The 71,747-nt window shown below is 38.8% G+C and overlaps 3 protein-coding genes and 1 long non-coding RNA gene across 5 annotated transcripts; all 4 read left to right on the top strand.

The window, feature by feature from the left end:
* Positions 1-17,193: 17,193 nt before the first annotated feature.
* On the top strand, positions 17,194-19,564 carry LOC307133985 (perforin-1-like). Its single transcript, XM_079829404.1, has 3 exons — positions 17,194-17,231; positions 17,589-18,109; positions 18,230-19,564. Exons 1-3 carry the CDS (start codon positions 17,229-17,231, stop codon positions 19,434-19,436), a joined length of 1,731 nt encoding a protein of 576 aa, XP_079685530.1. The 5' UTR covers positions 17,194-17,228; the 3' UTR covers positions 19,437-19,564.
* Positions 19,565-34,666: 15,102 nt separating this feature from the next.
* On the top strand, positions 34,667-46,151 carry thap7 (THAP domain containing 7). 2 transcript variants are annotated; one of them, XM_079828784.1, is made up of 6 exons: positions 34,675-34,719; positions 34,825-34,924; positions 35,516-35,595; positions 37,000-37,155; positions 37,289-37,417; positions 44,385-46,151. In XM_079828784.1, the coding sequence occupies exons 3-6, from the start codon at positions 35,516-35,518 to the stop codon at positions 45,931-45,933; spliced, it is 1,914 nt and encodes a 637-aa protein (XP_079684910.1). In that variant the 5' UTR covers positions 34,675-34,719; positions 34,825-34,924; the 3' UTR covers positions 45,934-46,151. The 2 variants fall into 2 exon arrangements, with proteins under 2 accessions (XP_079684909.1, XP_079684910.1); XM_079828783.1 differs by lacking the exon at positions 34,825-34,924 and having other exon boundaries at positions 34,667-34,719; positions 44,385-46,144.
* Positions 39,933-43,064, top strand: LOC307133646. Its single transcript, XR_013817462.1, has 4 exons — positions 39,933-41,603; positions 41,721-41,780; positions 41,964-42,086; positions 42,180-43,064. It is a non-coding gene; the product is annotated as an uncharacterized lncRNA (long non-coding RNA).
* Positions 46,152-47,906: 1,755 nt separating the features above from the next.
* LOC307133311 (ras-related and estrogen-regulated growth inhibitor-like protein) lies at positions 47,907-49,432 on the top strand (the record flags this gene model as incomplete). The annotated part of the gene is made up of 4 exons (XM_079828304.1): positions 47,907-48,021; positions 48,105-48,158; positions 48,276-48,352; positions 48,722-49,432. 4 exons carry the CDS (start codon positions 47,907-47,909, stop codon positions 49,136-49,138), a joined length of 663 nt encoding a protein of 220 aa, XP_079684430.1. The 3' UTR covers positions 49,139-49,432.
* Between the last annotated feature and the right edge of the window lie 22,315 nt (positions 49,433-71,747).

Below are 71,747 nucleotides of genomic sequence, written 5' to 3' on the forward strand. Positions count from 1 at the left end.
ATCACTTGAATATCGGAGACTATTATTTTTTGTTGCACTTACCGATGGCTAGGTGGAGTCTGTGCCCAAAACACTGCAGACGAGTCCAGCTGTTGAGCTCCAATCCCTTCACCATATTGGCCCCACTATCTGTCGTCATACAGGTCATGTTTGCTTCTTTCAGTCCCCAACATTCAAGCGCGTCCTTAAGACCTTGCGCTATGAGCTCGCCTGTGTGGTCTTGTGGAAAATATGTTGTTTCTAGACACGCACTGCACAACTTCCACTCATGAATAAAGTGAATCGTCAGACTAAAATACGGCTCTGATGTACGGCTAGACCATAAATCAGCCGTTGTAGCAAAAAACTTTACGTTTTGAATTTTATTTTGAATCTTGCTGCGGCACTCTGAATAAAGCTGTGGAATGGCAGTGGAGGAGAAATATTTGCGAGTCTTTTAACAGTCTTTTAAAGCCCTCATTTTCCACAGTCTTTATAGGAATCATGTCTTTGGTCAGGTAAAATGTCACGGCATCAGTTACGTCTTTCCAGCGCTTGCTCGTCCTCTCATACGGAGCTACTTTCTGATTTGTTTCTTTCGTTAGAGTTGTTTGTTTAAGCCTTGTCGTTTCTGGCTGCTTGGTTGTACCTGGTGATGTCCTCGCGTGGGGTCTTTTTAAAATTAGACTCTCTGCATATTCTTTTGGGTGCTTTCTCTTGAGGTGATTAAAAAGGTTTGTTGTGTTGCTATCCGTCGTGCGAATCGTATCATTGCAACATTTGCAAATAACTGTTGTTTGCGCTGTGTCTGTTAGCAAAAATCCGAACCATTTCCATATTACAGAAGTTGCATTTTTTTTAGGAACCAACTCCTCCGTGTTTCCCTCCATTGTCACGGACTCCGTCACTTAATCTCACTGAATTTACGAGCAACATATACGAGATTGTTAACCTGGCGCCGTCTATCGAACTGCTAAGGATATAACGTGTTGCGTACTATATATGGCGATACAACGATTTTTCTGAAAAAGTGGATCGTGCAGTAATTTTGATCGTCCATGATCAAATATCGTGTTATCGCACAGCCCTAATGGCAAGCATGCAAAGCCTTTTTGAGAGGAGAAATTATATATTTTACAGCATATCAGAGGAAAAAGGCTGCTGAGAGGAAATCCTCTTTATCTAAGTCTCTGGCGGAGCTTCAATCCAGAGCTGTAATCTCGCCCAGCCTAGATTTGTTTAATAAAATTCTTACAACAAAAGCTGAATACGATCTACTAGCAACGAATGCTGCAATTGAAGCTCTTCACAAATTTTGTTACAGCTATTATGAATTTGGTGACAAACCAAGTAAATTGCTGGCACACCAACTACGTCAATCTTCTGCCCTGAATCACATTACTCAAATTGCTACGTCTTCTGGTCCCACAGTCAATCATCATATTATTAATGAGAAGTTTAAGGATTTCTATACCTCATTGTACACTTCTGAAAATTCAAATTGAAGAATCCCACCCTGAAAGCTTTTTTAACTCTCTTGACATGCCCGTTATTGACCCTGACTTGGCCTCTAAACTGAATGAACCCCTTAGTTTAGCCGAAACCAAGACTTCATTGAACCTGCTGCAGAATGGAAAGTGCCCAGGCCCAGATGGGTTCCCCGCAGAATTTTACAAGACTTTTTCAGAAAAACTGTCCCCTCTTTTATTGAACATGTTAAATGAGTCTCATAAATCCGGTATCCTTCCCCAATCCTTACGTCAGGCCATTATCTCTTTAACTCTGAAAAAAGACAAAGACCCTCTTCGGTGTACCAATTATCGTTATCGTCCAATCTCTTTGCTGTGTGCAGACGTGAAAATCCTTGCTAAGATATTAGCACGTCGTCTGGAACCACTCTTACCAACTATTATCTCACCAGACCAGACTGGTTTTATTAAAAATAGGCATTCTTTCTATAACATCAGACGTCTCTTGAATTTCCTTTACTCTACCCCCATAAAAAGATCCCAGAGTAAGTAATTTCTATGGATGCTGAAAAGGCGAGTCGAGTGGGATTTTCTGTTTTATACTTTAAAGAGATTTGGAATTGGTGATCAATTTCTATCTTTGATTAAGCTTCTGTACTCGTCTCCCCTAGCTTGTGTGCGCACAAATAATCATTATTCAAAGTATTTTCCTCTCGGTAGAGGGACAAGGCAAGGGTGCCCGCTATCCCCGCTGCTGTTTGCTTTGGCTATTGAACCATTAGCCATTGCTCTCAGATGTAGTTCGATGTCAGGCGTTTCCAGGGGGGAGTGGAGCACAAAGTGGCTATATGCAGACAACCTTTTGTTGTTTGTCCCTGACCCAGTCGATTCTATTCCTCCGGTGTTTGCGTTGTTGTCAGAGTTTGGTCAAATTTCGGGCTATAAGTTAAATCTGACTAAAAGCGAACTAATGCCTTTTAATAATGCTGCATCCGAATTTCCCTTATCTTCTATGCCATTCAAGGCTTCTTTGCATAGCTTCAAATATTTAGGTGTACAGGCGACAAAGAGTTTCACAGAAATATTTCATTATAACTTTTCACCGCTGCTCAGCCGTCTCACAAAGGACTTTCAATGTTGGTCTCTTCTCCCTTTGTCCTTAGAAGGTAGACTCAATTGTGTGAAGATCAGTGTGCTCCCTAAATTCTTATATCTTTTTCAGTGCATCCCTATTTTTATCCCAAAGTCTTTTTTTGTTACACTGGATAGTTCTATTTCTCATTTCATATGGAATGGCAAGACTCCAAAGATTCGAAAAAAGTATTTTGCAGAACCCAAGGTATTTGGGTTGTCTGTCCCTTCCTAATTTTCTGTTCTATTATTGGGCTGCGAACATGCGTTCCCTTTCGTTCAGTCACTACGACGTACGTTAGTGACTAACGAATGGGTGTTTAGCTTAGAAGCCAATTACCTTCGAGGAATTTAACAGCACCCATTGGCAGTGCCAATGCCATGGGCATGCGGAATTTGCATGCGTAACTCCGCCCCACCTCGTGGGTATATAAGGAAGTACGCGGGCAACATCGCATTATGTTTCTGCTTTGGAGCCAAGAGTATCTCTTCACTCCTTCAAGCCTGCTAACTGAGTCTTTGTCAGCCTTCGAGACGATCAGCTTTCCAGAGGCGTTGGTGTCTAAGGCGCGTTCCAGTGATTGCATACTGCCTGCCTGCTGATCTCCGCAGTGGTCCGCTAGACAGCTGGTGTGTGGTCCCTGGGCGCTTCGGCGTCTCTGCGAAGCTTCCTCTCATAAAAGAGCTTACACGTGGCACGTCCTTTTCAGGATGTCTCGCCCGTGTACTTCTGGGTGTGGCCGGTCGTTGATATCTTCTGATGGGCACAATCTCTGCTTGGTATGCTTGGGCATTCAGCATGCTCAAGCAGCGTTTGTGGATGAGTCATGTTCTCACTGCGGGAACATGACCATCGCAGTGCTGCGGTCGAGACTTAATGATCTTCGTAACGAAGTGAGAGTCCTCTCTACCACACCCCGATCTACCGTCCCCCTGAGGGTGATGGTGTGGAACAAAGCCCCACCGCTCATGCCTCGGCCCACACCCCCCTTTTGCGCTCCGCAACCCGCGAGTGTCCAGGCGGCGATCGCGGGGCCTGCTCCAGCCCGATCCTGGACCTGCGCATCTTGAACAGTTACCCTCACAGGCTTCCGTTCAAGATGTTGACAGCGAAACGCCTTTTTCGAATGCGTTCGTCCGGACGATTGGTTTGCAGCGATCGACCTGAAGGACGCCTACTTGCATGTCTCCATCCTACCTCGACACAGACCGTTCCTACGGTTTGCTTTCGAGGGGCGGGCATATCAGTACGTGGTCCTCCCATTCGGGCTATCTCTGTCCCCTCGCGTCTTTACGAAGATTGTCTCTGGCAGCACGGGGTTCGCATTCTGAACTACCTCGATGACTGGCTCATAATGAGTCACCCTGCGAGGGCAGGTTTGCGAACACAGAGATCTAGTGCTCCATCACTTAGCCCGTCTGGGCCTTCGGGTCAACTGGAAGAAGAGCAAACTTTGCCCCGTGCAGAGGATCTCTTTTCTCGGTATGGATATCGACTCGGTCGTCATGTGCGCACAGCTTATGAGCGAGCAGTCTCTGCTGACTTGCCTCCGTCAAATCGAGAGCAAGAGTGCGGTTCCACTGAAACTATTTCAGAGGCTCCTGGGGCATATGGCATCTGCGGCCGCGGTAACACCGCTTGGATTGTTACATATGAGACCGCTTCAGCACTGGGTACGCGATCGAGTCCCGAGATGGGCATGGCGGTCTGGCACGCTCCGGGTACAAGTGACTCGGGCCTGCTTACAGACTCTCACCCGTGGTCGAACCTCAGTTTTCTACGGACCGGAGTGTCCTTAGAACGAGTTTCCAGGCATGTTGTTGTATCAACAGATGCCTCCTCCACGGGCTGGGGTGCCATGTGCAATGGACAAGCAACCGCGGGCTCCTGGACAGGACTCCAGCGCCTTCTGCATGTCAATTGCCTCGAGTTGCTGGCAGTACGGTTCGCCCTGCACCGCTTCCGAGCATTGATGAGGGGTCAACACGTACTAGTCCGGACAGACAACACGGCCACAGTAGCGTACATCAACCACCAGGGTGGTCTATGCTCCTGCCGTATGTCTCAACTTGCCCGCCATCTCGTCCTATGGAGTCAGAAGCACCTGAGGTCCCTTCGTGCTGTCCACATCCCGGGAGACCTGAACCGTGCAGCCGACGAGCTCTCACGGCTTCAGCCACTTCCTGGAGAATGGAGACTCCATCCCCAGACGGTCCAGCTGATTTGGGAACAGTTTGGCGACCCACAGGTAGATCTGTTTGCCTCCCACGACTCTTCCCATTGCAGCCTGTATTCCCTGACCGAGGGCACACTCAGCACGGATGCACTGGCGCTCAGCTGGCTGCGGGGCCTACGCTTATGTGTTCCCCCCAGTGAGCCTTCTCACACGGGTACTGTGCAAGATCAGGGAGGACAAGGAGCAGGTCATGTTGGTCGCCCCGTATTGGCACGGCCAGACCTGGTTCTCAGAACTGCTACTCCTTGCGACAGCCCCTCCCTGGCCTATTCCTCTGAGACCGGACCTCCTTACTCAGAGACGGGGCACCCTATGGCACCCGCCCCCAGCATTCTGGAAGGTCCACGTGTGGCTTCTGGACGGGACGCGGCAGGTATGAGTGGCCTACCACCTACGGTGGTCGCCACCATCACTTCCGCTAGGGCAGAGTCCACTCGGCATGCCTATGCGTTGAAGTGGAATCTCTTCGTCACCTGGTGCTCTTCCGCCAAGAAGACCCCTGGAAATGCCCGATCGGGTCCGTGCTCTCGTTCCTCCAAGAGGGGTTGGAGCGAAGGCTGTCTCCCTCCACCCTTAAAGTGTATGTGGCTGCAATATCTGCCCACCACGATCTCTTGGGGGACAAAAAGGTAAGTCAGCACGACATGATCGTCAGGTTCCTGAGGGGGGCGAGGAGACTGAATCCTCCTCGCTCCCCTCTCGTTCCCTCTTAGGACCTCTCAGTAGTCTTAAGTTGTCTGCAGAGGCCTCCCTTTGAGCCTTTGCGGTCGGTTGATATTAAGTTCCTGTCAATGAAGACGGCTCTGCTGACCGCATTGGCCTCCGTTAAGAGGGTCGGAGACCTGCAGGCATTTTCGGTTGAAGAAGCGTGCCTAGAATTCGGGCCGGCTAACTCTCACGTGATCCTGAGACCCCGGCCTGGATATGTGCCCAAGGTTCCTACCACCCCGTTTAGAGACCAGGTGGTGAACCTGCAAGCGCTGCCTTTGGAGAAGGCAGACCCAGCCTTGGCATTGCTCTGTCCAGTACGCGCTCTCCGCGCTTACGTAGACATGACGCAGTGTTTCAGGACCTCAGACCAGCTCTTTGTCTGTTATGGTGGAGAGCGGAAGGGAAGAGCACTCTCAAAGCAGAGGTTGTCTCACTGGATAGTGGACACCATTGTTTTGGCTTACCAGCAGCAAGGTCGACCATGTCCCCTTGGTGTGAGGGCACACTCCACCTGGAGTGTGGCCTCCTCTTGGGCTCTAGCGCATGGCGCCTCGCTAACAGACATCTGCAGAGCTGCAGGCTGGGCGACACCTAACACATTCGCCAGATTCTACAATCTTCGAGTGGAGCCAGTGTCCGACTATGTACTCGTCTCTACTAGTGGCCGGTAATGGACCAGGCTCAGGTGTCTTCGCTTGCTCGCCATTCCACTCCACGGACTGGATACGTGCGATATTCTCCTCAGGTGAGCTCCCCGAGAGCCCTGAGTTCCTCCACTTTGGCATATCTCCACTGGAATATGCTTCCCAGTGTACCTTGGTATTCCTGTGATAAGTGGGAGTCCTTCGGCCATATACGGCAGGGATCTCACACTTACGCAGGGCACTGGAAGACAGCTGAGTGGCGTTGTTATATTGGAACCCCCATTCATTAGTCATTAACATACGTCGTAGTGACTGAACGAAAGGGAACGTCTCGGTTACGTATGTAACCCTCGTTCCCAGAGGAGGGAACGGAGACGTACGTTCCGTTGCCACGTCAGCTGTCCTGCTGGAACGCAGAGTTCAGTCTTGGCTCTGCAGCAGTAACATAATGCGATGTTGCCAGCGTACTTCCTTATATACCCACGAGGTGGGGCGGAGTTACGCATGCAAATTCCGCATGCCCATGGCATTGGCACTGCCATTGGGCGCTGTTAAATTCCTCTAAGGTAATCGGCTTCTAAGCGAAACCCCCATTCGTTAACGTACGTCTCCGTTTCCTCCTCAGGGAACGAGGGTTACATACGTAACCAAGACGGTCCATGCTACACTGGATCGATTCAGTTTTGATACCCCCCCCCCCCCTTTACGAAAATTAAAAATGGTTTTATTATAGTAAAAGTGTAGCAACCATGGTTTTTTTTTGGATAATTGATTACCATTTATATAACCACAGTTTTACCACAAATACCATGGTTAAACTATGGTTAGAGTAGCAAAGTCATGGTTAATTTGTGGTTACCATGGTTTAACTATAATAACCATTGTTTTTTGGTTTTATTTGTAGTTAAACCATGGTTCATTTTCGTAAGGGCCCGACTTGGTTACACATTGAGAATGCTTCTTGCAAATCTACCACGTTGAAGGCCCTTTTATGTTTTCCCATTACATTCTCTCCACTGAAATTCTCAGATAACATAATAGTGAAAAATAGTCTTTTTATGTCATTTCAGATTTCAAGTTATGCCCCTATCTTCCCCGATACATTCTAATCTGCTGTTTTTACCTTCGATCATGGATGATGCATTTGCTTATTGGAAGAATCAAGGTGTCCACTCTATAGCGGATCTTTACATTGAAGGCACATTTGCCTCATTTGATCAGCTAAATGTTTTGTATAACTTTTGTTTTGCCTCCATTTGCCATTGATACCATCCTAAATCTTGATGTTTCTTCTAAAGGCTCAATTTCTAAGTTAATCAGTACTTTTGCCACTTTAAAATCTTTCCCTGTTGACAGTTTGCGTACCAGTTGGTGGATAGGGTCCACTCCTCGTCTATTTGTGCATGCCATTGTCTTATTCAGTGTAAGGTGGTTCAGGTGGTTCATAGAGTTCATTGGTCATGAACAATCGCTTGCGCAGATTGATCTAACTATTGACCCAGAGTGTGACAGGTGTCACCAAGGCCCAGCCACACTAATACATATGTATTAGCTTTCTTCGTTTTGGGGGCCAGTATTCAATTCTCTCTCAGCCATTACATCTATAGACGTACCTCTATCTCCTATCATTGGCCTTTTTGGGGTGTTGCCTGCCGGGTATTCGCTTCCCACTCACTTTTCTAAGTTTGTTGCCTTTCTTACGCTGCTTGCTAGACATGTAATTTCACTGGAAAAGCCCTCAGACCCCTTCTCACACATACTGGATGAAGGATGCCCTGTACTTCATGAAACTAGAGAAGATTAGACACTCTTTACAGGGGCCTAACAGTACTTTTACAAAATCTGGAAGCCCTTCCTTGCATATGTTAAGACTCTCCAGCTGGACTCAGTCTGCTTACCCATACTCCTCTTGATAATATGGTGGATTAGTTTGTGACTAGGGCTGCACGATATGAGGAAAAGCTGCGATGTGCGATAACATTGTTTAATATTGCGATGACGATATGACTTGCGATAAAAATTCAAATGTGAAATGTATACTGTTCCCATGTCTTAGTGCTTTAATAGGTCGAGTTCAGTGTTGGGCAGTAACGGAATACATGTACTGGCATTAGGTATTCAGAATACATATTATGTGTAACTGTATTCTGTTACAGTTGCAATTTAAATAGTTGATATTTAGAATACAGTTACATTGTTGAAATCAATGGATAACATTAATAACGATACTTCTGTGTTTCATGAGTTTATTTACTCTCTAAATAAATTAAGGCAACTCGATGCATTTCTCAGAAGCCCCAAAATGAAAACGAAAAAATGCACGGTTTGCGTGATCAGTCACAATGGAGTCGGAAGAGGAGCAGCGGGAGCTAGAGGTAGAGATGGAGCCAGAACAACAGAGCCAGGGCAATAAAGCGTTTCTATCTTGGAAATTCAAAAAGCATTTCATATTAAAGAAAGAGAAGGGAGAACGAAATATAACACTGCAGTGTAACTGTGCAGTGGCGCGGTGGTTGGGGGTGGCGGCTACACACGCACGCACGCCTATATTTTTTTATATAGCCATTATATATATAAATTAATATATATATATATATATATATATATATATATATATATATATAAAAATATATATTCGTTAAATATATTATTCGTTTATATTTTTTATTTTCAAAATGTAGGCTATTTAATTGAGATTGAGGTGTATATATAGTACATCAAATAAATAGCCTACATTTTGAAAATAAAAAATATAAGGCTCAAACATGCGTGTTTATTTTAGTAGGCCTACTTCCGTCAGTGAAACAACATACTACAGCCTGTAAAACATTTAAATAAATATCTGTAAATAATCTAAATATAAATATAAGTTAAATGTTAGTTAAAGAAACATTTTTTTTTATATTTCCCCACAGACGTGCGTGCGTCTTATGCCTTATCCCTTGCGCTGAAAGGGATGACACGAGTAGGAAAGAAGCATTGTTTTCTAATATCTTCTTGTTTTCTCCTGATGTTCCAAAACTGATAGGCTACTTGTAGTAAAATGTGAAGAACGAAATTATCTTCCGCAGGGTCAAGAAAGTAGGCTTTTTTGATTATGCGCTGTAAGAGAAAGCGAAACTAAAAATCTCCGACGTGAATGAAATACGCTATACACAAAAACCTGACCAAGTCTAATAGCAAGCACAAACTGTGTTAAATAAAGTAAAGTTTGAAGTAAAATGTATCTGTCCTACTCCGTTTTCTACTTTACCACAGTAAATGATGCGAATAGCCTACTCCTAAATAAATCAAACAAGGAAGAAACGTTTAATCCCCTGTGAGAGACGTAAATGAGGATTTAGGAAAATAAATAAGAGATTCCATGTCCAGTAGAATAAAATTGAGTAAACCTATTGTTAAATTCGTGGAAAATCGTGTGACCAGAGCGCAAAACGCAAGCAAACTGAAATTTGGCTCACCACACAAAGCTTCCTCTCTCGTTCGGCATGAATCCTTATGTTTCCATGGCTGTGATGTAACATTTAATTGCGAACCTATTATTTATTTTGTAAATAAAGCTTTGTGCTTCACTCGTGTCGTAAAACAGCTTCACATACAAAAAGAAAAAAAAGTGTTTTGGCCGACCACCGCCGGTGCTCCTGCTTAGTTGACGTGCAACTTTACATTCTCCTATGCGCTGATTTACCAGCCCAAGAGCCGATGGCCCCGTTTGACGTTAGCTAAATATTTTATAATATATGTTTAGTAAGCAGGATTTGATGGCCGCATTCCTACACTTATAAAACGCAATTCAATGTGGAAGTAATCCAAGTATTCAGAATACGTTACTCAGATTGGCGCATGTAAACTGTTTTCCCTTATTCATCGTGTCAGGCTGTCAGTTGCGATGTGTTCATCGCGCGAGTTCATATCGCGATGACGATGAAAATTCGATGTATCGTTCAGCCGTATTTGTGACCCTAACGAATTGTGAATTGAAGAATTGTGATCCTGTATTGGAATGGATGTTTATGTCTCTTATCAGGTATTTTATGTACACTTGCATGTGTACATTTATGTGTACCTAATTATTACAATTGTTTTTTATGTTTTTTTGTGTGTGTTTTGTTTTGATTTGTTTGTTATCTGGACTGTAACATCACCATCAATGTCTTCCTTTTCCCCTTGTCTGTTCTGTTTGTAAAATGTTTAAAAATAAGAAATAAATCATAAATAAAAAAAAAATTTAAAAGAAGGATGTCAGCTTTCTCAGCTCTCAAAGCAATTGCTGCGTGCTCTCGTGATTCTTTAGCTCCGCCCACACGATACGCCTCCAGCCGCTTGTATTTTTCCAGAAAGACTCGGTACAGCTTATCTTTCTTTTATGAATATAATAAAACTAAAGACTTTTCGGTGATATGAAGGATGCAATACTACTCTATAGGCACTCAAGATTGACATGAGATTGACTGAAACTGAGTGCCCCCCCCCCCCCCTAAACACACTGTTAATAATGCGCATGCGTCGCACAAACAGAATTCTTAACGCGTTAGTGTACAGGGCCGTGCAGAGAGTTCATCAGGGGCAGGGGCTCAAATGTAAAAAAGGGGCAATATGTAAATATATATATATATATATATATATATATATATATATATATATATATATATATATATATATATATACAGTATATATATATATATATATGTATATATATATATATATATATATATATATATATATATATATATATATATATATATATATATATATATATATATATAATGTATGTATATATATCCTTATGCTCATCAAGCCTGCATTTATTTAATCAAAAATACAGAAAAAACAGTATGCTAATATTGTGAAATATTATTACATTATGTTCTTTTTAACTTTTTATTAATCAAAGAATCTTGAAAAGAGTAGGCTATCACAGTTTCCATCATTGACATTAAATGCTCATATTAGAATGATTTCTGAATGATCATGTGACACTGAAGAGTGGAGTAATGATGCTGGAAATACAGCTATGATCACAGGAATAAATTATATTTTAAATTATTTTAAAATAGAAAACCATTATTTTAATATATTTCGCAATATTGCTGTTTTTTATCAAATAAATGTAGGCTTGATGAACATAAGAGACTTATTTCATAATGCTGCATAATATTCAAAAATATTATAATAAAGTCCTTTCACGTAAACATTTCGCCAGTCACTTGGGTTTTGTTAACTTTGATAGTTTCATGAAATAGTAAACGGTGTATCAATATACATAAAAGTGAATTTAACACTACTTACCATTAATGCGAATTTTGCTGCTGTGGTTTTGTGCAGGGATTTGTTTGTTGTCAGTTAAAATCCATTTTGTCAGTGTCAGTGATGCAATTTATAAAATGAGCCAAACCGCAGGAAATCGTTCCACAAACGTTAGTTCGTCTGTCCATGTAATTTTCAACCGATTTATGAATAAGAACAGAAAATGACCGCTTCACATCGCCCAATGGAATTTGAACTTGCTTTGCCAGATCACGATTTGTTGGTGTATATACATGACAAACGGGCATTGGTGAATTGTGTAATACTTTAAAATATATAGCTAATATATAGCTTTGTAATTAAATCTACACATTAGCTCTGATTATGGATATAAAAAAAAGATATTGGTTCACTTTTCTTCCCGTAAGGTCACACACTCTCTGAAAGGACCATATTTGGCTCGAGAGCCGTTTCCGAACAGAGGAAAATCAGCTGTCAATCAAAACGCACGCGACCCATAGCAACGCGTTATGACAACGCCTCAACAGAAATTGTCCGACTTTTGAGCCGTTCGTTACTATTGTATACATTGTCATGTTATAATAATCACATTTATTTAGTTATATTGACCACGATATTATCATTGATATTTGTCTGAGAGGGGCACTTTTGATTCATTTTGAAAAAGGGCAGGGGCTCGAGCACCCAAAGCCCCCCCCTCTGCACGTGCCTGTTAGTGTATATAGCACATCCACTTTTACCGTTTTCAATGAAAGGATAAAACGTAATGCCCCACTTAAAGGAAATGTATGTAAGATTGTGGCCAAAACTGGTACTGCAATCACTTTCAAATTACTGTAGAGCAGTGTATCCCCTCTCCCCTCCCCCCTGACTCGAGGTTCCCAGATAGGCTGCAGGATCCAGCAGGAATGTAGGCTGCTACAAGGAGCTTCCAATGGCAAGTGACGAGTCCTACACAGCAAGTTCTTTGTTTTTTCGTTGTCACAACGTTTTTCTGATTCATAACGAGATCTTTTAGGTTTCGTAAAGTTTTATTTTTTATCCAAAAAGTTTGTAGCTGCAGCTGTGGTAACTAGTGTTGTTTTCGTCAACGAAAAGTATGACTAAATATCGTCGTCAACGAACCTTTATAACGTGACGAAAACGAGACGACACGCAACGTAAATGCTGTTCATGTGACGATGACGAATAAAAATGAGACTAAATGTGGTTCACAAAATAAAAACTATGCTAAAATGTCTCTTCATTTTCGTTGACGAAAATGAGACGAGACGAGACGAAAAGGCGCGTTTTTATTATTATTTTGCAGTATTTCTGTGCGTCTCATTCAGGGGCTGCATCAGGGCGCACTGCGCAGACGCAGGCGACATCACTCTCTTCAAACCCGATGGGCGGGCAGTCGGGGTTCGTAAGCACTATTCGGACGGTAATTGTTTGTCCAGCGGTCGTAAGGTGTCTTTATCATTTACAGGGGCTAGTCAATGACTTTATTGTCGTCTTAATCCAGAATATCAGTGTTTTTCTCCCACCACCCGTGTAAAAATCTCCGGCCGAATGACCTAACTTACTGTTTGACAAACACCAAGGTCGTGTGGTGCCGTCTGAATCCACATCTCTGAGTTTTCAATAATATATAACTTCAGAATTCACGGTTTATATCCTTTTTGGCCACTGCAGAGCACCGTGCGGTTGTGCTTCGCTGTTATTTGGAGGCATTTGAAAGATCTAGACTTGTATTACTGAAATGCTGGCAAGTATTTACAAGAGCAAGATATTTCATCACCGCTCAAAATAAGAAAGAAAAGCACGTAAACATTTGAAATGTGCTGTTATAACGTTATAAAATAACCGCAGCTTATGATTACCTCACAAGCGAATAAGAGGCTGTATTCACTTATTTCCGCTCATTTCCATGTGGAATAAAATTACATCCTTTATTTTGAGATAAAATACAAGACATAAAAATATTTTAACTATAATGTGGGTCTAATTTTAAACAGATTTAAATAATTAATAATTTGGATATTATTTTCCTATTATTAAATTAAATTAAATATGCATTTATTCTTATTAAAGGTCCCATGGCATGAAATTTTCATTTTATGAGGTTTTTCAACATTAATATGAGTTCCCCTAGCCTGAATATTGTCCCCAAGTGGATAGAAATGTTGATCGGTGTAAAACCGAGTTCTGGCTGTCTTTCTCTGCCTTTGAGAAAATGACAGGCCAGACGAGCCAATCCTGAAGTCTCCTGGTTTGACGTCCAAGCAGGAACGGTTACCTCCCTTTCCTCCGCCCAGAGAATCTGGCACGCCCATGCAAACGCTCGAGAGATCATTACTTGTGAACGAGTGAATGCTGGCAGTTTCTCAGTGTTTGGATGTACAAATGAAAACAGAAGTCTTTTTTCAGTTCCTTCTGATCTGTGATCAGTGATTTCTTATGTGTAGCTAATTATTTATTATTCGTGCACACACTGCGGCTTCTCTCTCTCGACAGAACGGTGTTTTCGATCTTGTGAGTCAGTGTTTTTGTACGTCCTCGTCGCGTCTATCTGTTCTAAAATGTGCATACAGTCGTTTCTGCTCAACATAGAGAGCCACAGCTTTAGAGATAAACCTCACACACACCGAAGCTCGGGCTGACCGGTCGGCCTCCAACATCCCCGACCCCCAGTACTGCATCTGGCCCACAGCGGAGGCGCCTTACGCGGCGCGAGATAAAGCAGACGGGGGGTAAGCGTGAGGGTATCCGGCTAGGCTAGCCAGCTATCCCCACAATAAACTGGATTACATTCGATTACTGCTGTTGTGTCTTTGTTTGCGCTGTGTACTCAATGCGCGTCACTGAGGCTTTTCATATGATAGGAACATATCTAAGAATAATGCTATTATCAACACTTACTCGTAACTCGTTCGTCTCGACAGCTGTAATGATACTTTGCATGTGTTACAAAGTTGGTAATAATGATGAAGACGGACTCGGTGTGACTGGGACTCGTGTTTATTCAGAACTCTCAGATACAAACACAATAAACTCGCGCTGACAGACAGCGCTCTCACAACTCAGTAGTTACTATAAATAACTTTGTTAGCAATCGCTCCGTCTCCGTGATGTCCGGTTCGCGAACGAATCATTCTTTTGAACCGGTTCTTTTTAGTGAACCGAATCAGTTCACCAAATCGGACTGAATCGTTCTAAACGGTTCGCGTCTCCAGTCAGCGCTGATCCATAATTTACTAAAGTTACTAACTTTCTGACATGAGTGACAGTCCCTCCGACTAGAAATAAACTAATAACCTGAAGTATATGCTGTAACTACAACAGCACTGAACTGAGACTGACAGAACTGATGTGAAGTGAACTCAGGTCCATCCATCTCTCTGGCAGCAGCTCGTGCCTGCTCGCCCCCTCCGCTCATTTAAAATGCAAAGATGTCAGCCAATCACAACAGTGGGCGTTTTTACTGAAGTCTCACAGCAGACACGCCTCTTGAAGCAGGGCTTTCAGCCAGAGGACAAACATCAGTATTGAAAAAATGCCTTTTATTTCTAAATTATGACATTTTATGATGTAAAAATCATACTAACAATATAAGTACACCTCAGGAAACATTATAAAATAATAGAAAAATGCCATGCCATGGGACCTTTAAGACATTTGGAAAAACTTTTATTACATTGAAGTGGAAAATAAAACGGGTGTTGTGGAAAAAGATGGGGAGAAATGTGGCCACAAAAATCACAGGAAAAAACACCACAAACCTTAAGAGACATCTCAATGTTTTTATTTATTTTATTTAAATGTATGTGTGTGTACTTCTAACATGTTTAGATGGTCAAATAAATATGTTGTAACTTCAAATCAGAGCGTCTTCCGTGTCTGGAATGGATGTATTCTTGAGTCTATAAGGTAACAATAATATAATAAGATAACATTGTTTGAAATGGGTTTGGCTAAAATAAGATTTTGGTTTTGTCTAATATGTACTTATACTATATTGACTGGGTTAAATAGAATTGCATTTCTAAAAAGTTACTAAAATACAATTTTCACTGACTTAAACTTAGACTTGTCATCAGTTATCGTCGACTAAAACTAGACGAAAATAGTCATAGATAATTCCGACTAAAATAAGACTAAAATGCTCAGACTTATAGTCGACTAAAACTTGACTAGACTAAAAAGAGTATGACTATGATTAAAATTTATAAAAACTAAAATGACAGCTTGACACAAAGACTAGACTAAAACTAAAATTAAAACAGGCCGCCAAAAACAACACTAGTGGTAACTAGAGCAGAGCTGGCAAACCGGATGCCGGTTCATGATTGGTAGATAGGTGGAGGGTGGCGCTTCAGGCCAAAACACAACATGTCAACATCAACATCAGTTGAGGGCTGCAACTTCACTTTTAAAATGACAATATCCTGGCCGGACAACTGTTGTCAGTGATATAAGTATTTGAAATTAACATGATTTCTTAATGTTTAGTGACATATCAGGGCGATTTTATGATTAATTGAAATACATTTCTTACATACAGTTCCTTTAATGCTTTTAAAACAAATATACAATCACCATTTTAAGAATCTGTGCAGAAAAAAAGCACAAATGTGGCTGCTTCAGAGCTCATCAACTTCAGTGCCAGACTCGTTGTATACAATAACCAGTCCTCTGCGTGACTGGGGGCGGGAATGCATAATTTCATGAAGGCTGTAAACAAACCAAAATGAAATAAGATAAAAGTATATATAACACATGTTAACACATTTTAATTATAAAATCACCTTCATCCAGGAAATCAAATCGGCATGAGAAACGTTCACATTCTTTTGTACATCTCGGCATCTCATGAACTTGACGAGCTTCCTTAATCCTGCCAAAAACGCGCAGTAATCAGACGAGTCAAGACAATTAGTTTACACGTCATCAAATTGTATTTTACATTAACAGAACTTAAAATAAAATTATTTTTGATTAACTGAAAATGTTAAACTATGTCAAGTCATGATAGAATATTGAATCAATAGGCATAATTTGTGTCAACCGAGCTCAATAAAATAATAATTACAAGTAAAAAGTCTAACAGTATCTCAGAACTTGATTTTTTATTTCAAAACAATATATATATTTGTTATGACTAAAAGTCCCCTGAATTCGTTTTTAGAGTGCACATAAAGGCCTCACACCACACCACACATTATTTATAAAACTTTGACACCCACGACCACACAAGCATCATATAAAATGAGCAGTTAGAGAGACAACATATTTCAAATTCATTTGATCAGCTCACCTGTGACTTTAATGGTAAAGAAAAATCATCACAAATCATATTCTAATTTTAAAGAAATCGTTATTATTGTTTTACATATGTTTTTGTAAATTGTGTATAATGTTAAAAGATAACAATATGATACATTTTATGAGGACATTATTGCTATGTAAAATTTGACACCAATAATAATTTGACAGAAATATTGAAAATTTCTTATCTCATTACAGATGATGGGGCCGGGCCGTTCCAGATTTACCTTGTTGTTTTCTGGACATTGCTTCCCGTGACCATTTCTGGAGAGGATGACCTAGCTGCATCAAAAAAGTATTGTGGGAAATAAGGAGGTGGAACAACCGGGGCACATATGGTCAACACATAAAGACCTCACACCACACCACACATTATTTATAAAACTTTGACACCCACGACCACACAAGCATCATATAAAACGAGCAGTTAGAGGGACAACATATTTCAGATTCATTTGATCAGCTCACCTGTGACTTTAATGGTAAAGAAAAATTATCAAATAAATCATATTCTTATTTTAAAGAAACCATTATTTTTGTTTTACATATGTTTTTGTAAATTGTGTATAATGTTAAAAGATAGCAATACACTGTAAAAAAAAATCAGGTCTCCAATTGAAAATTTTAATCTTTAAATCTTAATTTCAGTTGGGCAAATTGAATTTCTGTGAATTGATGCAATTTAATTAATAGAAATTCAATTTGGAAAACTAAAAATTTAGGGAGACCTGATTTTTTTTACAGTGTATGATCAATTTTATGAGGACATTATTGCTATGTAAAATTTGATACCAATAATAATTTGAGATAAATATTGAAGATTTCTTATCTCGTTACAGATGATGGGGCCATTCCAGATTTACCTTGTTGTTTTCTGGACTTTGCTTCTTGTGACCATTTCTGGAGAGGATGACATAGCTGCATTAAAAGAGTGTGAGGATACTCCCTTTGTTCCAGGACACAATCTTGCTGGAGAAGGATTTGATGTTGTGACCATGGAGCGAAAAGGTTCTTATGTGATCGACACAGAAAAATGGGATTTAGGAAACAGCACTTGTAAATTGGTAAAGAACAGGTACATGAATAGAATAAAACAGAAGCTACCAGCAGCAGTTGTAGACTGGAGGAACTTGCCAAAGTGTTCAATGAAAGTCTCCAGTCAGGTCTTTGAATCAAGTGAAGCTGTGGTCAACGATTCATCATCAGCACTCTCGGTCGGCTGGAAAGTTGGCTTAGATGTGAAAGCTGCTGGAGCTGCAGTCGGAAGCACTCATTCCAGGGAAGCCAAATTTGCAATGAAAAAATCAAAAGAAGACAAATACAGTTTCACCAAACATGAAGTTGCGTGCAGCTTTTACAGGTGAGAGAGCTGGCTTGTTTTTCCTTGTGACTATGAAAATAAATTAAAATTATAACTGTAAATTGCTCCCTCTTTGATCCCACTGAATTCAAACATATTAACTGTTCTGTTTCTTTACAGATATCGTGTAGCTGCAAAGCCTCCTCTTCATGCAGAGTTTCTTGAAGCAATCAAATCACTCCCTGCATCCTATGATCCAGACGCCTACCGCAACCTGATCGCCACATATGGTACTCACTTTACCACAGGTGTCAAGTTAGGGGGGAAAGTGAAAGCCATAACAGCCATCAAAAAATGTCAGGCATCATTGAGTGGGCTTACAGACACTGCAGTGAAAGACTGTTTGGATGTAGAAGCCTCTGGTTCATACAGTGTAGCAACTGTGAAGGTAGAGAGCCATTTTTGTAAAGAATTAAAAAAGAAGATGGGCACAGATGAAAAGTTCAGCGCCATGTTCAGTGAGCGTCAGACAGATATTATCGGAGGAAACATAAATGGAGAAGATCTGCTTTTTTCTGGTTCATCACACCCAAAATCTCTTAAGAACTGGCTTGGGTCTTTGAAGAGCCTCCCTGACATTGTGCACTACACTCTGAAACCCCTCCATTTCTTACTGACTAGTGAACACCCAGCAAGGAAAGGGCTGAAGAGAGCTGTTGAAAAATACATAATAGAATATGCCCTCTTGAAGGTTTGCTCTGAGCCTTGCAAGATTGGCAGGAAGTGCAGTGCAAGAGATCGATGTGCTTGTGTTTGTGAAGGCAGTCAAATGATAAAGTCTAATTGTTGTCCAGCTGAAAAAGGACTTGCCTCCCTAAAAGTCTACAACCTCAGAGCCAAAGGTCTGTATGGAGATGTAAGTTCTAAAACAGATGGTTTTGTAAAAGTTACATATGGCACACAAAATAAGCGCACTGAGACTATTGATGATAATGACAATCCAAGTTGGCCAGAAACATTTGAGTTTGGTGCTATTAAGATCAGAATGGCCAATAAACTGACTTTTGACGTATATGATGCAGACAGCTACTGGAACAGTGATCTCCTTGGTACATGCTCTTTTGATCTTAGAAGTGGAGTTGTGAGTGAGGCTTGTGTTTTTACATACGGTACCTTATTTTTTACCTATGAAGTGAAATGTGCACCCAGTCTAAATGGCCCACAGTGTAATGAATACAAACCTTCTCCAATGGCTGCCCCTCTGGCTGACATTTTCAGCTCAAGAAATGGGGTTCTGATTAAAGACATGGCCAGACTTGAATCAGCTCAAAATTTCGCAAATAAGTTAAACTTCAAGAGTACTTCTGGAAAGCTATTTATGCTGTGATCTGCATCTTGAATCCATCCTATATGCATGAAAAGTAGCCCAAATATAGTATAATTTGCTTAGTTGTTTTTCCATTGCTTTTCTGTTTTATGTTCTGTGTTTTGCATTAAAATAGCATTCTTAAAGACAGATCTGTGTTTTTGTGTTCTTTTTGGTTATATTTTTTAGACTTTTAAAATGTAATAGAAATTCTCTTACTGTTTGTCAGTGGCAAAGAGTTCTGATATATACTGTAGTGATCACTCATATGACACTTCTCAGGTGATGGCTAAAAAAAGTTGTAACATGCAAAGATGACAACTTCCAGCTTGTTTATGTCTTTTGCTAACTATTATTGAGATGGAAATTTAATACTAACAGATAGCTTTCTACAGATATCTTACATCCCTTACGCAACAAAAATATATTTCTCAATATGTTACGTGACAATATATTTCATGTGTCTCCATATATTGTGAGATTTACATAGTAATATATCATATGATATATTATATAATAACATATTATATATGTAAGTTATATATTGCAATATATGGGTCAATACTGCAATTATTGCCGTTTTCATATATTGAATAAATACATATTATACTATTTAATTAATATATTGTTATGTATATTCAAATATATCCCTCATTATATGAAATTATATATTGGAAGAGCCATTGTATATATATGTATATATATATATATATATATATATATATATATATGTAAAATTATATGTAATAATATTCCTCAATGTACAAGATAATATAATCAGATTTATATGGGAACATACTTCTTAAATATATTGATTTATATTACATATTATATTATATATAATTATCATATTATAATATAAATATTAATTAAATATTAAATAATCTAATATACAATGTCTGTCATATATTTTAAAATATAATAGATTGAATAAGACATCAATATAGTGCACAGTAACTGAATGAGGTTTATTTCAAAAGCAGCAGCTGAATGTTACGTCTGGTGACAGGAAAAAGGCAGAAGATCCAATAGCGAGTTCAACAACAGGTATTTATTATATTCAGGTTCACAGTAGAGTTAGGACAGATCGCTGGACAAAGCACAGACAAATGAAGCAGGACTGAAGCAGGCAAAGGCAGGCAGAACGAAGAGCCACGACCAGGAACACACGAAACAGACAGGAACCTCCAGACAAACTGCAACAATCTGACAACAAGGCTGAGTGAGACACACGTATAAATAGCCCAGGTGATGAAAGTGTTCAGCAATCAGAAACCACGCCTCCAACACAACCACACACACAGAGAAGGTGAGACGATGTATTCATGAACCGTGACACTGAAGGGACAGTGACCTGAGAACAGTGTGGAGGACTGAAATGTCATGTTGATGATGAAATGTCATGTGGAGGAATAAAAAGTGGGCTAAAAAAAAAAAATTGTAATTGCTGCTGTTAATGATAATTGAATTTATAATACTCTCATCTCCATTTTACAATATATGAATCAATACATAGCCATTTATGGTCCATCCATATGGCTATATAATGTAAAATATAATGAATGTCATGCAAAATTGGATTTGGACTATTGTTAATCAACCTCTCTGTAAACCTATGCATGAACTTGCTTAACTCATAATAAAAATACTTTGTTTCAATAAACATACATGCAATAATGTAATACAGTTTTGTTTGTATATCAATGTATTTTAATATATGAATCAATATATAGCAATAGGTTGTCCATCCATATATTAGATATTAGATATATTAGATATATAGGCTTTCTCAGGCCGTATGGCAAACACTTCTAATCTGCTGCCTGTTAATTGTCAAACTAAGATTACTGTGGGGGAAAAAATGTAAATTAGTACTGTTAAATTAGCACCCTTAAACATCTGTTCACTTAAAAACAAATCATTTCTAGTCAACGACTTAATATCCGCAAACAACCTAGATTTTTTGCTTCTAAATGAAACGTGGCTAGAAGACAGCTACAGTGCAACAGTCCTCAATGAAACAGCCCCTCCTAACTTTACTTTTATGAGTGTCTGCAGGCCAGTCAGGAGGGGTGGGGGGGTCGCTGCTCTATTTAAAGATGTTTATCAATGTAAGCAAGTATCATTTGGTGACTATTTGTCTCTAGAATATCTGGGCATTGTGCTAAAAGGTGCACCACGCATCCTGCTTATCATTATTTATAGGCCTCCGAAATATTCTCCGGCCTTTATTGATGACTTTACAGAGCTGTTATCAGCAATCTCATCTGAGTATGACTGTTTTGCTATTGCTGGGGATTTTAACATTCACATTGACAATGCTGAATCCAGTACAACAAAAGATCTCATGACTGTTCTTAACACTTTTGATTTGACACAACATGTTCACGGACCCACACATGATCGTGGACACACTCTAGATTTACTTATCAGTAAGGGTCTAAATATTTCATCAATAGTTATTAAGGATGTAGCACTGTCTGATCATTTCTGTATTTTCTTTGATATATCAATCTCTCCTGCCATTGAAACTAGATCTGTCTCTGTCAAAAAGAGATGCTTAAATGAGAACACTAGTGTGCTGTTTATGAAGGCTATATCTCTAACACCAAGCATATCTGCAGACTCTGCTGATTTTCTCCTTGACTCTTTTAACTCAAAAGTTAAGGGTGTAATTGATGATATTGCTCCTGTAAAAGCCAGGAAAAAGAGTGGCAAACAAAAAGAACCCTGGAGAAACTCAACAGCAGTGCAATTAATGAAAAGACAATGCAGGAAATCGGAACGCATGTGGCGAAAGACAAAACTTGTAGTCCATTACAACATCTAAACAGTCTTCGTGCTTTCAATGTGGAACTAGGCAAAGCTAGACAGACCTTCTTTTCAGATATTATAAACAGAAACATAAACAACACACGCACTCTTTTTGCTACTGTAGAGAGACTAACAAACCCCCCAAGTCACATTCCCAGTGAAATGCTCTCAGACAGCAAATGCAGTGAGTTTGCTTCCTTCTTCTCCGAGAAAATCAATAATATCAGAAATGCGATCAGCACATCCTTGAGTTGCTCTGAGGTGAGTCAGATCAGAACACAACCTCAGAAAGTTACTATGACTGATTTCGAAGCAATTGATGGTAAAATTTTAGAAGAAACGGTACAGCACCTTAAAACATCAACCTGCGCCCTTGACACACTCCCCACTTCTTTTTTCAAAAGTGTGTTTAACTGTTTAGAAGCAGCAGGGCCGGCGTTTGCTATAGGCGAGCTAGGCGGTTGCCTAGGGCGACAAATGTGTTGGGGGCGCAGCCAGGCGCCCTCTTGTGGCGCCCTTAAACTTACTTCCCATTAAGCATAGAATTAAAACAAGCGAAATAAAACATACTGTTTATTAAACATGATCATCCTTGGGCGCCCCCTCAGCCGCACGTTTAATTACTTAACCTGATTATTAGATTGAATTGATAGTGAGTATTGTCGAGCACAGGCGTTCAGGCGTTAGGTCAGGCAAGCACTGGCGCGTTCTTCAAAAATGAAGCGGTCTAAACCCTCGAGTACACAGGGACGGAAAAAGAGAAAGGCAGACGATCACAAGAAAGCCCAGTATAGAGGTAAGTCTTCTCATCTCAGCCATAAAGGTGTCAAACGAAATAAATTTACTTCGTATTATCGATATTATCAACTAATATTGGACGGCATTGGACGTTTTATTGCTGTCACTAAGCTATCACTAGCTAGCTAGTTATCTACATATTACTACGCATTTCACTGACAATAAGGAAATCCAGACGAGCCAAATTTTAATGCTGCGTCAATTTTGAAGGTGAATAGAAATGCCAGAAACAACTGTTCATCTTTTATTATTTAAGATAGGGATAGAGCTACAAGAACTTATATATTTTAATTTTGTAGTGGTAAGTACAGTGTATCCATAACAGCACTTTTGTTTGTAGAGGGTATAGGTGCTTAAGAGAGTTTTTGCACAGTTTATGGCGTTAATATTTGGTAAATATCCTTGAACATTCTTTCTAGCATTTGTGTATGACCAATTTATTGCAGTTGATCCTTCAAGTCTTAATTTTCTTGATTTTCTTGAAGTGTTGGAGTGACTATAAAGTCATAATTAGCTTTTTTAAGTCTTGGAGTAACTATAGGAGCATTTTTGTTTATATAATTTTTATAAATACTTAACCCATTTGTGCCCAATTTTTTCTGAATGGCTTGTTCTGCATTTATTTTCCCCAGGTTTTTGTATTTTTTCTTGAAAATCGTATTTGAATCTGTGGCAACCATAGTTGCCGGTGGGCAAATATGTTGTATGCACCCCTTCAATGTCAAATATGTATAAGAGGAGAACATTTAGCATCTAACTCAAAATAACTGCTTTCAACAAATCAATCTTTATTCATAATCAAATTTATTATGTTTGACTAAGTATACTAAAAACTATAGATCTGTTGTAAGATTTGTTTTGTTTGGATGATTCTAGTGACCTTCATGATTATGTTGATATATATATGTCAACAAAAAATACTTATTAGTAACATAAAAATGACCTTTCTTTGGGAGGGTTTGCCTTCGTTGTGCTCCCTGGAAGTAGGGGTAGGAAGTTGGCAGTCTCATGTGACAGGAAGGAAGTTAATACTTTTTTTTTTCCTTGAAATCCTTTATTTGGTTGTCTGCTTGTGTGTCATTAAGATATAAAACATGGATAATATCTAGAAAAATACTTACAGAAGGAAATGACAACTATACACTGGCAACTATAGTTGCCGGTGGGCTTAACAATTGGGGGGGGGGGGGGGGCAAAACTCAATCTCGCCTAGGGCAACCAAAGAGCTAGAGCCGGCCCTGACTATTGTAATGGTCTCCTCACTGGCCTTCCCAAAAAGACCATTAGACAGCTGCAGCTCATACAGAACGCTGCTGCCAGGATTCTGAGCAGAACCAGAAAATATGACCATATCACACCAGTCCTCAGGTCTTTACACTGGATTAAGGATCGATTTTAAAGTGCTATTACTTGTATATAAATCACTCAATGACCTAGGACCTCAATACATTGCAGATATGCTGATTAAATACAAACCCAACAGATCACTCAGATCATCAGGATCAAGTCAGTTAGAAATACCAAGGGCTCACTCAAAGCAAGGAGAGTCTGCTTTTAGCTATTATGCCAGCCGTAGCTGGAAACAGCTTCCTGAACAGATCAGATGTGCTCCAACAGTAGCCACTTTCAAATCCAGACTCAAAACACATCTGTTCAGCTGTGCATTTACTGAATGAGCACTGTGCCACTGTACGTGCTTTGTCCGAACTGCTTGCATTTTAATTTATATGCTTAAATTATTTTAATTATACTCTTTATTTTTATCTTTCGATATTTTCTTTATTTTTTATTTCTTTTCATTCCTATTATAACTGTTTTAATTATCTTACGAATATTTTTATTTCATTTCTGTGTAAAGCACTTTGAATTGCCACTGTGTATAAATGTGCTATACAAATAAACTTGCCTTGCCTTGCCTTGCCTATATTGCTATATATTTTCAAATATATGAGGAAGTTTCTGATACATTGAAATATATTTTCTAATGTATTGCAATATAAATTCTAGTAACCTATATTGCAATATATTTTTGTTTCGTAAGGGATAGTCAGCTGAACTAGAATTCAAGTTCATATACTTATTTATAATCTTCAGCCATTTGCAGAATATATATTTAAATCAATCAAGGATAGTTATGTGGAAGGACTTTGCCTTACATTCAAGCACATAATCTTCTGCATGTGCTTTATGGTCTTCCTTAGCAATAATCACAGCAATTATGAAATTAATAAACATTTAATTAATAAAGGATGCTGTAATGAACTTTAGGTCTCATTAATTAGTGTATATAGGCCTACTCTTTTAAAGTATAATCTGACCCAAGATGTGCTCATGTATTAAAACTACAGGATTTCCTGAGCATTTCCAAGTAGGCATACTTAAGTCTCTGTGGTTTTTATGTTTCTGAGCTTAGCATTTCACACATCAGCTGAGCTGAAGAACATTTAGCAACCTCTCTATATCATGCACACAAAGGCAAAGTTAGCACATGGGGTTTTTTTTTTGGGGGGGGGGGACGACTATGTTCATTATTGCCTACTAAGAAAGTAAAGAAATGCAAGCAAGTGAATATTTGTGAGAATCAATAGCCACACACTTTGCACATATTAATTAGAGACTGTTATGAAAAGTTTCACCATCACCGAGTTTGATTGCAATAGTTACAATGCCATGGCCAGCAATCACACATGTTAAAGATTAGGTGGGGTAAGACTACAGGTTAAGAGTCTGGCCTGTTCATCATTGTGGCCTTACAATCCAAATGGCCTTAAATGTTTCTAAGAAGTTTTGTCTAAAAAATCCAAAAGGAATACTAACAGAATTTTGTTAAAAGTTTGGATCAAACAAAAGTTGCCATCTTTATTATTATTTTACATTTTAAATGTAATAAAATCAGAATAAACTCAAATGGCTTTTGTTTAAAAATTATGACTGAAGTTCTGCAGGGAATTGTTTTTACTGGTTAAAGTAAGCATAGTTATAGCCTATTTCTGTAGTTCCTAAAGAACATTTAAAAACAATTCCAAAGGACACATATACTGATTTGTTTAGTGACTGTGATGTTATAAAACAATGATATCAGTATCTGCGTTGTTTCTTCAAAAAGGGCAAAGTTACATCCAATTCCTATTGCAACGTCACAGTAATACATAGCTGTGATTGGCTGCTGCAGTAAGGCGGGTCTAATCTACAGCGCCTAGGAAGAGGGAGACGGCCATCTTCGTGAGGTCGCAAGCTTTTGTGGTGAGTTTAAAGGATGTTCTTAAAGACAGAAATTGCTGAGAATATTCTTTTCCAGAAAAGCAGCCAGCATTTTTATTCAGTAGCCTGGGTTTATATCGCTTTCAGATGAGCAACATGTCAGCTGCCGCCTTAAGTATCGACTGTTTATGTAGATCTTTTATGTTATCGCCTGCTATGTAGTTACCTAAAGACGACACTGCAGCCTCAAACACATCACATACGTGAGCTGACATCAAGTCAACATCGATACGGGCAATCGGTCGCCGATAGTCGGCTTCTTGAAAAACGTCTCAGTTTCGTATGTAACCTTGGTTCCCTGAGTAGGGAACAAGACAATGCGAGACCGTCGCTATGGGAATGCCTTTGGTGTGACCAATGTCTGAAGCCCTTATACCATCACACCAATTGATTGGCTAGTGACGCTTAGCGTCGCCTTAGAAATACGTCATGTATGCTTATATGCGTGCGCTAGGCGTCATATCGTCAGATTTCAAAGACGAAGGAAGCTACTACTCGAAGAAAGGGAATGAAACCCAAATGTGAGAGGGCCAGCGAGAGGTGACATGACAATACGTGACAACGTTTAAGAACTGTTTGAGCACCAGGAACACTGCTAGCAACTCCAAACGATGTATGTGCCACCACGATGCATTTCGCTCATACACCAAAGGTCAGGTGTCCCTGATAAACTGCCCCTGTAAAGGATGCGTCCGTCGTGATTGTCCTGCAACGACAACATGCCCCTAACTGGACTCCTCTGTGGAGCAGCGGGAGCTTTGTCCATGGATGCAGAGCATGAAGGGTTTGTCCATCATTGGAATGGTCTCATGTGGAGCAGGCTCAACTACAGGAGACGCTGTTGCCATAAGGTCCATAAGCCTGTGGCAAAGGCCAACGTGGACTAAGCAGCCTGCCTTGAAATTAATATAAATTAGTCTTTTTGCGACTGAAAGCATGCAGGAGACTAACGTGCCCACATCACACCAGAATAGATTCATGCGCGTAACCAGGACTTTGCAAAAGGTTGGCAATGGGACGAGATCTCCTGACTCTTGGTCCATCATTGGAATGGTCTCATGTGGAGCAGGCTCAACTACAGGAGACGCTGTTGCCATAAGGTCCATAAGCCTGTGGCAAAGGCCAACGTGGACTAAGCAGCCTGCCTTGAAATTAATATAAATTAGTCTTTTTGCGACTGAAAGCATGCAGGAGACTAACGTGCCCACATCACACCAGAATAGATCCAAACCCAGGAAGTTGTCTACTGACTTGGCAGCAAATCACTTCTGATGGTTTATGCATAAACTTAAGCTCCTCAAATTGCAAAAAACTCAGTCTCGATGAGCTACCACCAATTCCTGGGATTGAGCTAATATCAGCCAATCGTCCAGGTAGTTAAAAATCCGGACGCCCTGGAGCCAAAATGGGGCCAGAGCAGCATCCATACCATTTGTGAAAGTCTGAAGAGCTAAGGCTAGTCTAAATGGAAGGACATGGTACTGGTAAGCTTTACCTTCGAAAGTAAAACTGAGGAACCTCCTTTGTCTCTTTACAATCTGGATGTGGAAATACGCATCCTTTAGATCGATAGTCACAAACCAATCCCGGTTCGAATCGGAGACAGAATGGACTTCAACATCAGCATTTCGAATTTGCTCCCTCTGGGTGCAAGTTAAGCGACACAAGTCCAGATTCGGACGTAATCCAGCAACTTTTTGGGGCACCACAAAATACCGGCTATAGAAGCCTGCCTCTGCCTGAGAGGGGGGGGGGGGGTGGGGGGTCTCTTCCATAGCCCCTTTCTCCAAGAGAGACAATCTTCAGTCTCACAGCCGGGGCCTCCAAAGGACACACCGTCATGGGAAGAGCACCGCTGGAAAGAAGTGGGCCTTGCAGAATTGGTTTAGTCGTGGCGTATAGTACATAACACCATTTGCAAGACTTCGGGTAGGCGTCCCTACGCGGCCCAGCGCTCTGCTAGCAGTATTAACTGCTCCCTCTACGAGGCACCTCTATGCGTTGAAGTGGAACCTGTTCGTCGATTGGTGTTCTTCTCACCGAGAAGACCCCCAAAGATGCTCAATCGGTTCAGTACTTTCCTTCCTACAAGATGGGTGGGAGCGAAGGCTGTCTGCCTCCACCCTCAAAGTTTATGTTGCCGTAATCGCCGTAAACCATGATATGGTAGATGGTAAGTCTGTAGGGAAGCACGATATGATCGTCAGGTTCCTGAGGGGGGCGAGGAAACTAAATCCGCCTCGCCCTCCCTCTATACCCTCTTGGGACTTAACTCTGGTGCTAACCGCACTACAGAGAGCACCCTTTGAGCCTTTGCAGTCAGCAGAGTTAAAAATTCTGTCTCTGAAGACAGTACTCCTGACTGCATTGACCTCTATCAAGAGGGTAGGGGACCTGCAGACATTTTCGGTCAACGAATCATGCCTGGAGTTCGGGCCTGGTAACTCTCATATAATCCTGAGACCCTGGCCTGGATATGTGCCCAAGGTTCCCACCACTCCCTTCCTGCATTGTCTTGGCGTATAAAACCCAAGACGTGCCCTGCCCACTCAGGTTAAGAGCCCACTCCACTAGGGGTGTAGCTTCTTCCTGGGTGCTGGCTCGTGGCGCCTCGCTGACAGATATTTGTAGAGCTGCGGGGTGGGAGACACCTAACACGTTCGCTAGATTTTATAGTCTCCGTGTAGAGCCAGTATCTTCCTTTCTGCTCACTTCCCATAGTCAGTAACACACCAAAGTGCCCGTTCTAGTGTCAGCTTGCTGCGCCACTCCCTTCCCTGCGGAACGGATACGTGCACTAACATTACTCCAGTCGAGTTCCCCAGAACGGTGAACCCTGTTGAGTGCTCCGCTAGAGATACGCGGTTGGCGGTTACAGCCGCGGACTCCACGGATAAACCGCGGATCGGGCGGATGACGTGAAGAAAAATAATATTTTAATTAAATTCGGGTGGGTGGCGGGCATTGAACCAATCATATTAAAAATATATTTTTGTCCCTGTGCGCCGATCGGAGACGGAGTTCACTGCTGATATTCTGAGAGCTTTCAAGTCTCGCGGCTGTCATCAGCAGCGCCTTGCATCGCCCAATCAGCGGATGGCGGGCAGGTGCGGTTTTGAAAATTGGTCAAAAACGTTGGTGCGGTTGGATGGCGGACGGATGATGAGTTTTGTGATGCGGTTTTCCCACCCGGAACAGACGGGCGCTTCGCTGGGCGCTGGAAGTGGTAGTAACTGTGCCGTTTTCCAAAGGGAACCCAATTCGTCTGTGACGTCCGACGTACGTCGAACGTGACCGACTGAAAGGTAAAGTCTCGGTTACGTATGGTAACCCTCGTTCCCTGAAGGAGGGAATGGAGACGTACGTCCCGTCGCCACAGTTGCTGTACCATCACTGCGTGGCCGAGTCACTAGTTCGGCTCCTCAGTGAAAAACAATAGACTCTTAACTTTTCATAGAAGCAATGACCGAAAAAAAGTTTAGGTTTAATTCTGCTGTTAAAATACAATGTATTAGAAGGTAAAAATACATAAATAATATTGATACCTTTTTATTTTTAGTGGCTATCGCAGACTGAAGGATAATGCGATTCCCACTGTATTTGAAATTCAGCCTCATGAAAGAAGCACTGCTGGGAAATGTGCAACAAAACGGAGAGGCAAACCTTGAAAAGTGGAAAAACGTATCAGGTATCTTACCACAAGATGCAAAAGAATCACCTTTCTGTTGTGCTTTCTTTCTCGTGTGAAAAAATAATTGCACTTAATTTTATTGAATGTGCACTTGTAGTGTAGCCTGCTACGTACTTCCGCTCAATTTTCATTTTCCTTCAGTACTACATCTGGGACTGCTGTATATGCTTAGGTTTTCTCCCGAAAAATAATGGCGGCGGTGAAAGATGCAAGTGTGTGGCACCGCTGACGAATGTCCAGAAGTTAAAGCCGGAGTGTGGCGAGGACTAGGCCTGGATTTTAAGTTGTGTTTTGTTTACGTTTTGTTATGTATGTGCGCGGCAGTCGTCCGTGAGGGGCTGCCACTTTTACTTTCATTTTGTGTTTATTATTTGATTAAAAGTTGTTAAACGTTCGCCGGTTCCCGCCTCTTCTTCCCTGAACAAACGAACTCCCGTTACACAGAGCAAGAACAATCACTGCTGAGTTTTGTTGGTGGCCATGATGTTGTATTTTTCAGCTCGCTCCGTTAGTGGTGAAGGAGTTGGCTGAAGCCGTCCGTCTCCCACCACCTGCGGAAAAAACCCAGGCTAAATTACAGACTGCTTTTGACAAACACCAAGGTCGTGTGGTGATGTAATTGCTCTCCGAATCCACATCTCTGAGTTTTCAAGAATATATCACTTCAAAATTCACTGTTTATATCCTTTTTAGACCCCTGCAGAGCACCGAGCGGTTGCGTGAGCTGTAATTTGCATTTCTAGACTTAGACTTAGTATTTAAATGCTGGCAAGTGTTTACAAGAGCAAAATATTTCATCACCGCTCAAAAAATAAAAGAAGAAAAGCACGTAAACATTTGAATTGGGCTGTTATTTACGGCAGCATTTATTCTTTACCAAGCATATGACATTTTATTTACAGCATATACAATCATGTTATGATTGCACAAGATATGCACCACGAGAGCAGCACGTTTCGATCACAAAACTCTCGTCTCCACCGTGAATAAATCACAATCCGAATGCACGAGGTTTTATCACTGACACTGAGGTGGTGTGCACAGTTAATGTGAGAATCAAAGGCGACCGGCGCGTGACATACGTCACGACCAAACGTTAGCGATTGGTTATGCAGATCCAGAGTGACTCTTGGCAGATCCAATAGTTTTAAACTTTAACAGAGTCCCCGCCTTCAAGGAAGTAAACGCTTGTCAATGGAGAGTGGCCAGAGAGTCTGGTAAGACCAGGCTTCTGGTAGTGTCCTTCAAATCTTAAAAGTATATTTTTTAACAAAGGTACTTATGTAATATTAATTAAATAAAGGGACACTGTAGTGTACATAAGAAGGGATTACAGTTTCTTAACACACTTAAGTACACTTTGTGATAATGTCAAATTAAAAGTTTTACTTTTAAGTACATTTTAAATCATTGTTTTAATAACCTTTTGTAATGCTTTAAAGAAGTAAACTTATTTTAATTTGTTGACTAACATACTAAAATACAGGTACTTGATTTTAACTTTAGTGTGTTATTCGATATTAAATATACTAAATTACAACTTCATTACAAATGTGTAATTACAAATAAATACAATATGCAACATACATAATATATACCACATTACAAATGTGTAATTACAAATGGGATATAGTGTGTATATATATATATATATAAATATATATATATATATATATATATATATATATATATATATATATATATATATATATATATATATATATATATATATATATATATATATATATATATATATATATATATATATATATATATACAGTTGCAAGAAAAAGTATGTGAACCGCTTGCATAATATTGGAAAATGTGAATAATTTTATCACAATAAAAGAGGTCATACAAAATGCATGTTTTTTTTTTTATTATTATTTAGTACTGTCCTGAATAAGATATTTTACTAAAAAAAAAAATTTAATATTTTTTTTTACATTTAGTCCAAATGACAAAAAAATTGCTGCATTTATTCGAATGACCCTGTTCAAAAGTTTATGAACCATTGATTCCTATTACTGTGCGTCGTTCCCTGGATGATCCACGGCTGTTTTTTTGTTTTGTGATGGTTGTTCATGAGTCCCTTGTTTGTCCTGAGCAGTTAAACTGCCCAAAGTTCTTCAGAAAAATCCTTCAGGTCCTGCAAATTATTAAAATTATTATTTTGCAAATTTTAACCCTCTCCAGCAGTGACTATATGATTTTGAGATCCATCTTTTCACACTGAGGACGATTGAGGGACTCAAACAGATTTTTAAAGAAAATTAAAAAAAATTGGACATCTTCCTCCTGTTCAATGCTTTTTAATTGTTGTAGAACATCTGCTTTTTTCTGGTTCATCACACCCAAATTCTCTTAAGAACTGGCTTAGGTCTTAGAAGAGCCTCCATGACATTGTGCATGACTCTGAGCCTTGCAAGATTGACGAGCCTTGCAAGATTGACAGGAAGAGCAGTGCAAGAGATCGATGTTCTTCTGTTTGTGAAGGCAGTCAAATGATAAAGTCTAATTGTTGTCCAGCTGAAATAGGACTTGCCTCCCTAAAAGTCTACAACCTCAGAGCCAAAAGTCTGTATGGAGATGTAAGTACTCAAACAGATGGTGCTGTAACAGTTGCATATGGCACACAAAGGAAGCGCACTGAGACTATTGATGATAATGACAATCTACGTTGGCCAGAAACATTTGAATTTGGTGCTAATAAGATCAGAATGGCCAATAAACTGACTTTTAAAGTATATGATGCAGACAGCTACTGGAACAGTGATCTCCTTGGTACATGCTCTTTTGATCTTAGAAGTGGAGTTGTGAGTGAGGCTTGTGTTTTTAAATATGGCACCTTCTCTTTTTACGGCACCTTCTTTTTTACCTAAGTGAAATGTGCACCCAGTCTAAATGGCCCACAGTGTAATGAATACAAACCTTCTCCAATGGCTGCCCCTCTGGCTGACATTTTCAGCTCAAGAAATGGGGTTCTGATTAAAGACATGGCCAGACTTGATTCAGGTCAAAATTCCTCAAATAAGTTAAACTTCAAGAGTACTTCTGGAAAGCTATTTATGCTGTGTCCTGCATCTTGAATCCATCCTTTATGCATGAAAAATAGCCCAAATACAGTATAATTTGCTTAGTTCTTTTTCCATTGTTTTTCTGTTTTATTTTCTGTGTTTTGCATTAAAATAGCATTCTTAAAGACAGATCTGTGTTTTTGTGTTCTTTTTGGTTATATTTTTTAGACTTTTAAAATGTAATAGAAATGATCTTACTGTTTGTCAGTTGCAAAGAGTTCTGATATACTGTAGTGATCACTCATATGACACTTCTCAGGTGATGGCTAAAAAAAGTTGTAACATGCAAAGATGACAACTTCCAGCTTGTTTATGTCTTTTGCTAACTATTATTGAGATGGAAATGGAATACTAACAGATAGCTTTCTACAGATATCTTAGTCAGCTGAACTAGAATACAAGTTCATATACTTATTTATAATCTTCAGCCATTTGCAAAATATATATTTAAATCAATCAAGGATAGTTATGTGGAAGGACTTTGCCTTACATTCAAGCACATAATCTTCTGCATGTGCTTTATGGTCTTCCTTAGCAATAATCACAGCAATTATGAGATTAATAAACATTTAATTAATAAAGGATGCTGTAATGAACTTTAGGTCTCATCAGTTAGTGTATATAGGACTACTCTTTTAAAGTATACTCTGACCCAAGATGTGCTCCATAAATCACAAAACTTTACCTTCATCCATCACATCTCTTATTCATCAACAAAGCAAGAAAACCCCAACTACTATGCTATTAATATCATTGCTTGTGCTCATTTATTAAAACTACAGGATTTCCTGAGCATTTCCAATAAGGCATATTTAAGTCTGTGGTTTTTATGTTTCTGAGTTTTAGCATTTCACACATCAACTGAGCTGAAGTGCATTTAGCAACCTCTCTTTATCATGCACACAACTGTGAGAAAGGCGGGGGAAGGCGGGGGAAGGCGGGGGGGGGGGGGGGCTATGTTCTTTATTGCCTACTAAGAAAGTAAGAAATGCAAACAAGTCAATATTTGTGAGAATCAATAGCCACACACTTTGCACATATTCATTAGAGACTGTTATGAAAAGTTTCACCATCACCGAGTTTGATTGCAATAGTTACAATGCCATGGCCAGCAATCAAACATGTTAAAGATTAGGTGGGGTAAGACTACAGGTTAAGAGTCTGGCCTGTTCATCATTGTGGCCTTACAATCCAAATGGCCTTAAATGTTTCTAAGAAGTTTTGTCTAAAAAATCCAAAAGGAATACTAACAGAATTTTGTTAAAAGTTTGGAACAAACAAAAGTTGCCATCTTTATTACTATTTTATATTTTAAATGTAATAAAATCAGAATAAACTCAAATGGCGTTTGTTTCAAAATTATGACTGAAGTTCTGCAGGGAATTGTTTAGCCTATTTCTGTAGTTCCTAAAGAACATTTAAAAACAATTCCAAATGAGCATGCCGTTAAGCAAATCACATATACTGATTTGTTTAGTGACTGTGATGTTATAAAACAATGATATCAGTATCTTCGTTGTTCCTTAAAAAAGGGCAAAGTTACGTCCTATTGCAACGTCACAGCAATACATAGCTATGATTGGCTGCTGCAGTAAGGCGGGTCTAATCTACAGCGCCTAGGAAGAAGGAGACGGCCATCTTCGTGAGGTCGCAGGCCTTTGTGGTGAGTTTAAAGGATGTTCTTAAAGACAGAAATTGCTGAGAATATTCTTTGCCAGAAAAGCAGACAGCATTTTTATTCAGTAGTCTGGGTTTATATTGTTTTCAGATGAGCAACATGTCAGCTGCCGCCTTAAGTATCGACTGTTTTAGCAGCCTGCTAAGTAGTTACCTAAAGACGACACTGCAGCCTCAAACACATCACATACGTGAGCTGACATCAAGTCAACATCGATACGGGCGATCGGTCGCCGATAGACGGCTGCTTGAAAAACTGCTACAACAGAAAAAGTTTACGATATAGGGCCTTTTACCACCATTTGAAATGTCAGCAAAGGACTGGTTTTGAGAAAATCAAAACAGTAAAATGTGTTAATTCTGAAAATCTAAAAGAAATAATCAAATGACTCGCTGTGATTAATATACATGCATAATTTAATTTATATTTTAATTTATTTGGTTTTTTCTTAATCATGTATTATTATTGGTGTTATCTTTATTATTATAATTATGTTCATACATTTATTATTTATATTATTTTTAACTTATATTCTGATAATTAACTTATTATATTCTTATTATTTTTATCCATTAATTTTATTTTTAAAATTTCCATTTAACTGCATCTTATTGACAGCTAATAGTAACATTTGAAAAGTTAGATATGATATATGATATAATGATGGGCGGGGGTTAATAAAAGGTAGTCACCCTTGTAGTGCACATGTGGTGTTCTTTTTTATTATTATTTAAAAAAAATCTTTTACAGATCTGATTTAAAATTAGTTTTTTTTCCCTAGATGCCCAGACACTGCTCTGCTGTAGGTTGCAAGTCACGAGACACAAAAGACGTTCGGAAGTCTGGAATCACTTTTCACAGGTGCTTATAAATGTTTCCAAATCAGTAGTGGCCATGTTGAAACAGGGTTAAAATTTTAATATTTGCATTCAGACATTGTCCTTTCTGCTGCCCATGACCCTATCAGAACAGACCTGTGACCAACAGTTTGTGAACCAGTATAACCACTGCTTGTAATCTTTTTATATTTACACTGACACAGGTGGTTTACTTTTGATTAAGCATTAAAAAGATAATTTTAAAAATGACAATTACAATAGAAATGTATATGTGATTTACAGTCTATTATTTTTGAAGACTGCCTTGTCCTCTGAATCAAAATATGCAACATTTTGGTCAGCTCAATAGAAACTAATGATTAATATCTGCCTCCTAGTGATCAATTCACTGAACTACAGGAGATTGTTAAAGGATTAGTTCACTTTCAAATAAACTTTTGCTTATAATTTACTCACCCCCTTGTCATCCAAGATATCCATGTCTTTCTGTCTTTAGTCGAAAAGAAATTAAGATTTTTGAAGAAAAGATTTCAGGATATTTCTCCATATAATGGAAGTCAATAGACCCCAAACGGTTCAAGGTCCAAATGAGAGGTTCAGTACATCTTCAAAAGGGCTTTAAACCACATCAAACGGTACCAGACGATCAATAAGGGTCTTATCTAGCGAAACGATTGGTCTTTTTTTTTTTTAAATAAATAAAGTTTAAGTTTTATAAGCACGAAATGCTCGCCTTGCTCTGTTTAGTGATGCGCGCTCGTGACGTCACGTAAAATGCAATTACGTTGAAAAGGTCACGCTAGACGCAGGCGCAAAGACATTTGAATATGTGGATACGGTCCTCCTTCTGCTCATTTGTAAACACTGACTCGGTACTTCCGCCTGCGTCTAGCGTGACCTTTTCAACGTAATTGCGTTTTACGTGACGTCAGGAGCGTGCATCACTGAACAGAGCAAGGCGAGCATTTGTGCTTATAAAACTTAAACTTTATTTATTTAAAAAAAAAAAAGACTGATCGTTTCGCTAGATAAGACCCTTATTGATCGTCTGGTACCGTTTGATGTGGTTTAAAGCCCTTTTGAAGCTGTACTGAACCTCTCATTTGGACCTTGAACCGTTTGGGGTCTATTGACTTCCATTATATGGAGAAATATCCTGAAATCTTTTCATCAAAAATCTTCATTTCTTTTCGACTGAAGACAGAAAGACATGGATATCTTTGATGACAAGGGGGTGAGTAAATTATAAGCAAAAGTTTATTTGAAAGTGAACTAATCCTTTAATAATAATTTGCATTGGTCTCAATTTATTGTCAATATTTTTATTTGTGTGTTGAAAATTAGTGTAAAAGGATATAATATGTCTCAGCAGTAGTTGCTCAAGGAAGTAAATTAAATGATCTTAACTTGTTAATACATTATCCAGATTGCCAAAGAAGGGAAACCCTCGCCGCACAACTTGGATTATCAACTCTCATCGCAAAGGGCCTAAGGGAAAAGGCCAGTGGGACCCCCAGAGTGGATTCATCTATTTCTGTTCTAAACACTTCACCCCTGATAGCTTTGAACTCTCTGGAGTCAGGTCTGCTGCTTATTAGACTCTTAACTTTTCATAGAAGCAATGACCGAAAAAAAGTTTAGATTTAATTCTGCTGTTAAAATACAATGTATAAGAAGGTACAAATACATAAATAATGTTAATACCTTTTTTTTAGTGGCTATCGCAGACTGAAGGATGATGCGATTCCCACTGTATTTGAAATTCAGCCTCATGAAAGAGGCACTGCTGGGAAATGTGCAACAAAACGGAGAGGCAGACCTCGAAAAGTGGAAAAACGTATCAGGTATTTTACCTAAAGATGCAAAAAAAATCACCTCTTTCTATTGTGCTTTCTCATGTGAAAAAAATAATTGCACTTAATTGTATTGAATGTGCACTTGTAGTGTACTTCAAATCTTAAAAGTATATATATTTTTAAACGGTACTTATGTAATATTAATTAAATAAAGGGCCACTTTGTGTACATAAGAAGGGATTACAGTTTCTTAACACACACAAAAGTACATTTTGTGATAATGTCAAATTAAAAGTTTTACTTTTAAGTACATTTTAAGTCATTGTTTTAATAATCGTTTGTAATGCTTTAAAGAGGTAAACTTATTTTAATATGTTGACTAACATACTAAAATATAGGTACTTGATTTTAACTTTAGTGTGTTATTCGATATTAAATGTACTAAATTGCAACTTCATTACAAATGTTTAATTACAAATAAATACAATATGCAACATACATAATATATACCACATTACAAATGTGTAATTACAAATGGGATATAATATGCAACGGAGAACATACATAATATATACAACATTACAAATGTGTAATTACAAATGGGATATATATATATATATATATATATATATATATATATATATATATATATATATATATATATATATATATATATATATATATATATATATTTATTTATTTATAATAGTAAATAATACAGTTGCAAGAAAAAGTATGTGAACCGCTTGCAGAATCTGAGAAAATGTGAATAATTTTATCAAAATAAGAGAGGTCATACAAAATGCATGTAATTTTTATTTAGTACTGTCCTGAATAAGATATTTTACTTAAAAAAATTTTTACATTTAGTCCACATGACAAAAAAATTGCTGAATTTATTAAAATGACCCTGTTCAAAAGTTTATGAACCATTGATTCCTAATACTGTGTCTCGTTCCCTGGATGATCCACGGCTGTTTTTTTGTTTTGTTTTGTCCCTTGTTTGTCCTGAGCAAAAAAAAAGAAAAATCCTTCAGGTCCTGCAAATTATTCAAATTTTTCTTTTGCATATTTTAACCCGCTCCAGCAGTAACTATATGATTTTGAGATCCATCTTTTCACACTGAGGACGATTGAGGGACTCAAACACAACTATTAAAAAACGTTCAAACATTCACTGAGGCACCAGAAGGAAACACTGCATGAAAACACTGAAATCCGGCACTATCCGGGCATGGTATACTCCTGTGTAATTTGATGTTTACCGGATGTATGTGGGAAAAAGCGGATCAGAGTAACACGGAACAGTATATTTCCAGAAAAACCCGGAAACCTCACGTATGCGGACGTATACAGGAATCCGTGAAATTTCACGGACATATACAGCTGAAACACTGCTGGGTGTGCTAGGATTGAAGACTGTTAGGTGTGAAGAAGACCTTTCATATGTTAATGACTGACACTTGTGCTGGCTGTTCTCAGAGAGAGGGGGGGCAGGGGAGGAATTCAGGATTGAGAATTATCTCTGGTCTACTGTAGGCTACAGCAAACAAGCTTTTTACACAGAAAAAAGAATTCTTAAGGCCCTGAAACACTAAACTGAACTAGCAATGGCTAAAGCCGACTGTGGGGTTGGTTCACGTTGCCTGGGTCTGGGCCAAACCATCAGAATGGTGTGTCAGGGCCTTAAAACCCCTGCATGAAAAGAGTCTCTTAATCAAATATTTTTTATAAAAAACAGTACAAAATAAAAACCCTGTCTGAACATATACGTTCACAAAAAAATCTGAATATGTAATGAAATAAACAAAGAAATGTAATGGAATTAACAAAGGATAATTAACCAAACATTTTAGACTATCCCCAAACAATTTTTGCAAAGTTTTACAAATTGTAGGCAATAATAGAATTAAATAAAGAGGAGATGAAATGTGGAAAATGAAAAAGTTTGTTTTAAAAACACCAAAAACTGATATGCTCAAAATAAAAATATGGAATAAAAAAGAGCAGGGATTCACTTGCTCGAGAAACACAGAAACACAAGCAGATCTTTCAGCTCTGCAACTGTTCACAAAAAGTGTCACTCCAAGATTCTTAACTTTAACACGCTGCAAAAGAGGGGTGTTTTGAGGTTTGAAATCCACCACTCACAATAAATGTAGGTGCAACCAATAAAAATAATCCTAATTTTACAACAACAAAAAAATTTCATTTTTAATTTTGAATTATGTTTAAAACGATGTAAAATTACAAACAATATCTAAATAAACAACTTGACTGTTATTTTAAGGATTATATCATTAATGACAAACTACAGTAATTCTCATTTTTTATACAGGAACATCACTGTATTATTTTTCTGTTTTCATAAATAACAAATTCATGCAAACTTACAAACAATATCTGTAAATTAACAACTGTAATACAATATTTAGCTCATTATATTAAAGGTTTATGTTTATGTCCATACTAACAATTTAACATTATTCTTTGTCATTTTAAAGTAAATCTTATTAGTTTTATATTTACACTGTAAAAATAAAAACCTAAAAAAACAGCAGCTACAGCTGCAAAACAAAAACCGTAAAATTAAAGTCAAATATCTTAAGTCAAATAAAGTTAAAAAACTTCACAGAAATTTACATTAAACGTTTTAGAGAAAACACTATTAGTTTACAGATTTTTCCTTATTTAAATTAAGATATTTTACTTTAATTTTCTGTTTTACAGTGAAGGTGTATTTTTACATTCAATTCTGGATACAAATATAACAAAATATATAGCAAACTAAATATCAAACAATAATTGTTTTTAAAGAGTACAAATCTGCACTGCTCTCCACGTTGAAACTTCCAGGCCTCTGCCCACACCACAAAACACCATTTGACCAATTAATTAAATATAACAGCAAATAAAAATAAATATACACATTTTCTAACTGTTGTTTAAAACAAGTTTTTTTCTATATTTGCAAGGCTATTTGCTGTCTTTCCGTGTTCTTTTGAGCGTGATTGGTCAATCTGAACGTCATCCAGAAATCTGGCCAATGACAGTGCGCGCCTTCAGTTTGAATTATACACCCGTTGCCGTTGTCGTTGGAGTTGCTCGTGGCTCGCGGGGACGCGACGCGATCGCGGCTTCTAATCTTCACGTCGGTCTATTAATGGCATTGCATGGACCATTTAAACCTGTTAAAATCTTATTTTGGACGAATTTTGCTTGTGGGATGTCGACTGAGAACGAAAAAACATGAATACGAACAGACTAAGTTTCCAATGGCGGACAGCAGACGGCAGAAGGTAACGTAAATCCCTTTATATTGTTTCTACTGCTCATCAAGATATAACGTTAGTGCATTAAAGTCATATGCTAATCGTGATTAACTTACATATTCTGTTTCTGTGTTTTGTTGTAATATTGTTAAGATAGGGCTGGGTGTTATGGCGATCTGATGATACTGACTATTGTTAGCGATTTTGCTGTAAACGTTAACATTACCTTTTTATATTGCGGAATGGGAATATAGCGTATATAACGCAGCACTGACTGTACTAAAACTTTTTGACATTTTGACAAGGAAACATGCATGAATGTAGAATAATGAACGGGACATGCATGTGTTTTAAAATAAGCCTCTCTCAGACAGCATGCGATCCCGAAATCAATTATCTTTCTGTAAAATGCACACAATTATCTCAGAAACCTTGTCATGTGAGGTATTCACTTGATTTAAACAGTCAGTTATGTCTTAAGTAAAGTCAAACAGTTCAAGTTAACGTGGGGAAACCCGGATGTGTGTCATTCTGTGCATCCGTTCTTAAAGGGGCTGCAGCTTTGTCCTAATTTTAATAAAACAAAAGAATAGAGAAGACCTTCTGCTTCTTTAAGAATCATGTGATATTAATTAATTGAATATCATACAGTGAAGACTTTTAAAGCAGTATTATTCTGTAGCATTTTAATAAAATATCCATCAAAATAAATATATTGTGATATCGTTATTGTAAAATAAAATTTCTCATGTATGTATAATTATATGGTCATAATGCCCATCCCTACTGTCAGCTAGTTTTAAGATCAAGCTTGTCATAAAATGTAACAGAGCTTTGGAATGAATAATCTGAGATCATGTACTCATTCAGCAGAGAGGACAGGAATCCACCATACTTGGACTCTGAAGAATTATAGGCAAACCAGGATTTTGGATCTACTGTAAAGTTTTTGTATGGGCCTGGTGAGTATGTTTTGCAAGTCCTTGTCCGTAAGTTGATAATTAATATTAATGTTTTATCAAACAAATTAATATTTATTTGTGTGTGTGCATGTTTCTTCTTCCCCCCTCATGATCCAGAAGTTTTGGATCCATGATCCTGAAGAACTTTTACAGATGTTGACCCTGAATGTGTAAAAGGTAATCTTAAAAATTATTTTAATGTTCTCTGTTTTTTTCTGTAATGTAGACGCATGCATTTTCTGTGAAGTTGCTTTGAAACAATATGTATTGTGAAAAGCGCTATACAAATACATTTTAATTGAATTGTTTTACTTACTTTTATTGGCATTAACTATATATTATTAATGTATTATTTGGCAGGTCGCAAGATGTATTTTATTTTGTGAGACTTTGCTGAGGAAGTATTCTTTGGCTCAGTCTGAAAAGGCCCAGAAAAGAAACACTATGAAGAACATCACACAGAACCGTCAGAGAAAGAGACGGGTAAGTTAAGAAACCGGTTAAGCTTTTTCCCTCCAGAATGTTACTGTACTCCTCTCTGAGTTTTAGTGGTTAATTTACTGTCATGTTTTGCAGTTGCTGGAGACCAGGTCCAGGGTTGCACAAACCAACACAGAACCTGTGGAAGACCGCAACTATAGACCTGATGAAGATGAAGATGATGCTGTTGTTGATGGATGGCCAGTGTGGATGGTTTGGCTAGCTCAAACAACATTGTGTTAGAGTTGGTCACAATTATTTTATAATTATAATTTTAATATTCAATTGTTCCATTTTATATTTTCTTTATTCCTATGTTTATATACTTATACTTTTATTGGTTCCCATATATAGAACATTTACATATATTTTATATACACTTTTTAATTTATAGATTTCTTTGTCTCGTTTTAGGTTGTATACTTTGTATGTTTGTTCCTTTTTAGATGTCCATGTTGCTTTTGATCTCCACGTTTTGTATTGTTGTTCCTCTTACGTCGCCTTCCTTTAGAAACATTTTGTTCACTTATCTTTTCCCCCATTCATTTTAATGTATGTTTATAATGCTCTTTGTTCTTTTTATTTGGTTATATTGTTTACTTGGAATATTTATGTGTATTTTATATACACTTTTTTTTGTCTTATACATTTATTGTTCTCATTTTATATTGTTTAATTTGTATATTTATTCTTCTCCTTTTTATGTTCACTGTGTATTTTATTCCTTTACATCTGTCTTTTAAATGCATTTTGTTCATTTTTTTTCCCCTTTTTGTTTCTTTACCAATTCATTTTAATGTATATTTATGTTCTTTGGACTGTTTATATTTTTACATTTGTTCCTTTACATTTTCATCCCTTTTAAATACATTTAGTTCACTTGTTTTTGTTTCACCATTGTTTTAATGTTCGTTTATAATGCTGTTAAGAATGTTTTTTTTTTTTTTTTATACCTTTTTAATAAATATTTCAGACTTTCTCAAATTGTTTTGTGTGTATTTTTCTTTTGGGAGGGAGAGGGGATTATTTTATATATATATATATATATATATATATATATATATATATATATATATATTATATATTAATTAGCAAAATCTGCATAGCTGGCCTATAACCAATCAAGTCCCTATGCTACAAAACCTAGCCCACCCTTAGCCTTAGAAGTAACCAATAAAGTCACTTGACTGGGTTTTCAATGCGTCCTGTCCTCCAATAGCAGTCTGGGTTTTGGGAGTGGTTTTAAAAAAAACAACCAATCCAGTTTGAGATGAAGGACCAATAGGGGATGGAAGGCAAAGCTGTTTAGAGGTGTGAAAATGTCTCCTGGGAAAAACTTGATGGGATTATTTGCCATGGCAACAAATGGCTGTAGCATGGGAGTATACGGCCACAACATACATCCGATTTGGTACCATTTCGGATGAATACGGACATATACGGATCCATGGAATTTGACCTATCCGGCCAGTATACTCCTGGATTCTTCCGAATTTCAGCAGTGTATACAGGAGTATCCTGGTCCGGATACACCTTTTTTCATGCAGTGAAACACGACGCATTACGAGTTTGGGGTGAAAACTTTTTGAATTTGAAGACCAAGGTAAATTGTACTTAATTTGTCTTCCGGGAAACATATAAGTATCTTCCGTTGCAAAGGGCAGTACTAAATGAAAAAAAAGATATTTAAAGAAAATAAAAAGAATTGGACATCTCCCTCCTGTTCAAAATTTTTCACCTGATTTCATCGATCTAGCTTACTGCAGTGTGCAACAAGTGTCTCATAGTAGCCGCCGAGCGAACGCACAGAGTAGCATTATAACACAACTTTCAACACACTTAAATGTATCTAATATGATAAAACAGCGCTGTGTTACCCCACATACGGTAGTCTGCTGCATAAAAGCTCCTGCTCTCGAGCTGTGTCTCATGCTTGTCTCTCATTAGCTCCAGCGGCCTCGTTCCGTTACAACGTCTTTCAGCCCCACCCTCCTTCATACTACAGTAGCTCATCCATGATATGATTTCTGCCCAAGTCCCATCTGATTATTTTCCACCAGCTATAGAGGTGAAGACAACAACTCCCATGATTCAGCGAAATCAAGGCGTCATCACGCAACGCCTTTGTATGCCTTTAATGAGCAGCCTCTAACGGCAAAAATTACATTTTGTGCCTTTAAAGTATATTTAAGTTTACCATAAATGCTTGTCAGTACAATCGGCAGTACACTTTACCCATATTTCAAAGACTATTAAAGTAATTATCAAATTACATATAAAGCTGTACCTAATTTTTTTCAGTGTCAAGAATGACAATGAAGGATCAGAAAGCCATGAGATCTTCAACAATGGGACTGTGGTGCAAAAAGTAGAAGATAATGAGTGTGAAAAAGACGAAGGGGAGGATAAGCATGGTCAGCCTCCTCCTCAGCCTTCATCTGAGGCTCCTCAAACCTCTGAAGAGACACTATTAGATGACCAACCACCTGACCCCTCTTCTCCTCAACCTTCTCCACGTCCACCTTCTCCATCCTGCTACATGAGGCGTCTCCCCCCGCCTCCTGGCTTTTACTTGCCGAAAGAGCACAACTACGCTCAGCTGTGCCCTCTAGTGTGGCGAAAACGTTACGACAAAGCCATCGACAGCTTGGAAAAAGCACTGCGTCTTCTGAGTGCCGCCCGACGACGGGAGAACCGTCTACGCCATGCTCTGCTGCGCCTCAGAGAGAACCGACTTAGGAGTACCCTGTCTCGCACGCGAGATGGGGTGAAAGGAAAGGAGGCTCGGGGAGGTAGGTTTTCAAGCTGGGCTGCTCAAAAGGGACAAGGGACGAAGATGGAGAGAGGTTGCAATCTTGAGGGATTGGAGGAGAGTGCAAATGAAGGTGCAACTGATGAAATAGATCTTCTCGCTGAGGGATGGAACGGACAGGGACAGACAAGGGGAAAAGTCACAGCAGAAGAAGAAGAAGGGTGCTGTTTTTATTGCGGAAGGGACAATGAAGGAAACAAAAGAAGTGGGTGCAAAGAGTCAACTGTAGGACCTGATGAGTGTCAAGGTTCCCAGGCAAGACATAAACCTAAGAGAATCCAGGAGGTCAAAAGGAAAGCCAAGGTGCTCAAAGAACAAAAGCCAGAGAACTCTAGGACCGATGTGGCACCTGTGGAGCAACAAAGCTACTACTTATATTACTGTGAGAGCATGGAGAATGAGGACACAATGCAGGTGGTCACCATGGAATTGCAACCGCACCAGTTGAACACAGGGGAGGAAGCATCTCTTGAGTTCCACAATACCGCAGAAGCAATCCAGCAACTCGCTCTACTGCATCCACAGACTGACATGCACACTGCGCCTGGACCTATTCAATACTCGGCAACAATGCAGGAAACTTCTGCGCCATTCCAGCTGCAGCAAATCCAAGTGCTTCAGCCACATCAACAACTTCTTCTCCCTGACCTCGCCACAAAAGAAAAGAGCGAAATGGAAATCGAGCAGGGAGGGGGACAGCAGTTCTTCTGGGTACAGGAAAAGAATGATGATCATGTCCTTCTGATGCCAGTTGCTGCCGAAACAGGGGAAAGGAACAGAGTCGACGTTGAGACTGTGATTGAGACTGTGCAGCCTCAGACAATATTGGATAGATTTCAGTCCAAGGCCACTGAAGAAAGGGATGGACTGACCGTGAAGTGTGATTCCATGATACTGACATCTACGGGGTGGGAAAACGGTCAGCTCACACACCAGTCGGAGCTGAGGCCCACAGCAGTGGCGGGAGATGTCAGAGAGAGACTGAAGGAACATTTAGAGGGGTTTCAGCTTCAGCTTAGCAGCGAGTTTATTGACTGAACTGCTCAACATGATACACCTCTTTTATATTACTATCTTAACGGTTTTACTCTCCACTTGCAGAACATGCACAGACTCTTCAGTTGACATTGGCTAAAATATATGAAAGACAGCACCATTTTCATATTTTGGCAGAATATTGGTTAAAATAAATGTAATACATTGCTATTTTAATTGGAAAGCCATGATTCAATAAAACTCATTGGTTACTAAAATGTATGCTGGGTAATGTTTAGTAATTGGATTCATTATTACAGATGAATCATTTGTTCCTGAATTACAGTTAGACTTAAAAGACTTTGTTCACCAAGGTTCACCATCGTTGTTCACCAAGAATATGTTCACCTTTGGTTTTCAGGTGAGTGCTTAAAGGATATAGCCTACCAAATTTTGTTCTTTAATTCACAAAAAAGAGGAGTGCTGGTTTTACTCATGCAGTTTTCAAACCACTCAGGGATCAACCAGGTCAACATATCAACACCCAGCTTTAAAGTTTAGGCTTAAACATTATATTATCACACCAGTAACAATGCATGGCACTGCATAAAATGTCAGTCAAACAGTTACCGCAGTCCAAACAATCTGATGATACCATGATAGGCCTTTTTTAATTTAGTTTACTGATTCTGTTTTCTTCAGGATTCTACAGTGTCCTTCCGCAGTTACTGAATAGAGTAGATAAAACACATCACTGGAAGCACATATTGCACATATGACAAGTGACCGTAAGGTCGATTTAAATGTAACAATGGGCAATATTACCATAACGGCCCCTATTACCATAATGTGAATTTCCTCTAATTAAATCTCAAAAACTCTTTTGCAGTATTTACCTACCACGTATTTTAGACTAATTTAGATTTAGTGTGCTTTTTTAGATGTATCCATTTGTTCCGTGGCAGCTAATTATAAAATGTGCTTGATTATCCGTCATTTGTTAATGTGACCACCAGGGGGAGCCGCGTGACTTTCTCTTTCTCTGAGAAAGAGATTCCATTCCTTAAGTGGAAATACCTATTTTTTACGGTCTATGGGGATGACACGTTTCATTTTCCCAATTTGTCTGAGCACAGTAGGCTAGGAAAAATTATGTTCTATGTTGATGTATTGGCCTACCTTGAAAATGTTTTGGATAATGCATTCATTCATTCATTCGTTCTGTATCCAACGTCCTTCTTTTGAAGTAGATATTGTCTCATGCTGCCACTTGGCGTCGCTCTTTAATAATTATCAGTCGTATGTTCACATGGACATTGTGAGTTTGCAGATAAACGATGACAGCATTCGTAGTATGCCTACAGCAGTTAGAGCATGATCTGAACAATGTTGTGTAAAGAAAATGGTCATTTAGCCTCCTCAATGCAAGCTAGAGAATTGCGTATTGTCATGAAAAAGCGTTTGCCATGGCAGATTAAGAAGGGCTATATGTCTGTGTTGTATTGCTAATTTAATGTAGTCGTAATTAGTTGCTAAAGACAACATTAGAAGCATTTGCAATTCATAGCCCTTCGCTGGATTGGTGTCATGCCTTGACAAGAGCCCCAGTAACGTTACTGACATGATGAACACTGATGATAATAATAATAATAATAATAAAATGTGTTATTCGCGAATAAATGTACACATTTTTGACATTTAAAAAAAATGTCATTTAAAATTAAAATAAAAATAAAAAACTTGCCGCCCCCTTCATCAAAATTTCATACACTTCACAATTAAAAAAAAAAAAGTATATTTTGCTGTTTATTTATCTTAAATTCTAAACTTCTAAAAAGAATGTTTTCCTGCGTAGAGAAAATGTATTCCAATAAATTATAGCTCAAAACAACAGACGCTCTTCGCTCTGATTGGTCAGTCTTGTAGAAGCTCCGCCCAGGCATGTTGAGCCTATTTAAACACGCTCTCTAGTGCGCTTCTGTATATTCAACACCTGCACACCGTGAGATTCTACCAACAGCCTGTACTACCCACCAATGGTTGTTCAAGTGAAATCACGCATTCGCCACAGCAGCAAAACCATGGAAGGCAGCCATCAGAAACTTGAGGCCAACATTTTGTTACTTGGAGCTGAGAACGTTGGAAAGTCTGGTAAGTTCCTTGCAAACCTTGCATGTTTCTTAATTTACAGTCTGAATTACAGCTCTAACAACCTTTTTTTTTATTCTTGACAGCACTCACCGTGCGCTTTCTAACGAGGCGGTTCATTGGAGAATATGGAGATATAGGTAAACGGATTACTGATTATCACTTGCTTGTCTTGATCCCCATGGTTATTAACATTAAAATAGCCTTCGTTTTGCTTAACGTTTTTTCTCTCTCTCTCGCTCTCTCTCTCTCCACAGAATCAATATACAGCCATACTGACAAGATCGACGGGCGTGATATTTGTTTCAACATATGGGACTCGCTTTGCCCCCAGGTAAGCATCTTTTTGCAAATTCCAATAAAAGAATGCTTTAAAGTGTTTTGCATGGCATTAGTATGGCAAGCCATATTAACATTTATTCCTTAAACATCTACTATCTGTTTGGTAGTGTGTTTTTTTTTTTTTTTTTTTTTAATAAACAAATTGCTACCAGCAGCTGGGATAGGCTATATATGTGAACTAGCTTCTAAAAAAAATCCTACAAAATGACTAATTAATAGTAACTTTTGGGGACAGTTGCGAGCAACTAAGAAACTAGTGGTAGCCTACCTCTACAATAGTTGTTGATAAAGCAGAAACGGGTTTCAGCAGCAATTTGAGTACACAAGTTAATAGAAGTAATAGATAAATATCTTGTTTCAGAATGGAGAGGAGTCAGGATACATTACCGACAGACAGCTGCAGTGGGCGGACGGCTACATCCTTGTTTACAGCATCTGTGATTGCGCCAGCTTCAATGTGGTGCGGCAACAAGTGCAGTGCATACGACAAGCCAAGCAAAAACTGGGCAGCACCGCTCAGATCATAATTGTGGGGAATAAGAGAGACCTCCAGCACCGACGTACTGTGTCAAGTGAGGAGGGCCGGCTGCTGGCGCTCTCGGCTGACTGTGGGTTTTTTGAGGTCTCTGCTGCGGAGACGTACCACGGAGTGCTGATGGTGTTTCACGAACTGTTTGAGCTCATACGAGAGGCGAGGGCACTCAAGAAAGGCACCGCAGGCTTCAAAGGTATTGTGAGGAGCATGTCGGCCGTATTCGGAAGGAAGCGGACTGAATAGTTTCACATTTCCCCTTTGAAGCGGTGGAAGAATCATGGATAATCCATATTGGAACAAAGACTGATTATTGAGCTCAACTAGATTTTTGCAAGTTGACAATTTTGGGGGCCATTCACACTGTGTTCTTTCTGTGCTATTTTTAGTTGGTCTACTTTGGCCATTGTCGCTGTTTTTTGCCACCTCACACTGAGCATCACTTAAGTGTCAAGTTAAAAGTAGTTCAACTACAAAAATGTCTCTGGACCCCTATTGCTTCGTTCTGTTTTTGAATGGAGAAATGTGTCCTGTGTGAAAGGCCCCATATTCCTGAATGTTCTAAGAATGTTCAATTTAAGTATAAGAATAGTACTGTGTTTTTATATATATATATATATATATATATATATATATATATATATATATATATATATATATATATATATATATATATATATATATATATATATATATATATATAAAATATACTGTATGTTGTAAACTGTCATTTCTCTATTTGTACTTCTATCATTTACTGTAGCTAATAAGTGCAATTGTTGGCTCAATGCTTCTTAGCCCCTATGCAATTAAATGAAACGGGTTCTAAAATGTGGCCTCCAACACACGATACATGAATATTGTGATGTAGCATTTTTCAGTGAAAAAGTTTGCTTAAATAGTTTTGCTCCAAGTCCTTGTATAATGGTCAAATTAACTGCTAAAAATCTTTTAGTCATGTAAATTGATATTTGAAAATGAATTATTTCAAAATGATGCCCCCTTTTACATGGTTGAACTTTGAGTTTAATGTGTTTTGAAAGTCCTAACAGTTTTATTCAATGCATTGGTGTTGCTAACTGTCAAACACAGATGATTGTGTATATATTGCAAGTGCAAAACCATATGCCATACTGTTTTATAATAAAACATGTCAAATATTTGAAATCTCTGTTGCTTTTTAGGTATAGTTTCAGCAAAATCTACTGTTCCATTAAATAAGCTTGTGACAATACATCTTGCCAAATGCATAAATGTAATCCCAATAGCAGTAATGCAGCCTTTAGAATCTGCAGTTTTCCTGTGTCTTAAACTGGCGCTTGACCTTGTTGCTTCCGGCTAATAGCTCGGACTCTATAGTCACTATTCTACGGAAGCCCTAAACGGCCATGGATAATATATTAATTCAAGATTGTGGTGCAGGACAATGTCGGTGCTCACTGGATAATCCGCAACAGCACACATATTTCAGACATTACTAGATTCACTGGTATCCACAAAGTTGGCAAGCAAAACTCCTGGAAAACTGACCTTGTGTTTAGAAATGAATTGTTAACAGAGAACAGCCAAGTAGACTAAATTAAAGGGATCGTTCACCCAAAAATGAAAATAAGCCCATGATTTACCCACCCTCAAGTCATCCGAGGTGTATATGACATTCTTCTTTCAGACGAATAAAATTATATAACAGAGTTATATGTTCTGGCTATTCCAAGCATTATAATAGCTGTAATAGTTGCTCTGTTTTTGAAGTCCATAAAAAATGCATCTGTCCGTCAAATAACGTGCTCCACGCGGCTCCGGGGTGTTAATAAAGGCCTTCTGAATCAAATCGATGCGTTTGTGTAAGAAAAATATCCATATTTAAAAATGTATTTCATTTTTTTCTATGGCTCTGCATTCAGCCATCCCCACGCCATCACTTCCAGCGAACAAGGTCAAAATACATGCAAAATACCGACGCGATCAAAGATATATACAAAGATTCCTCATTAGTGCCTGCGCAGATCGGTCGAATGAGGAATCTACGTATATATATATATAAAAAGCACAACGATTTATGTTATTGTATGTGTACACAAATAAAGAGAGAATTACTCTTATCTGTATGACTAAATATTATGGAGTATAGGTGCAAGTGAACACCTCCATGTCATGTAAGCGCGCTAATACTTCAGCTTTCACACTCTGCACAAACAATTGTATATGCGCCTAATAATAGGCTAGCGCACATTTATCTAGGTTAATGTGAGAGCGATGGGCCATGTAAAGTTGCTATTACTTACGTTTCAAAATATATAAGATCGATGGATGATTTCCTGCCCGACACACTGTAATTACCACAAGGACCCATCATTAACAAAATCTGTCCCTCACGGACTGCATGACTTCATCAGAAGGTTTTTTTTTTTCTGCGACTAACCGACTAATAAAATTTGTGGTCAACTAAGCCTCTTCTAGTTGACTTACAATTAGTTGACTATTAGGGGACATGCCTAATATTTACGCTTACTATAGGTGGCCCAGTGTGGACTGTATTTTTTTCATGTATTAAATGATGTTGAGTTTTTTTATTCTACTCATTTTAAAAGACCAGACCATAATTTCAGCATTAAGCAGAAAGATGTCCACCACCTTTTGTCCCTGTAGGATCAAGACATTAGGGTATAAAATTAAGGATTAAAGAAATAAAACAACAAAAATTCAATTACACTGAAAGCCTAAATTGAACGACTCATTACCTTTGTTTCCTCACACTCCTTCAGTCTTAAACCTAAACGTAAGTTACAGGGCTCAGTCAATCTTAGTTGTGTTCTGATCTAAGTCACTGAGTCAACTGAGCACTTTTGTAAAGCAACCCATTTTCCCCTTGTGTAAATAAAGTGGTAATCTTCCTGGCACTATAATGGAAGTAAAGCTGTTGTGTCCCAAGTCCAGACATCTGAGCATCACATGTTCATTCATTGACATATAAGCAAGCTCAGAGCTGATCAGATCACATGAAGGGCCCATTGCTGGCATGTCGGATTTCTGTACATGATTTTACTGTTCCTACACAAAAATATGACTAATCAACACATAATACACATTGGTAATGACACCAAAAATTAGTGCAATGAAAATGTGTATCATACATACCAGGCCAACATATTGACTCATAAACGAAATCTAAAGCATATACAGTGCTTATGCAGGTTTTCCACATTTCAGAGGCTTTGAGGAGGCAATTTGCTTGCCCATGCTTTAGAAAAGAGTGAATGAGAGTGTGACTATATATCAATTGTCTTATTTTTCAGTACAGAAAAGAAAGAAAATGGAAAATAAAAAGATTTAGAAAGAGAAAGGGGCAGCTGGGTCTTTCTGACAGTGCCCCCCTCCAGCCAAGTGGGCGCTTTGCGGGGGAGCTGAGTGAGACTGTGAAAGCTGTTGCTATGCGCACCACAATAACCCTCGTCAGCGAGTAATGACATCACTGACGCAGACGTGTCTCCGTCCAGAGAACGCCTCAGTGTCACACCAGCCTGAATTCCTCCTACAACCATGTGTACGCTAACGTTTACACACACAAGCCTACGCATGAATATTCACAGTGTGCCATGGGGCATCATTTTCTGGCGTGCTTTCACAGAATTTCACAGAAGACGATAAGCAGGTCTGGAAATAGTGCCATTTTTAACATTTCATCATTTTGTTCGAAAAGGTTACCTCTGAGCTTTCAGGAAATCATATTTTCCTACCTAAAGCACAAAGTGCTGTAAGCATCAGAAACATTGGGAGTCCACATCTGGGAGCTCTTTTCCTATCAGCATTCTTAAACTATTATATCTGATCCAAAATATGTGTCAGGAAACTAAAATCCACCCTATCTTTGAATACATTATAGATCTTATTCTTCACAATTCATCCATGTTTCCTTTTAAAAAATTACCTTAATGTTTAATCCAAATTTCACTACTCAATATTCTTGTAAAACGAATTTTCTTTGGTGACATATGCAGTTATTTAGTGGAAGATCTAATAACAGACTTACAATATCCAGCAAATATCATCTTACTAAACATTATTGACAGTCACTATTGCGGTGCTTTATGCAAGAACAATATTTCTCTGAAAAAAAGGCTATGATGTTTTTTAATAGTTATTTTTGAGCTATAGATAAGACCAATTTAAAGGTCCCATGGCATGAAATTTTCATTTTATGAGGTATTTCAACATTAATATGAGTTCCCCTAGCCTGAATATTGTCCCCAAGTGGATAGAAATGTTGATCGGTGTAAAACCAAGTTCTGGCTGTCTTTCTCTGCCTTTGAGAAAATGACAGGCCAGACTAGCCAATCCTGAAGTCTCCTGTTTTGACGTCCACACAGGAACGGTTACCTCCCTTTCCTCCGCCCAGAGAATCTGGCACGCCAATGCAAGCGCTCGAGAGAGCATGGCCTCTGAACGAGTGAATGCTGGCAGTTTCTCAGTGTTTGGATGTACGAATGAAAACAGAAGTCTTTTTTCAGTTCCTTCTGATCTGTGATCAGTGATTTCTTATGTGTAGCTAATTATTTATTATTCGTGCACAGACTGCGGCTTCTCTCTCTCCCGACAGAACGGTGTTTTCATGTTTTCTATCTTGTGAGTCAGTGTTTTTGTACGTCCTCGTCACGTCTATCTGTTCTACAATGTGCATACAGTCATGAGTTTCTGCTCAACATCGGCAGACTCACATCTCTTTAGAGATAAACCTCACACACGCCGAAGCTCGGGCTGCACTGACCGGTCGGCCTTCAACATCCCCGACCCCCAGTACTGCATCTGGCCCACAGCGGAGGCACCAAACGCGGCACGAGATTAAGCAGAAGGGGGGTAAGCGTGAGGGTATCCGGCTAGGCTAGCCAGCTATCCCTACAATAAACTGGATTACATTCGATTACTGCTGTTGTGTCTTTGTTTGCGCTGTGTACTCAATGCGCGTCACTGACGCTTTTCATATGATTGGAACATATCTAAAGATAATGCTATAATCAACACTTACTAACTCGTTCATCTCGCTGTAATGGTACATTGCATGTGTTACAAAGTTGGTAGAATAATGATGAAGACGGACTCGGCGTGACTGGGACTCGTGTTTATTCAGAACTCTCAGATACAAACACAATAAACTCGCGCTGACAGACAGCGCTCTCACAACTCAGTAGTTATAAATAACTTTGTTTGCAATCGCTCCGTCTCCGGGATATCCGGTTCGCTAACGAATCATTCTTTTGAATCGGTTCTTTTTAGTGAACCGAACCAGTTCACCAAATCGGACTGAATCGTTCTAAACGGTTCGCATCTCGAGTCAGCGCTGATCCATTATTTACTAAAGTTACTAACTTTCTGACATGAGTGACAGTCCCTCCGACTAGAAATAAACTAATAACCTGAAGTATATTCTAGTAACTACAACAGTTCACTGAACTGAGACATGCTGAGAACTGATGTGAAGTGAACTCAGGTCCATCAGTCTCTCTGGCAGCAGCTTGTGCGTCGTAGACCTCGTTAAACCACGCCCCCTCCGCTCATTTCAAATGCAAAGATTTCAGCCAATCACAACAGTGAGCGTTTTTACTGAAGTCTCACAGCAGACACGCCTCTTGAAACAGGGCATTCAGCCACAGGGCAAACAGCAGTATAGAAAAAATGCCTTTTATTTCTAAATTATGACATTTTATGATGTAAAAATCATACTAACAATAAAAGTACACCTCAGGAAACATTATAAAATAATGCCATGCCATGGGACCTTTAAGTATAAAAAATATTTTTAAATAAAAATAAAGAGAAACGTCAGAGAAATGTCTAAAACGTTTTCAATAACAGCAAAACATTAACACTGTTTTTAATCGATAACCCGTTTAAATGGAGATATACAAATTGATTGATAATATAATGCCAGTGCACTTTCATAGCATATGTTCACGTTTTGGCCTTTAAACTGTTGAAAGGAAATCTCTCTCTACCATAGAAAAGCCCCGATATCAAGGACATGTCTGCATCCTTATTTGCCCTTATGAGATAACAACATCTCAAGGTTTCCAACCATGGAGGCATGATAATGATGTCTCTTCAACTCTATCAATTTGTCTCTCTCTCTCTCTCTCTCTCTCTCTCTCTCTCTCTCTCTCTTTGTCCTTTTGCTGCTCTCCCTAATTTCATTTTAAGAGATAAAGAGTGCCTTCGGGCTTTTGATGGCCTAGTACCGGTGAAGTTTGTGAGGTGAGTCAGGGACAAGAGGGATTGTGGGAACATACAGGCTCTGAACATTGTGTACATGTGGGGTCCTGCACGTTCGGATGTGGAACACTGAGTCAAGGGCTCTTCTGGAAGGAAGAGTGTTAGAATCAATTACAACTGCCAGTATGTAGAGTACTGCGTAGAGTTTGTCACCATTTATTTGAAGAAGATTCATGGTGTGTTCACACTTAGTCCGGTTCTCTTGGTTCTTTAGCGTTAGCAAAAGCGTTAGCGCTCAGACTGTTATTTTTAACACCAAACCTAAAGACACACAACAAAAAATGGCTTTTATGACATGGACATATTTTGCGACGGAACTTACTGAGCATCCAAAACAATGTGGTGTGCTGGTCTAAATGCGCTTGTTGTATTATATATATGCATATGATGGTGTTTTAACCAGCTTATAAAATGTGTAAAGGAGTCAGAAGCCGCTGCTCCCAAACGAAGATCTGCTGCAGGAAGATGGCGGGTCTGACACCTGTACTGAACTGAACCCAGCAAGCAATTTTGCGTTTAAAAGACATCTAAAACCTGTCCAAACATAACCCTGATGTCTAGGCTAAAACAAGGCAAAATTTGGGCTGTCAGTGAAATTTTAATAGACGTCTAAACCATAGAATAAGACTAGACTAGTCATCAATTTGATTGAAACCAAACACTTTGTAATCACTGTTGACTTTGCTTACATGATGGAATAGGCTATCATACATCTCGCAAGTTATTGTGGCAAAAACATGCAACCAAATTCAAGGTTATTTTGGCTAGAAGTGGGTTACTCATAGTCGGACTATATCGGGTCTATATAAACCAAGATGGTGAAATGATGGCTATTGCTTGCTGGGTAGTGAGCAACACACACTATATTGCCAAAAGTATTTGTACACCCCTCCAAATCAGTGAATTCAGGAGTTCCAATCACTTCCATGGCCACAGGTGTATAAAATCAAGCACCAAGTCATGCAGACTGCTTCTACAAACATTTGTGAAAGAATGGGTCAGTCTCAGGAGCTCAGTGAATTCAAGCATGGTACCGTGATAGGTTGCCACCTGTGCAATAAGTCCATTCGTGAAATTTCCTCACTACTAAATATTCCACAGTCAACTGTTAGTGATAACAAGTGGAAGCAATTGGGAACAACAGCAACTCAGCCACAAAGTAGTAGGCCACATAAAATCCCAGAGCGGGGTCAGCACATGCTGTGGCGCACAGTGCGCAGAAGTCGCCAACTTTCCGCAGAGTCAATCGCTACAGACCTCCAACTTTGTGTGGCTTTCAGATTAGCTCAAGAACAGTGCGTAGAGAGCTTCCATGGCAGAGCAGCTGCATCCAAGCCTTACATCACCAAGTGCAATGCAAAGCGTCGGATGCAGTGGTGTAAAGCACGCCGCCACTGGACTCTAGAGCAGTGGAGACATGCATTCTGGAGTGACGAATCATGCTTCCCTGTCTGGAAATCCAATGGACGAGTCTGGGTTTGGCATTTGCCAGGAGATCGGTACTTGTCTGACTGCATTGTTGGGGATTATGGTGTGGGGTTGTTTTTCAGGGGTTGGGCTTGGCCTCTTAGGAACCCAATGAAAGGAACTCTTAATGCTTCAGCATACCAAAAAATGTTGGACTATTTCATGCTCCCAACTTTGTGGGAAAAGTTTGGGGATGGCCCCTTCCTGTTCCAACATGACTGCGCACCAGTGCACAAAGCAAGGTCCATAAAGACATGGATGAGCGAGTTTGGTGAGGAGGAACTTGACTGGCCTGCACAGAGTCCAGACCTCAATACCTTTGAGATGAATTAGAGCAGAGAGTGCGAGCCAGGCCTTCTCGTCCAACATCAGTGACTGACCTCACAAATGCAGTTCTAGAAGAATGGTCAAAAATTCCCGTAAACACACTCCTAAACCTTATGGAAAGCCTTCCCAGAAGAGTTAAGCTGCAAAGGGTGGACCAACTCCATATTAAACGATTAAGAATGGGATGTCATTAAAGTTAATGTGCATGTAGTGGGAGATGTCCCCAAACGTTTGGCAATAAGTGTAGCTTCTATTACAAGATAAACCAGGTATCTTTGAGCATTCTGTCCTTTTCTTAGGGTCGCATGAAGCTCTGTTTTTAGCTCATATTTCAGTCAAACTGCACCAGAGTTTGTTTGGAAACTTACTGAGACCCTCTGAATATAAAGTGCATCAAACCTGTCCTAGAATATCTCTGACAAAAGAGCAGAGATTACACTAAAATAAATATAATTTGGTGATTTCAGGGAAGATGGGCTGAAGAAACGATCCTGTTCATATAACTACAACAGAAGGATGTAGAAAAGATGTGTGCAGTGCTTATATTTGATTTGAAAGGTTTGATTTAATAAGAGGAATGAGATGGGAGAGTAATTTGGATGATGGCTCTTGCAGCCACTGCATTACAATGAGGCCTGATTACCGGATATTGTGCTTCACTATAAAATGTCTTAACTAATGCTGATGTCAGAGCTCCATCAGGCTCTTCATCTTATTCCACTCTACGCTTCTGCTCTCCTGCCTTCTAATCAGATGACCTGCAACCCATTTCAGCTCATTATGGACTAGATATAAACTCCTGTGCATTACAAGTCCACCATGGACTAGTGTGACTGCACTGCTCCCTTGCATTGTTTACCTTCTTCCTATTGGAAGTGTATCCTACTTTGTGTGCTGTAGGAGCATAACCTGTGGATAACCTACCTTGGATCTTACCTGTGTGCTCTGTTCATCTGCATCTTCCGTTGTGTCTTTGCATTCATTGAAGTATTGGTTTTCCCTTATCTCAAACTGTTCTGCTGTGTTTGTTCCTCGCCCTGTTAATGTTCCCAATAGAGCCTCCCACAGTTTGGCCCTATAATTATTCTTCATTGTAGTTTATTTCCACAAGAGATGAAGAGAGAAAGTCTATTCGAGATCTAGAAACGATGTGTGTATAATTTCCTTTATAGGCTAATGAATAAGCAAATTAGGATGTGTTTTAAATGTCAACTTGCGAGAGATGAGGGGCTGCATTCATTTATTTTTTGGGCGCTTCTAAGAATAAAAGTTGCATGATTGCATGAAGTGAGATTTTAACCAGATATATACCTTCTAAAAAATGCTGGGTTAAAAACAACCCAATTTGAAAAGGGACAAATCCAGTGATTGGGCTGTCTTAACCCGGACGTTGGGTAAAGTTGGGTAGTTTTATTTAACACAACTATTTTTTAAAATTACTATACATGGATTTCTCGGCGACGTCATCACTGCTTGCGCACGCACCCGAGAGGCAGAAAGAAGAAACCTCTCGTGTTGTAGGTTAGTAGCGGCGTGTCTATAAGTCAAAATGCCAAGGAGTTGCTGCGTGGTTAATTGTACCAACAGAGCCAGTGCTGGGTGCCTGATGTTTAACATACCTAGGGGGAAGCATGCATTTGCCAAAAAATTATTTGTGTTATTGCAGGTACATTTTGATAGGTAGACGTACCCTGCCATGCATTTGCAGTTAGCTGTGAGGATGTACCCAAGGGCCTTGTGGACATACACCCAGGCATCATAAGGCTTGGCTTTAATCCCTTGCCTTTGACTAGGGAGCACACCTGACCTAAACACGCAAAAATCCGGTGCACCATCAAAGTATTTAACAAGCTGCACATGACCGCACGTAGTTGTATGCATCGAGGGATTTGTACGCTCTATTTCTCTAGTATACACACTTGGTGTCTGAATTAGATAATTGTATATATCAGGCCATTCAATTGCTGGCCATTTTTTGTCATCCACAATCCACAGATCGTCATGTATAGCTTAAGGATCTGGCAAGATCTCACCATTGCTGAGAGTAAGTTTTTTTTATATAATCGGCACGGTCGGAGGTACTAAGGCTTCCCACGTAATCCATTGTCAAATATTTTATTTACAGTTTAGTATTTTGTGTATATATGTGCAGTCATGAAATGTGGCAGGTCGTAAAGTAACGTAAACAAGCTTAACGTTAAAAAAAACAAATTCGCGCTGTCCAGTAGATGCGGCTATAGTACTAGCCTAACATGATCATTCATACATGTATCACAGCAACACTGCAAAATTAAAGACAGACAAACAGATCCAACTAAAATCACGTTTTATTGAGTCAGCAGTTATATACAAACAATAAGGAAAGCTTCAATACTTAAGGTTGTTGCAGTAGCGGACCAGCTGAGCGATCTGTCTTTCTGCCTCCAGGATGCGCACGCACCCTGTAATGTTTGTAAACAGGAAACCCGTGTATATGGCTGGCTTAAAATGAACCAAAAATAGGTTGGAAATGAAAAATCAGACACATAATTACTGGGCAACAATAATAATCAAAAGGTGAACATTTATTAATAAGCAATTTTATAAATGTTTATTGTTTAATTATTATTAAACTTTTTTATACATTTATTAAACATATCACAAATGTTAATTCCCAACATATTTTGGGTTAATTTTAAGCGAGCCTTATATAGTAATTTTTAGACAATGGTTAAGTTAAATAAAACTAACCAGCAAGTTGGGCAAACATTTAAACCAAAAGCTGGGTTAAAACAAACCTGTCATTGGGTTTGTCCATTTTCAACCCAACTTGGGTTGTTTTTAACCCAGCATTTTTGTGTGTATATTTCAAAGAACTGAGGCAATAACTAAATTATTGGCACTCCTGCATTTAAAAAAACAGTTTTACATGTGACATTGAAATTAAGCGTATCTTTTGGAATCAATCGTGTTTGCGGAAAAAAACTGTGCTCATTTGTTTTGAATGTGAACTTGTACACTGTGAAAATAAATACAAATTATAAACAACATATATTTAAACATTGCTTTAAGTCATCAAAATAAGTTATACAAGATTCAACTTATTTTAAGTCAGTTTAATGTAATTTAAGTTTAAATTAATTAAACATTGATGCACCTAAAAATGTAAGGCAGCAACTTTCTTTTTACCATGTAGTGTGCTTCAAATATTAATAGTAGATTTAAAAAAGCGTACTTGAAGATATTAATGAAATAAAAGGCCACTTAAGTGTATTTAAAGGGAGTGCACTTTTTTGGCACTTTGTAATAATGTCAGGTTAAAAGCTACTTTAAAATACATTTTAAATCATTGTTTTAATAATCTCTTATCAAGCTTTAAAGAAGTGCACTTATTTGAATGTTTTGACTAGCAAACTAAAGCACATGCAAAGTAGTTGATTATAATTTAAACTCTGGTGTGTAATTTGATTTACATTTAAAGTGAATGTATTTTAAATGTACTAAATTGCAACTTATTAAAAATGTATGATTACAAATATATTTAAATACATGACATACAAGTTTAAAACGTATCAGTACATACAGCAGTACACTTTAACCATATTTCAAATAGAAGTAATTTTGAAATTACATAAATATGTACTTAAGTCCTTATCTGGGTCAAAAAATACTTTAATGTTCAGCTAGTTGCATTTAATATAAATTTTAATCGCAATTAACATAAAATTAAGTGTCCAAAAAACATTGCATTCAGTTCACACTTAAGTATATTATTTCTGTTATAATTACTATTTTTGCCAAACTTCTTTTTCACAAGGGTAATAAAGCTTTAATTAGGGGGGTAAAACACATAATCCGTATAACTCCATAGTGCCCCTGGGATTCAATGGGAATTAGACCTGTACTCATTGCTGGCCACAGTCAAGTGTTTGTTTTCAACCATTCCTGAGTGTTTTTTTTGGAGTATTTAGGGTCATTGCCCTGACGTTGACCCATGACCTTTGACAGACATATAGCTTTATGATGCAGGGATTAAGCTTTAGTGCTGATTTCCTGATTCCATTCATATAGCTTATTCAAGGCAATAATATTTACTCACGAACATGTAAACTGCAGACCACTTTTAAAATATCAGCACCGTTGCTAAATGAGTGATATTTAGAAGTCATGTATGTTATCAAAATAAATGTTTGTGGAGTGGAAACCTGATCCTAGTTCTCTAAGATGCAATGAGAATTTAGCCCTGACCTTTGACCCCAAGTGGAAGACATATACATGTAAACCTTTTTCACCTTAGTCTGATGGTCAACTTATCCCCTACATAGTTGACTCACAGGAATGTGATAGGAATTTTGACAAAAGCTGACCAAATCAAAGGTACCAGTTATGAGTCACGTCATTGGAGTGCCATTAACAGGATGTACTTGGGCTTGGGTTTTTGCTTTGTAGTGGAAAATTACTCAAAACACTTCTGTGTAACTCATTAACATCCACCAAGGTAGTGTGCAATGGACTGGTATTGCTCAGGAATCCTTGAAAGCAATTTTGTATGAAAAGAAAAGCTTTTTAATTGGTAAAGTAAGCTATAAATAAGTTTTCTTGAGATTCTTGAATACTGAGCTTGGTGTTGTACTGTTTTCATGGCTGCATTTCCCTGTTCAAGTGTGCAATAGGTCCATTTCCTGAGGTGATCAGTAAAATGGAAACATATTTAAGGTCCTATAATAAAGCTTCTGAATGTACAGTAGGAAGTCTTCTACTCAAAGCCATAGTAAATCACTGAAGTTCATTGTGTTAATGTTGATTCAGCTATAAATCTTGCCCTCCTGGGAGTGTAATGGACCTCAAGCAGCGTGAACTAATGATTAAACTCCATGCTAAATCCTTGGGAATGTAGCAGTCAATACGTAAATACAGCACAATAACAAGAAAAAAGTCAGACAAAAAAAAATGTATACGTTTTTAAAATGTATTTTTTATTTTTTGTAAAAAAACACATTTTGCATTGAAGGAATATTCTGGGTTTAAAACAATCTAACATGCTGTTAAATATCACCTATAAATATTTTGACATCCTTTGGTTTATGAAAAGAAATGAAATTGCATTTACATTAATGTTATTGACAGAGCTTAACATGTACTGAACCTGGAACATTCTTTTAAAGGGTTAGTTCATCCAAAAATTTTAATTCTGTTATTAATTACTTACCCTCATGTAACCTGCAAGACCTTTGTTCATCTTTGGAACACAAATTAAGATATTTTTGAATACTTGATACTTTCTGAACCATCCATAGACAGCAACATCACTGCAACTTTCAAGGCCCAGAAAGGTAGGAAAGACATTGTTAAAATAGTCCATGTGACTCCAGTGGTTCAACCTTAATGTTATAAAGCGTCGAGAATACTTTTTGTACACAAAAAAACAAACAAAAATAAGGGCTTTAATCAACAATCTCTTCTCCTTCGTGCCAGTCTCCTACATGATTCACTTAAAGGGATAGTTCACCCAAAAACGAAAATTTGATGTTTTCCTGCTTGCCCCCAGGGCATCCAAGATGTAGGTGTCTTTGTTTCTTCAGTAGAACACAAATGAAGATTTTTAACTACAACCGTTGCCGTCTGTCAGTCGTATAATGCATGTGAATGGGGTCCAATTCTATTAGAGTAAAAAAGACATGCACAGACAACTTCAAATTAAACCCTGCGGCTTGTGGCACATTTATTGTCTTAAGACACAAAACCAGGGCTCGACATTAAGCATGTTCATGTGCTTGTCCTTCGGACAAGTAAATCTGTCATCCACTTGTCCGAGTAAAAAATGTGCTTGTCCGGAAAAAAAAAGATTTTTTTTTTGTGTGTGTGTTGTAAATAAAATGTATTCTGAAGCAATATTCTCACCAGAGTTCAATCAGCTTTGACATATGCATATTTGTGATATTTTTACCTTTTATAAAGGGCATTTTCCCCCTAATCTTATTAAATATAGGCTATGATTCAGATTTCCTTTTATATTCTTAAATTGGATCAATCAATTAAATTAGAAGACGACACTGGCTGTTACCAGTCAAATTAAATAATTTACACTGAAAAATTACAACTGCGTTAAATAATGTTATGAGATTGTTTTAAATATATAAATAAGAAATGCTGGAAAGATTAAACTAAACCACCAGTAGGTGGCTGCAGGTGACCGTCTGAATGAATGAGTCATTGAGTCGATTCGTTCAAACGCTGATTCATTCAAGAATGAGGTAGGCGTTTACGAATAATTCATTGAATCTTTGATTCTATCGATTCATTCAAAATGCTGAATCATTCAGTAACACGCTGTTGCTGTGACGCGTTCTGCTGTGATCTTTTGGAACTATTTTCGCTGCTGAAATAGAACAAAAACACTCAATATTGCATCTAAAATGTAAGTGACTTAATGTTAATCATTGTTTATGGAACTGTCACATGAAATCAGTGTCATTTTCAGTCGTGATGTTATTCAGGAAAACAGCACTCTTGGTAATGTGACGTTGCAACTGTATCATATTATAAAAATAAATAAACTCCACATTTCTACATTTTTACGGCAGTGTTTTAACTGAGTTTCTCTGTGTGAGCGGTACACATTTGTTTCGATTTCTCCTCGAGAGGCTGCGCGAGCGTCAACAGTGCAACGTTACCGTCAAATTCATTATACATTATTATCATTCACTGAAGATCGCCAATTACAGTAATGAATGCAGAATCATTCTTGCATTTGGGTGATTCCCTAGTTATTTTTGTTAATGACGTTTTATCAGGCTACTTGTCCGTCGGGCAAGTAAAATTATTTTTCACTTGCCCCTTCAAAAAATCCACTTGTCCCGGACAAGCGGACAAGCGTTAATGTCGAGCCCTGACAAAACGATCGGTTTCTGCGAGAAACTGAGCAGTATTTATGCTATTATTTCACCTATTATCAGACGAATGTCATCAGCTCTCCAGACCACCATAACTTCCTGCGAATAAGGTCAAAATACCGGCCGGGTCATAGATATATATATGTAGATTCCTCATTCGACCGATCCGTGCAGGCACTAACGAGGCATCTATGCATATATCTATGACCCGGCCGGTATTTTTGATGAATTGAGAAATCAACTTTCCCTTGAGCCTTTGATATATAAAAGTTCATCGTGATATAAGAATATCCTATATGTTTCGAAGCTGAAAACGTCCTTGTTAGCCAAAGAAAAGCTTTTATTGACACCAGGCCCAGAAAACCCTCGATCTCAGAATATGTCGACCGTTGACGTCATAGAATTCAGAAACGCCGCCTCAAGCCCGCCCACCGACTCGTGGAGCTAAACGGGTCGCACTACCGAGCAATAAACATGTCGGTTCCAGCTCACATGTGTAGGACATTGCGCATTTGTTCGCTTCATTTCACCACGGAATCGACTGTAAACAAGATTCAGGTCGAGACTGGATTTCCAGACATATTGAGATATAAACACAACGCTGAGTAAAAGCAGATCGTTTGATATCTATTGATTACATACCTTAGCACACTGTCACAGGCTCCTTTATTTGAGGTGTTATTGGTTAATTCGTGATCAGACTTAGACTTGTAACGTATGGGCCAGGGCTTGCGAAGCCCGACGTCCCGGGGCTATGTGTTTTTCAAACGGGCCACCAAAACGTATCACCGGCCTGCCGACGGGCTATCTTAAATAGTGAAATAACATTCCTTTATTGCGCGTGTGTCTGTGTGTGTACGGTTCGTGGTTATATTCACTGATCGGGCCGGCCAAGTAATAAAAAAATAACATTCCAATCAATCGCGGGTGGATGAGAGATGAATCATTGTGTTTGTTAAGATAAAGATATTTTGCGAGTCCTGTGAGCGTTTCCCCAGACGCTTTCAAAACAATCCCCACATGTACTGAGGGGAGCTGAAGCTCATTAAATATGCAAATCTTATCCAATCCTAGCCATGGGCGTTTACTTCCAAGTCTTCAGTGCGGCACGCCCATCAAAACCCAGCATTTCTTCAGAGAGCCTCAAAACCAAGGCAGAAAATAGCCTACTACTTATTCATTATGAGGTTTTTTAATGTAAAAACCCACGTGAACGTCATACGTTGACCTCAGACAACAGTGTAACATTTTTTTAAAAGCCTTTAATTCAATAGCTGTGAAAAGGAGAAAGGCAATTAAACTTGACGTCCAAATTGATTTGCAAATTCGTATTTAAACCAATCTGGCTGTGCAGAAAGAAAACAACATTGCTAGAGCCGCAGTGTCCTTGTCACAGGGTCACCCTGGATATGCGGGTGTCCTCATAAGTCTCAAGGTTTCTATTTTACTCATCGTTTGTATCATTGTGGTGTACTTTCTTCAGGCCTCCACTGAGAAATGAGGCAGGCCTGAATGAAAAGAAGGATTTGGTTTCTTTATCTTTCAATGCTAAATATACTCTCACATCTTTTCACCAGCAAAAGTATCTCACTGAGCTACTGCCAGCAACCTCACAATGGGATACCTGTGCCACAGCAATATTCACTGAGAATAATTACATCTTCTACATTTTTGATTCGCTGTGTGGCATCCAGTTATTATTTCAATGATAAAAAATATATATATTTAGAATATATTTCTCAACCGTACGGTAGACCTTACTTTGAGTGTTGAAAAATTCTGTCAAAAGAAGGAGATGAGACAAAAATCTCCTACAGCTCTATTGCTTCACCCCCCTGTCTGCTTTTGGCATGGAGGGATGGGACTTTTCGGTTTTCAGGTGACAGCCTCAATTTGCACACTTTTAGTCGGTCACACAAAAGAATGAAGTTGCTGATCTGTCATCAAATAATAGGGTCAAACATGATATCAGTTAAGTAGGGAATCAAACCATAATGTTGTAGTTAGTAGGGTGGAGTCTAAACAATAAAAATATAAGAGAAATACAGAAACATCTGTTTGCCATAATTTTCCAAAAGTATGCGTGTCCGTACGGTTGATATGTCTGTAAAGGAATAAAATAGCCAAATAGTATAGGACAGACTGAGATGTGACAATAGGGACTTCTGAGAGTGGATTATGAGGAAGTCCAGTGGGATATTTTATTTTCTTCATCAAGCAGACATAGTAAAAAAAAAAAAAAAGGATTTTTAAATACAATTTCAATAATGTTACTCACACATACACTGATCTGAATAACACTGATTATCTCTTCATCACGGCACCTGTTAGTGGGTGGGATATATTAGGCAGCAAGTGAACATATGGTCCTCAAAATTGATGAGTTAGAAGCAGGAAAAATGGGCATATGTAGCAAGCAAAAGGATTTGAGCGAGTTTGACATGGCCAAGTTGTGATGGCCATAGACCAGGGGTTTTCAAACTGTATGATGCCAAGGACCTCCAAAAATGATGAACCTTTTATGAGGGACCCCCTTCCTAAAATCCATCTATATATTTTTTTATGTATGGAAAAAAAAAACATTTCAACTGTTAGATACATAGTAAGTGTGACATTATAAATACAGCATTGTTTCCAAACTTAAATTGGTTATACTTAATGTTGGATGTATAAACCTTAAATTATTTGTATAAGCAACTTTCACAAATGTATGCAAGCAGCTTGCGTACTGCGTTAAGAATACTGCCTTACAACCCCAGTGAGCAAGATAAAGTGGACTATAGTGAGAGAAACTCACTAGAACGATACAAAGCAAACATATACAATTCTGGAAAGTATGTATACGGTAAGAAAGGAGAGAGAGATTTAGAAATGTTCGGTAGACTTTATCCATTTTTGCTTTGTCTTTTTATTCTCTAAAATTTTCTGGGGACCCCTTAGAACCTTCTGGAGGACCCCTGGGGGTCCCCAGACCACAGTTTGAAAACCCCTGCTATAGACGACTGGGTCAAAGCATCTCCAAAACTGTAGCTCTTATGGGGTGTTCCTGGTCTGCAGTGGTCAGTATCTATCAAAAGTGGTCCAAGGAAGGAACAGTGGTGAACCGGCGACAGGGTCATGGGCGGCCAAGGCTCATTGATGCATGTGTGGAGCGAAGACTGCGATCAAACAGACGAGCTACTGTAGATCAAATTGCTCAAGAAGTTAATGCTGGTTCTGATAGAAAGGTGTCAGAATACACAGTGCATTGCAATTGGTTGAGTATGGCTATGGAGCTACATAGCCGCAGACCAGTCAGGGTGCCCATGCTGACCCCTGTCCACCGCCGAAAGCACCAACAGTGGACACGTGAGCATCAGAACTGGACACGGCACAATGGAAGAAGGTGGCCTGATCTGATGAATCACATTTTCTTTTACATCACGTGGATGGCCAGGTGCATGTGCATCGCTTACCTGGGGAACACATGGCACCAGGGTGCACTATGGGAAGAAGACAAGCTTGCGGAGACAGTATGATTGCTTTGGGCAATTTTCTGCTGGGAAACATTGGGTCCTGCCATCCATGTGGATGTTATTTTGACACGTACCACCTACCTAAGCATTGTTGCAGACCATGTACACCCTTTCATGGAAACAGGATTCCCTGGTGGCTGTGACCTCTTTCAGCAGGATAATGCGCCCTGCCACAAAGCATAAAATGGCTCAGCAATGGTTTGAGGAGCACAACGAGTTTGAGGTGTTGACTTGGCCTCCAAATTCCCCAGATCTCAATCCAATCGAGCATCTGTGGGATGCGCAATAATGACAATATAAGAAGGTGGTCATAATGTTATGCCTGATCGGTGTGTATATATAGTACAATAAATGTATACTGTTCCAACATTGTTACAGCTATGTTTATTATTAAAAAAATGTAAAGCAATATTTTAAACTGACATCTCAACCGTACTGTAGAGTTTTATATATTTTCGTTAAAAACAAAATATGTTCAGTATAAGAATTTTAAGAAAAATAGGGGTGAGAGTTAAAGGGTTAATTTAAGTTTGAGTAAAAATTTTATTATTTTGGAGGTCTGATCAAATAAGAATGAGCTTTTAAAAAACCATGATATGGCATTCATCAGTGGAAGATCCGAGATCACATAGAGCACATTGCATCATGGGATACAGTATTCTGTGCAATGTGCTTTACTGTTCAAATTGACCAATTAAGAAAGTCATCTAGGTTTTCAGCAAAATGTGCATACTGTGCATGCATAGCAATATTATAAGTCTGTTATATTTCAAATACAGACTTTGTAAATATCACAACTAACTCATAATATCAAAATGCAGACTTCATGAAAGAGCTGGTTTACTGAGACCTCTTAACCAATTCTCAGCATGTGAAGACTTCTATGCACTTGAGTTGAACTCATTTTGGGGGAGGGCGGGTTGGGTCTGTCCCATATTCAGCTTATTCACGGGTGCCCCCTTATAAGTTGAACCAAATAATGTCATTTTATTCCCAATAACACCTAAAGATGGCAATTGTTGTCTATGTTATATATAAGCTCCAGCTGACTGTTTAAGTGTTTTGTCAAGGAGTGACTAATTTGGCGTCAGTGAGGTCATAATGATTTGACTTAAAATAGAAAACATTCCATTCATTCCATGCTCTGCTGCAATTCTGACAAAATTCCAAAGCCTTTATCTTGCCTTTAAAGCAGATTCATACTGGCTGTTGCACTTTGCCCCTGCCAAACTACGCAGGGGATCTAAACATTTCATATTTAGAGTTTGACCAAGAAATTTATAACCAACCGAAAACAGACTCTCAGTCAAGGTTTAACTCAACAGCCCTCTAACAAAGAATAACACCCTTAAGACTACAGTTACCTCCATATTATTAACTTGAGCCTGCACAATGAAATCAAAGTCCACATAAAACCAAACCTAAACTTCCTTGCTGAGAAACTAAGAAATCATGACAAACATTAAAGGCCTTAAATGTGAAAAATTCAAGGGGCTCTCTTGTGAAATATAAGTGTGCTTAATTGTACAAAATGTGCACTTTCAAATCTTAAAAGTATATTTAAACCCAAGATAATATAATATTAATGAAATAAAAGGCAACTTAAGTGTAGGCCTACTTGAATGCTTTCATTACTATTTTTCTTAACACATTAAGTACACTTTTAAAAAGTGCACTTTGTAATAATGTCAAAAGTTTTACTTTGAAGAATATTTGATATCACAAATACTGTCAGTATTTTGGCAGTACACTTGTTGATTACACTTGTACACTTGTACTAGATGTACTTAAGTCCTAAGCACAAAAAAATACATAAATTAAGCTAATTGTATTTAATATGAATTTAATTTCAATTAATTGCATTTACAATCCATTAGGTGTATAAAAACATAGTATTTAATTTCCATAATAAATAATCTTTTTAAAAGTCTGCTTAAGTGTCCTTCTTTTTCACAAGGGCTTCCATTTGAGACAAAAATCATAAATGGCATCTCATTATCTCAGTTGGTTCTCAAATACTAAATGTACATCAAATGGAATGTTCTTTTTGGGGTCTTAGATACTGCATGGTCATATAGAATTGCTGAAAAAATATACTTCTTTAACTGGTATTGAAACATAGTTTTATGTTTCTTAACATTGTTTTAAGTTTTAAGTCCACTACGTCTCCCGAGCTATTAGAGAGCATTCTCCTCTAGGCTGTGACCTCCACAGTGTCCGCCGAAACCGAGATGTAATTTTATTGCCGATAAAAATACACCCGAGGCCTACAGTAGGTGCACACACACTGAGGCACTGTAGGCAGGTGTGCGCTGAGATGGTATTTGAGACCGCATTCCTGGCATTCCACCAGGCACCTTGTCCCCCTCCGATCCAGAATTCCATTCATTTTAGCCCAAATGCTGTACGGGGTGAGGCAGCACAGCACAGAGCTGGCTTCTCACCAGCCCGTGCACCTGTTCAACATGACAACTCACTCCTCAGCGCACCTGTGCTACTGATCGCCGCCGCTGATTGTTAAATTAAACGCACGTGCGAGATGTCCTCCTAATGTCGGATTTTAATTTGATAGAGAGTGACCTGCAACAGCTCAGTTTGTAGTAACTCATCTGTAGTAACTCATAAGCAGTAGGCCAGTATCAGCCCCGTGGAGAGGTTGACAAGTGAAGCTAAACGTTCATATGCTTCACTGATTCGACATATTAGTAGAACACTGGGGCAGAGTAATTGGCCAGCATGTTGTAGGCCAGCTTGTACATGGCAGAGCCACAAGCAAATTGTATTTGAATGGAGCCACCCTTGTGAAAAAGAAAAATGTAATGTTTTGGACACCTAATTGCATGTTATTTACAATTAAATAAAAACATATAGTTTAAATTTATATTAGAAGCAATTAGTTGAACTTAAGAGTGCTTTTTTTGTCTCATTTAAGTATTTAAAGGGGTCATCGGATGCAAAAATCACTTTTATATGGTGTTTGCATATAAATATGGCTTTGCAGTGTGTCTGTGGACACAACTACCCTACAATGATAAAAATCCTTTTTTTAATCCTCAAAAAGCCTAAATACTCTCAATAATCAAGCCGTTTTATTTTTCTGAGCAATATCATGTCATATTGCTCATGCTCCGCCCACGACCGCTGATGGACTGTCCCATATTAGCATATTTCCGCCTTCAGCCAGTTGTACACTGTCCACCAAGGCAGCACTTCACGCCCCACGGAAGAGAGGGGTGGAGTGAGCAGTAGCTCATTATCATTTAAAGAGACATGCACCAAAACGGGTCGTTGTGAACAGATCTGTTTTTGAGGAGGTAAAAAGGCTGTTGTTTTACACAAACATTGAGGAAGTGTGTTACAGAATTTACATGAAGACCCTAAAGAATTATACCAACTTGTGGAAAATGGGCATTCGATGACCCCTTTAAGTACATTTTTATACATCATTTCATAATTACCTAGCCTGACATTGTCATACTCAATTCTAGTCAGAATATGAGTCTGATACTGCTCCGTTGGGCTGTGATTATGGGGGTGTTTCAACCAAACCAGGAAAGACCTCTATTGGATAGACCGACAACCAATCAGAGCAACGGAGCGAAGCATAACGTTAGTTGTCATATGTCAACAGAACTCATTCAACTGCACACAGTGTTGCAGCAACCCCAATTATGGGATATTTAGACCCAGGAACCCAGGCAACCCTGCCAAAAACACATATTTTACCCCCCAAACGAAGGTGAATGCATATATACGAACAAGTTCTCCGTTTAGGATTAGAACGAATTCAACCCAAGCGCTCTTTGGTGGATGATTACGTTACTGTTGATCATCTGTCAATCATCGTCTAAAGCCCGCCCTGACAATTTGATTGGTCCGAGCAGCTTCTGTTGCTCCATAGTTGCTCCACAACGGATCAAGTCCAGACCGAACTTCCCAAACTCAAATGTTGTGGGCGGGGCTAAGTTCGGCTGGCATCCAGGCTAATAATTACCTCTATTGCCGTTGAAATATAGGCTAGTTAAAGTGTACTGCCGAACATACTGACAAGCATTTATGGTGAATTTTACTTCAATAAAATTCCTTTAATGCCTTCCTCTAGACCTTTCTCAGACCCTAACTGAGGCTGCATCCAAAAATGTGTTGCTTCATTGCCTTATAGGCACTGACTCTGCAGGCAGCATTTGCGCACAAAGGTAAATTGTGACCACTGGAATTTTAAAATAGTAGAGACAAATTCTAAAGATTATAATATTAAATCGTGTAGGAAGAGGTGCTTGATTGTTGTATTACTTTTGATCTCGGGAAATGTTCAACCGAATCCAGGCCCAATTTCTGCCTCAAGTTTTGAAACACCTGCAGATTTTAAATCAAGGTATGGACTTGGTTTTATTCATTTGAATGTTAGGA

The sequence above is a fragment of the Gobio gobio genome (assembly GCF_949357685.1).
Source record: "Gobio gobio genome assembly, chromosome: 11".
Lineage (NCBI taxonomy): Eukaryota > Metazoa > Chordata > Actinopteri > Cypriniformes > Gobionidae > Gobio > Gobio gobio.

What these genes read in the sequence shown, in the direction of transcription:
- thap7 (XM_079828783.1), top strand. Translation starts at nt 35,516, where the DNA reads ATGCCCAGACACTGCTCTGCTGTAGGTTGCAAGTCACGAGACACAAAA. An exon ending in TTTGAACTCTCTGGAGTCAG is followed by an intron (nt 37,156 to 37,288) that starts GTCTGCTGCTTA and finishes CCTTTTTTTTAG; the next exon opens with TGGCTATCGCAGACTGAAGG. An exon ending in AAAGTGGAAAAACGTATCAG is followed by an intron (nt 37,418 to 44,384) that starts GTATTTTACCTA and finishes AATTTTTTTCAG; the next exon opens with TGTCAAGAATGACAATGAAG.
- LOC307133985 (XM_079829404.1), top strand. An exon ending in GTTGCGTGCAGCTTTTACAG is followed by an intron (nt 18,110 to 18,229) that starts GTGAGAGAGCTG and finishes GTTTCTTTACAG; the next exon opens with ATATCGTGTAGCTGCAAAGC.